The 64,258-nt window shown below is 41.4% G+C and overlaps 1 protein-coding gene across 4 annotated transcripts; it reads left to right on the top strand.

Annotated features, from left to right (window-relative positions):
• Positions 1–4,926: 4,926 nt before the first annotated feature.
• On the top strand, positions 4,927–32,239 carry ASB9 (ankyrin repeat and SOCS box containing 9). Of its 4 annotated transcripts, none has more exons than XM_009234608.4 (8): positions 4,927–5,019; positions 5,127–5,355; positions 17,362–17,441; positions 21,430–21,537; positions 23,870–24,020; positions 25,715–25,849; positions 27,336–27,527; positions 31,598–32,239. In XM_009234608.4, exons 2-8 carry the CDS (start codon positions 5,262–5,264, stop codon positions 31,720–31,722), a joined length of 885 nt encoding a protein of 294 aa, XP_009232883.1. In that variant the 5' UTR covers positions 4,927–5,019; positions 5,127–5,261; the 3' UTR covers positions 31,723–32,239. The 4 variants fall into 4 exon arrangements, with proteins under 4 accessions (XP_009232883.1, XP_009232884.1, XP_024096419.1 ...); XM_009234609.2 differs by having other exon boundaries at positions 27,336–27,588; positions 31,598–31,728; XM_024240651.3 differs by having other exon boundaries at positions 4,996–5,355.
• Positions 32,240–64,258: the final 32,019 nt, after the last annotated feature.

Raw genomic sequence — 64,258 nt, 5'->3', positions numbered from 1 at the left:
GGTTTTTGAGGAGTGACAATGCCCTGCAAACAGATTGGGCAACGCAGGCTTTATATATACTCACGTGTTTTGACTGCGCAGCTTACATTAACTTTTTATACTTGGTGCAAAATATGCATAAAGGCATACATTTCCCTTTTGGCCTCTTGCTCCCATATGGTTCCGCACAGAGCAGTTCAGTGTGCATCTCCTAAGAACACAGAGATTCTCCTATGGAACTGTGGTGTAGTGATCACACACAGGAGGTTTGACACTAGTGCACTACAACTATCCTGTATATCCAGATTTAAGTTCTCACACTTGTGGCATTAATGATATATTTTCTGTCATGTTCCACCATTCAGGATCTCCTTGAGGATCATGCATCGAACGTAGTTATCAAGTCTCTTTATTCTCTTTTAATCTAGAAAGCTTCCCGTCCCCGCTTTTGACTTTCATGCCATTGGCATTTTTTTGAAGTGTCCAGCCCCATTGTTATGTGATTATCTCTCAATTTTGATCCACCTGATTGTTTCCTCAAGAATACTGCATAATGCCAGATTTTTTAAAAAACACATTCTTATTTGAGTCTTATTGTACTGCTTGGCGGAGTAGGACTGACTGACTTCTCTCTAAAGCAGTAGAAGCAGAGTATTCCACGTTGTCAGAGCAGATGTATACCTTTTAGGTGTTAAAGGTTTTGTGCTAGAAAAATTGCCAGCTGAAAGAAGAAGAAGCTTCAGCTCCTGGACCAACTTTGACTGATTGGAAGTGACTTTGAAGGCTCCCCCAAGGTCTCAGTGTAACTGAGCATCCCAGCCTCAAAATGCATTTTAAAACTTTTTTTTTTTCTTTCTTGCTTTCAGCGTTGAAACATACTTTGAAACTCTTTGTTTCTCTCTTTTCCACCAGGCACTTTTGTGAACAGTGCTCACTTATCTAATTATATGCTTGCTTAGAAATTCCAGGGGGCAATTTTTAAGCAAAAAAAAAGGCACAGAGACCCAGCAGCGGAATCCTCCTGCTTGGGGGAGTTATGAACAGTTAGCCCACCACTACCGGGCAGAAGTGAGGATGACACAAACTGGACTTCCGGGCCGGCGATTAGTAAAGATAGCCTTGGGCAAGAGACACACAGAGCTCTTCCCTCCCTTGATATTCCCACATTTTCCCACACCTTTTTCCTGCATAAACCCCTTCACTCAGCCCAAAAAGTTGGAACCGTCTTTCAAAGGCAGGCCATTCTCCAACTGGTAATGTGTCCGGAGCTGGTTCCTTCCAGTGGGTTCTTGGTCTTGCTGACTTCAAGAATGAAACCACGGACCTTCGTGGTGAGTGTTACAGCTCTTAAAGGTGGCACAGACCCAAAGAGTGAGCAGCAGCAAGATTTATTGTGGAGAGTGAAAGAACGAAGCTGCCACAGCATGGAAGCAGACCCGAGCGGGTTGCTGCTGCTGGCTGGGGCTGGCCAGCTTTTATTCCCTTATTTGTCCCCGCCCACCTCCTGCAGATTGGTCCATTTTACAGAGCGCTGATTGGTCCATTTTACAGAGTGCTGATTGGTGCATTTACAATCCTTTAGCTAGACACAGAGCACCAAATGGTGCGTTTTTACAGAGTGCTAATTGGTGCATTTACAATCCTTTGGACACAGAACGCTGATTGGTGCATTTTTAAGTGCTGATTGGTGCATTTACAATCCTTTAGCTAGACACAGAGTGCTGATTGGTGCATTTTTACAGAGTACTGATTGGTGTGCTTACAATCCTTTAGCTAGATGCAGAGCACTGATTGGTGCGTTTTTATGGAGTGCTGATTGGTGCATTTACAATCCTTTAGCTAGACACAGAGCACTGATTGGTGCGTTTTTATGGAGTGCTGATTGGTCCTTTTACAATTCTTTAGCTAGACACAAAAGTTCTCCAAGTCCCCACTCCACCCAGGAATTCCAGCTGGCTTCACCTCTCAGCAGCATTTAGATAAAGTTGATTTCTTTTCACCATACCTCTCGCTTCTTGAGTTTTCAGCCTCTTAGCAGCTAGACTTGAGCCGGCTACATTGGGGAGGAAAGAGTCTCCTAAACTATACCTGAGGTGTGCCTTGGACATCTAAGTGAGGGGTGGGGCAGAGGCCCTGGCTAGTGTGAACACTGCTCCTGGTGAGGAATGACTGTGGCCTTATCATCTGCTGCAGGCAACGATCATTCTGTTTTCTAACCTAACCTGTGCCAATTTCACTGAACATCCAGACACACACACTGACACACACCAAGGCTGACTAGAAGTTGGTAAGATTGCTCTTCTCTTATGGCTGTTGGTAAGCCAACCAATTTCTCCATAATCAAAGCTCATACACATGTGATTCAACTTTATCCTCATACAAATCCACAAATGCATGAACTCCCCTTGTAAAGAACTGTTGTTAAACAGTTTAAAAATTCATCTCCAATCCTCCTATTCACTAGTGTTGATCAACATCATAAATAAAATGAGAAGATTAAAGGCTGATGAATTAATTCCCTCCCAGGTAGTAGGGAAACAACCTGGAAATCTTCTTTATTGTCATTTTGGAACTTAATTTTGAATATGGAAAAGCCTTATCTACTTGGAATTTAATTAAAAGTAAATAAAGAAGCTGTACTACAAAGATTTTACTGGGAAGGAAAGGAAATAGTATCCAGTTTCCCCATTGTGCCCTTCTGTTCAACTCCTCATCCAGTCTGTGCTGGGAATCAGTTCCTCACTCTCTGCCAAACAAATGTATCATTCTTCAGATCTTTCCTGATGGAGTGGTAAAGAATTTGTATGCTTATGGCCTTCTCAGTTAATTCTGCAAATAGAGATAGAGGGAAGTTTAGTAGTGTTTATCCAAATTTGAAATGAGCAGCCTCTTTTCAAAAAGTGCAATTTGTATTGAGATCATTACAGATTCACATGCAGTTGTAAGAAATCACATAGAGATCTCCAGTGCACTTTGCCCAGTTTCCCTCAATGGTGACTTTTTGCAACAGTATAGTACAATATTGTAACTGGGAAATCAACATTCATACAATCTACTGATCTTATTCAATTCCCCAGTTTTACTTGTACTCATTCCTGTGTGTGTCTTCAGTTTTATACAGTTTATTACATGTGCATAAGTATGCCTTTGACTTAGCATTTCCACTCTTAGGAATCTCTCCTCTAGAAATATTTGCCTATGTGCACAAAGCCACATGTACAAAAATATGAACTTTAGTCCTTTCATAGTACTAACAGAAATAATGACATTCTGCTTGCATCATTAGGAGCATAATTAAATACTTCTGGCACAATATAGAACGCTATGCAACAGTGAATAAAGACAGGAGCATAGCTATAAAAGCTGATATGGAAAGCTCTCCCAGACAAAATAAGTGTAAAAAGCATAGAATAATAGAATAATATAGGGGCCGGGTGCGGTGGCTCACGCCTGTAATCCTAGCACTTTGGGAGGCCAAGGCAGGGGGATCACGTGAGGTCAGGAGTTCGAGGCCAGCCTGGCCAACATGGTGAAACCCTGTTTCTACTAAAAATACTAAAATTAGCTGGGCACAGTGGTGCGCTCCTGTAATCCCAGCTACTCAGGAGGCTGAGGCGGGAGAATTGCTTGAGCTCGGGAGGTGAAAGTTGCAGTGAGCCGAGAGGACACCATGGCACTCGAGTCCAGGTGACAAAGTGACACCCTGTCTCAAAAAAAAGAATAATATGGGTACATTTATGTGGAAAATGTAAATCGATAAATGTGCATACATGTGTATGCATATAAATGCCTTTAAAAACGTGAATTACACCCCTCGAACTGTTAATAAGAGCCACCAAATGTTTTAACTGAGACTCCGTAAATCTAAAACATCTAGGCCTCATCTTTGGCATTAAGACAAATCTGCAATCACTTCACAGCCAGTCTATGCTTGAGACTTAACTCAGAGCCTTCCCCCATGGGGATGAAAAATCCTCTTCTACCTGGAAGAGAGGAATGGTGGGAGTCTAGAGGTGCCTGTCAGCCTGAAGTGGCACCCAGGGGTGTGAGGCAACTGGGTTTATCTGAAAAGACATGGACACAGAACATCCAAATGTTGTTTTTTTTTTTGAGGTGGAGTCTCGCACTGTCCCCTGGGCTAGAGTGCAGTGGCATGATCTTGGCTCACTGCAACCTCTGCCTCCTGGGTTCAAGCGATTCTCCTGCCTCAGCATCCCAAGTAGCTGGGATTACAGGCGCCTGCCACCAGGTCCAGCTAATTTTTTGTATTTTTAGTAGAGACGGGGTTTCACTACGTTAGTCAGGCGGGTCTCAAACTCCTGACCTCGTGATCCGCCCACCTTGGCCTCCCAAAGTGCTGGGATTACAGGCATGAGCCACCGCGCCCGGCCCCAAATGTTTTGTGTAAGCAAAAACAGCAAAACGTTAACAAAATAAATTTTAGTAATTCACAATGAAAAGATAGCAGGTCTCTTCCACATCTCAGGCCACCTAGCAATCCATTTTTCCAATTGCAACCGTTCATTATTTATTTAGAAGTTAAAATAAAATGAGTAGAGGAAGGGTGAGGTAGGACATTTAGTGAAATTCTTGCAGCTGAAAGGAACAAATGGTTCTTTCCAAAGGTACATTTTTTGTAACATATAGACACATTTTCCCATAAGAAACTCCCAGCACAATTGAAAGCACATGTACAGATGGCCAGGGCGTGCTGTGCATGTTACTGTGCAAGCAATTCAGCAGGGCTGCTGCAAAACCAGCTTTCTCAGCTCTGGGTGCTCGGGCTTGTCTCCATAACAAGCTACCATGTAACAAACGGATCTCAGCAGGGTGAATAACAGTTGCAGAAAGTGAGCGGTTTCCTTCACCCCCACCCTGCTCCCTTCACTCTCAAAAGTTACAAACTGAGTTTCCTTCCTGATAAACTCCAAGGCTTCCTCACTGATTGGTCTCAGTTTGGGAAAGGACGTGACATCAGCAACTTCGCAGACTTAGGGCTGGAGGGTTCTTGTGGCCTCTGGCGGGCCTCCAGCCAGTTAGGTAAAGCGTGTGTGTGTGTTTGTGTGTGTGTGTGTACACGAGCGCGTGCCTCTCTTTGACCACAGGTAGCACTCAGATTACCCTGCCTGCTCTGTTCTTTGCTGCAGACCATTTGACCAGAACGTGTGCAGCTCAGCCAGCCGCAGAGCTGGAATTTTTCAGGAGCAGGGGGAGCATGGAGTTTGGACTTTGCTGAGCAACTGAAGTGGAGCGCAGAGCTTGCTCGCTTAGGAGAGAGCATCATGGATGGCAAACAAGGGGGCATGGATGGGAGCAAGCCCGCGGGGCCAAGGGACTCTCCTGACATCAGGCTTCTTTCAAACCCATTGATGGGCGGTGAGTCATAGGGGCAGTGGAATCAGCCCTGGGGAGGTTGGCTAATGTGCTTAGGAGAGGAGGGTTGGGCAGTTTCAGTGGCTCTGTGTGAGGTGTCCATGGGGCTGTTACTGGGCAGATGTCCACAGCTCACTGGTATATATTCTTTACACAGCTGTTCAAAAATGTGTACACTTCTTTGTGCAGAATCCTACAGACAAGACAAATTCAATTGTCACAAATTATTCTCCAGTGAAAATTTCAGCTCCCAGGAATCATTCTTTGTGGGTCAAATGCATTATTTATTAAATTGGAGGTTTGAAAGTTACTTATAAATAGAAAAATTTTTAATGCTAAAACTTTTTAATTTGTAAGTCTTAGGTGTTTAGCATTTAGGTGGAGCAGGCTTTATAAATGATGTTCAAACACTGAGCACTGACTGAGTCACTTTCAAAAGAGACAAAAGAGACTGTTTTACTTAAAACATTGGAGAATCGTCTTACAGGTATTGTTCTCATCTGTCAAGTGGTGTCTGTGCTAATGTACAGAATCCCACAAATACACACTTTGGTGAGCATTCAGCAGGTGCCTGCTGGCTGAAAGGATTCTGAAAAATGGGTTTAGGCATTTGCACACAGGTTCTTATAAATAATTGTATATTGGTTAGTAATATACTGGTTAACTCTCCAGCCCCAAGTCTGCAAAGTTGCTGATGTCATGTCCTTTCCCAAACTGAGACCAATCAGTGAGGAAGCCTTGGAGTTTATCAGGAAGGAAACTCAAAGTTCGTAACTTTCGGAGAGCAAAGGGAGCAGGGTGAGGGTGAAGGCAACAGCTCACTTTCTGCAACTGTTGTTCACCCTGTTGAGATCCTTGGGGGCTTGTTACGGAGACAAGCCCCAGCACCCAGAGCTGGGAAAGCTGGTGTTGCAGCAGCCCTGCTGAATTGCTGTATTTATTATTTATTAATTTTTTTTTTCTTTTTGAGACGGAGTCTTGCTCTGTGGCCCAGGCTGGAGTGCAGTGGCGCGATGTCGACTCACTGCAACCTCCGCTTTCTGGGTTCAGGCCTATATAGGCGGGGCGCGGTGGTTTACGCCTGTAATCCCAGCACTTTGGGAGGCCGAGGCGGGCGGATCACGAGGTCAGGATACCATCCTGGCCAACATGATGAAACTCCGTCGCTACCTAAAATACAAAAATAAGCTGGGTGTGATGGCACATGCCTGTAATCCCAGCTACTCGGGAGGCTGAGGCAGGAGAATCACTTGAACCCGGGAGGTGGAGGTTGCAGTGCACCGAGATCTCACCACAGCACTCCAGCCTGGCGACAGAGTGAGACTCCGTATCAAAAAAAAAAAAAAAAAAGAAAAAAATACATACCTGGTATACTGTCCACAGCACCTGTTGATCAAAGGGGCAATAAACAGGGACTCTGAAGTCAGTCAGGGTTTTTTGTTTTGTTTTGTTTTTTTGAGACGGAGTCTCATTCTGTTGCCTGGGCTGGAGTGCAATGGCGAGATCTCGGCTCACTGCAACCTCCGCCTCCCGGGTTCAGGCGATTCTCGTGCCTCAGCCTTCCGAGTAGCTGGGATTATAGGCGCCTGCCACCACACCCGGCTAATTTTTGTATTTTTAGTAGAGACGGGGTTTCACCACGTTGGCCAGGCTGGTCTAGAACTCCTGACCTCAGGTGATCTGCCCGCCTGGGCCTCCCAAAGTGCTGGGATTACAGGCGTGAGCCACCATGCCCGGCCGTCAGTCAGGGTTTATTAATCTACTATACAGGTACCAAAAGGGTAAAAATCGAAGAAATAAAACACAAAACGCCTTCCCTTTGACTGAGCAGACTAGCCTGCTCATTCATTCATTCATTTATCCAATTTCACTTATAAAATGAGCAGAGTACTCAATGGTGAGTGGGATTTAGATCCACAAAGGCAGAACTGGATTAATCAGCAGATGCATTGAGCATGAGTTTGGAGAACTAGGAAAGCACGAGTGGCACCAAAAAATCACTTTTTACAAAGAATTTCTTTTTTTTTTTTTTGTTCTTTTTTTTTTGAAATGGAGTTTCACTCTGTCACCCAGGCTGGAATGCAGTGGAGCAATCTCAGCTCACTGCAAACTCCACCTTCCCGTGTTCAAGCGACTCTCCTGCCTCAGCCTCCTGAGTAGCTGGGATTACAGGCGTCTGCCACCACATCTGGCTGATTTTTGTATTTTTAGTAGAGACGGGGTTTCACCATGTTGGCCAGGCTGGTCTTGAACTCCTGACCTCAAGTGATCTGCCTCCTTTGGCCTCCCAAAGTGCTGGGATTACAGGTGTGAGCCACCACGCCCAGCCACTTTTTACAAGGAATTTTAAATATATATATATATATATATATATATATTTTTACATATACTTTTTTTTTAGACGGAGTCTCGCTCTGTTACCAGGCTGGAGTGCAGTGGCACCATCTCGGCTCACTGCAACCTTGGCCTCCTGGGTTCAAGCAATTCTGCCTCAGGAGGGAGAGGCAGGGACTAGGTGGGACTACAGGCACACGCCTGGCTAATTATTTATTTATTTATTTATTTTTTGTATTTTAGTAGAGACGGGGTTTCACCATGTTGCCCAGGCTGGTCTCCAACTCCTGAGCTCAGGGAAGTCTGCCCGCCTCGGCCTCCCAAAGCTCTAGGATTACAGGTGTGAGCCACCGTGCCCGGCCGATAAATATATTTTTAAAGTAGCAAACCAATCATTATGGGAAAGAATCGGTAATTTGGTTGACTTCTGCACCGTTATTTTATAGCTAAGTATTGTATTTACCTTGTTTCCACATGGGAGAGAGGCACCAGCCACTTTTCACTGTTCAGGGTTTCTTTTTCTTTTCTTTTTTCTTTTTTCTTTTTGAGACGGAGTCTCGCTCTGTTACCAGGCTGGAGTGCAGTGGCACCATCTCGGCTCACTGCAACCTCGGCCTTCTGAGTTCAAGCAATTCTCCTGCCTCAGGAGGGAGAGGCAGGGACTAGGTGGGACTACAGGCACACACCTGGCTAATTTTTTTGGGTTTTTTTTTTTTTTTTTTGTATTTTAGTAGAGACAGGGTTTCACCATGTTGTCCAGGCTGGTCTCCAACTCCTGAGCTCAGGGAAGTCTGCCCGCCTCGGCCTCCCAAAGTGCTAGGATTACAGGTGTGAGCCACCGTGCCCGGCCGATAAATATATTTTTAAAACAGCAAACCAATCATTATGGGAAAGAATCGGTAATTTGGTTGACTTCTGCACTGTTATTTTATAGCTAAGTATTGTATTTATTTTTGTTTCCACATGGGAGAGAGGCACCAGCCACTTTTCACTGTTCAGGGTTTCTTTTTCTTTTTCTTTTCTTTTCTTTTTTTTTTTTTTTGAGACGGAGTCTCGCTCTGTCGCCCAGGCTGGAGTGCAGTGGCAAGATCTCGGCTCACTGCAAGCTCCACCTTCCGGGTTCACGCCATTCTCCTGCCTCAGCCTCCTGAGTAGCTGGGACTACAGGCGCCCGCCACCACGCCCGGCTAATTTTTTGTATTTTTAGTAGAGACGGGGTTTCACCATGTTAGCCAGGATGGTCTCAATCTCCTGACCTCGTGATCCGCCCGGCTTGGCCTCCCAAAGTGCTGGGATTACAGGCGTGAGCCAACTGTTCAGGGTTTCTAAAGTTCCTAATGCAACCCTGGTGGGGTCAGGGTGGGTGAGTGGGAGTGGGCAGGTGTTATACTCAAAGGCATGGTGCTTGTAAAGTGAACACGTTGTTACAGCTAGAGTGCAAAATGTGAATGTCTTAGGGAGTCTAGTGAGAACAAGTTTGAAGAGTTGGAGTGGCAGATAAAGCTTGAAGAGCTAAGTGAAGGAGGTCAGGCTTCATGAGGCAGGGAATTGAGAGCCATTGGTGGTTCTAGAGCAGAGACCTGGTAATAAGGCTGTAGGTGAATCAACATGGTAGCCACAGCTGGGATAGATTGTGTTGGAATCGTGGGAGATTGTTGCATTCATCCAGTGGTTCTCAAATTCTCATGTGCCTCTACATCACCTGGAGAGCTTATTAAAATACAGATAATGCAGCTTCTGGCTGGGCGCGGTGGCTCACGCTTGTAATCCCAGCACTTTGGGAGGCTGAGGTGGGCGGATCACTTGAGGTCAGGAGTTCGAGACCAGCCTATCCAACATGGTGAAACCCCATCTCTACTAAAAATACAAAAATTTGGCTGGGTGCGGTGCCTCACACGTGTAATCCCAGCACTTTGGGAGGCCGAGGCAGGCGGATCACCTGAGGTTGGGAGTTCCAGACCAGCCTGACCAACATGGAGAAACCCAGTCTTTACTAAAAATACAAAATTAGCCGGGCATGGTGATGCATGCCTGTAATCCCAGCTACCCGGGAGGCTGAGGCAGGAAAGTCGCTTAAACCCCAGAGGCAGAAGTTGTAGTGAGCCGAGATCACGCCATTGCACTCCAACCTGGGCAACAAGAGCGAAACTCTGTCTCAAAAAAAAAAAAAAAAAAAAAAAAAAAAAATTAGCTGGGTGTGTTGGCACGTGCCTGTAGTCCCAGCTACTTAGGAGGCCCAGGCAGGAGAATTGCTTGAACTTGGGAGGGCGGAGGTTGCAATGAGCTGAGATCATGCCACTGTACTCCCGCCTGGGCAACAGAGCGAGACTCTGTCTCAAAAAAAAAAAAAAGCAGATGATGCAGCTTTTGATGAAGTGGTAGGCCTGGGGTGGGGGCCTAGGAATCTGCATTCATAACAAACTCCCAGGTGACATGGATGGTACTGGTCAGGGACCATACTTTGAAAACCACTGCACTAATCCAACCATGAAACTTACATTTGAATCGAACTTTGGAAATGACAGAGAAAGGGCGATGATTTCAAAGGAAAGATAAATCAGCGTATGCTGTTTGATTAAATGTTGGAACTAACAGAAGGCAGGCAAAATTCTAAGGTTCTCAAGCCCAAAGTAATGTCAGATAAGCTAGATAAGAGGGAAGTTGGAAAGGAAGTTGCCTTGGATGCAGGATGAGGAGGGGAGAATACAGAATTCTGTTTTGGACATGGTAGTGCCAACAATGATGCCCAGTGCACAGTATGATGACATGGGACTGAGACTTAGGAATGATCACAGGTTAGAAGCCAGAGACCTCAGAATGTTCTACAGAGTGGCTGTGGTTGAAACCTACGGAAGGGAGAAATTGTCTAATGGCCAAGAGCTGAGAGTCAACCAAGGATGGAACCCTGGGACAGGCCTCCAGTTGATGAAGTAGGATCAGTAAGTTGGACAGAGAAGCAGAAAGAGATTCTGGATGTTGTAATTACACAGGTACTAAGGGAAGAGAAGTTTTCAAAGAAGTAGAAGTCACAAGGGTAGGTGCCTGGATACTTCTGGTCTCTTACCTCCTGTTGTGAATCTGACTGGCAAATTGCTACTCACCTTCTACACCCAGCTGAGCCATTGCCCCCATGAAGCCCTCCTAGACTTTCCATCTCTCCCTACTCAAGTTGAGTCATTCTCCGTCTGCTTTGCATCAGTCCTGCCCCTTGGGTAAAACCTCAATTGTAGTTGGTTGCTTTTGTTTATGCTTCCGAGGTCTTAACCTTGGTGAAGTGTGGAATGCGGAACGCTCAGAATGCTGTTTTCAAATAGCTGTGCCAAGAAACTCAGCTCAGGTGAAGCTTGTCCCTTCGCACAAGGCCAAGTTAGAGGAGAAAATAGGGCCCAGGTGTGGATCATCTTGCTGCTCCTACCTCCATCTGCAGGCGTTTTTCTGCCCACTTCCCTGGGGGTAGGGAGGGAGGAAAGGCTATGAAAATGGGCAACCAACTCTTCATAGAGATTTGTTTAATGTTAGACTCTCCTGTCCAAGGAGCAGGGAAAGAATGTCTTAATTTTTTCCTGAAAGTAGCTTGTTACGAGTTGAATTGTGTCCCCTGAAAATATATATGGTTAAATTCTTAACCCCCTGTGCCTCAGAACGTGACCTTATTAGTTAAGATTAGTTAAGATGAGGTCAAGTAGGGTAGGATGGACCTTAATCCAACATGACCAGAGTCCCTATAAGAAAAGGAGAAGGAGACACATGGAGAATGCTATGTGACAACAGAGGCAGAGATAGGAGTGAAGCATCTAGAAGCCAAGGAACACCAAGGACTGATGGCCACTGCCAGAAGCTAGAAGAGGCAAGGAAGGATTTTTCCTTAGAGCCTTTGGATAGAGTATGGCCCTGTCCACACCCTGATTTCAGACTTGTAGCCAACTGCTAGCCTCTAGGACTCAGCGACAACAAACTTCTGTTCTTTTAAGCCACCCAGTTTGTGGTGTTTTGTTATGGTATCTCTAGGAGACTAATTTATACCTACTCATAGAAACTTAGGAAAATACATTGAAGGATAAACTAACCACCCATAATTCCACCAAGCAGGTAACCACTGTTCCCAGTGTTAGTGTCTATCTTTTGGGGTTTTGCCTGAAGACTGACAACTGTAGAGATATTTCTATCCTTGCAAAATTGAGCCCACCCTGTAGAGAGTATTCACATTTAAACAGAAGACAAGCTAGAACAGGTATTGAAAGAAAACAATTTTATTATCTTATGGTGAATTTTTAGATATTGGGGCACCTCAGGAGGGGTGAGTTTTCTGGGGGAAAACCTGCCTGTTGAGACAGAATGGGTGATAATGTGAGGGCCCTTTGGAGAAGGCAGCTTTATATTGAGAGAGAGAGAGAGAAGAGAGAGGGAGACAGGAAAGAGGAGAGAGAGAAGAGAGAGAAGAAAGAGGAGAGGAGAGGCTGGATGATGGAACTGGAGAAAGAACTGCAGTGGACAGGCCTGACTTGCCCAAGAGTTGCCTCAGTGGGCCTTTCTGTTTGTTTCTGACTGTAAGCCTCTTGTTTCTTTTTCTCCTCTTTCTGTTTGTCCTGGGATCAAACCAAGGTCCACAATAATTGTGAACACAGCACCCAGATCCTTTCCAGGTTCTGGCAGGTTGGTTCATGCCACTGAATCCACCCTTATTGTGTCCTGAAGACTGAAGGCAAATACTCCTGTCCCCTCAGAGCAACCCAACTTCTTTTTTGTCTCCTTGACTTTGCAAAACGTTTCTCAGGATGGGTAGATTTTATGCTACTGCCCAGCATTCACTGGGGTTCTCAGAACATCAGTAATAGCTATTTTCAGAATGTACCAATTAGTGCATCTTAAATCTCTTTTGAAATAATGGAAATGAAAAAAATGTTCCACAAATTACAATAAAAATGAAATGGCAGCCTCCCTAATGTGCTCCAGGTTTGATGAGGGTACAATTTAAAAGAAAGATAAGTTTAATGGCACTACTTGGAGGACTTGTGGAGTGGTTTCATTACAAGAGCTCCCTGCCCCATTTTACCCATGAGCCACAGTACCGGATCCATGGCATTGCCAGTGACCTCATTTGACATGTATTTTTTGGCAGTAAAACCAATAGACCGTGGCTGAACCAGAGTTGGGAAAGAGCCCTTAATATATGCCAAGGACTTGGATAATGTGTTACATACAGTTAATGACCCCTGAGTATCAAAGACTTGGGTGGGGTCAGTGGAAAAGGATGTCGTGACCTTGAATCTCCCCTTAATGAATTTTAGATAGTCTCCTACTATGAGCATTGTCCATGTTCTGGCAGGAAAATAGGTCCCCTTTCCTGCTTGTTTTCTGCCCTTTTCAGCTGCCAGTTAGCAGGAAAGCGAGGGCAACTGCTTTTGGGTTTAACTGGGCATGTGGTGAGCCTACAGCTCATTGCCTGCTTGGGGTGTGGGCTCTGGAAAATCATGAAGAAAGAAGCATTTCCCAGGTCCGCCAGACAGACACTCATTTGGATCCCTAAAGAGACATGTCTCACTCAGCTATCTTTTCAGTGTTTTCCAGAGTAAAAGAGAGTGTGTGTGGACTAATCCATGTTGCAAATTATGGTGTTTGCTAATACACACACACGTACACACAATCTATGCTCTCTGAATGTTAGAAAAATGTTAAACTAGGCCAGGCGCAGTGGCTCATGCCTATAATCCCAGCACTTTGGGAGGCTGAGGCACGTGGATCACTTGAGGTCAGGAGTTGGAGACCAACCTGGCCAACATGGTGAAATCCTGTCTCTACTAAAATTACAAAAATTAGCTGAGTGTGATGGTGTGCACCTGTAGTCCCAGTTACTTGAGAGGCTGAGGCAGGAGAACCACTTGAACCCGGGAGGCGGAGGTTGCAGTGAGCCAAGATTGCCCCACTGTACTCCAGCCTGGGTGACAGAATGAGACTCCGTCTCAAAAAACAAACAAAACATTACACACAAAGAAAAATGTTAAATTATTCATTGTCACTACTGTAAATTTTCACATAATCACTCATTTGTTCTGAGACCTGCTAAGGTCAAAGTCCTTGTATAAATTTGAGATGGATTTTGGTTTTACAGGGACTCACGTCTTTCTTCTGGGCAGGAGCATAGGCATACTGTGACAGGCTTAACAAACTCTGAGCTGAAATGACTTTAAGTTAGAAGGGGAAGCCTCATATACTGCTGATGGGAATATAAAGTAGGGCAGCCACTTTGGAAGATAGTCTCAAACATTGTGTTACCATATCATACAGCAATTCTTTTAGGTGCATATTCAGGAGAATTGAAAACATATATCTGCTCAAAAACTTGTACATGAATGTTTATAGCAGCATTATTAATAATAGCCAAGAAGTAGAAATGACACAAATTTCTATCAACTGATGAATGAATAAATAAAATGTGGCTTATGCATACAATGGAATTATTTGGCCAAAGAAAAAGGAATGAAGTACTGATGCATGCTACAATACAACATGGATGAAACTTTGAAACATTATGCTAAATAAAAGAAGCCAGTTGCAAAGTACCACATACTGTATGGTTTCATTTATATGAAATGTCCAGAATAGGCAAATCCATAGAGACAGAAAGTAGATCCATGGCTGCCAGGGGCTGAGGGAAGTAGAACTGTGGAGTGACTGCTAATGGGCGCAGAGTTTCTTTCTGGGGTGATGAAAATGTTCTAAAATTGATTGTGGTGTTGGTTGCATAGCTCTGAATATACTGAAAACTGCTGAATTGTACACATTAAATGGGTGTATTGTATGGTATGTGAATTATATCTCAATACAGCTGCTTGCTAGCTAGCTAGCTAGAGATATTCATATTGTCAGCCCCTCACACTACGTGTACCAGGACAACACTCTGTACTTCTCAAAGACACAAGCTGTCTCTGCTCTGTAAACACTACATTCTGCAGAGGTGCAAACTCAGATAGCCTTTGTTATTCTCTTGGAGAAGTACGTACTTCTTTATTTGCCCCCAATAGAAAGAGTAATGGTCCCATGATGAATGAGCAGAAAGTAAGACCATTTGTGGCTACACTTCATAAGTGCGTCATTTTTATGAAATCTGAACAGTTACAAATTAGGACCCAATTTACCTGCCTGGACTGTTTAGGCTGTCGACAATAATAATCTTAGGGAGCTTTAAGAGAGGTTGGGGAATGTGGCAGCTGTATTTCTTAGCAGCTGAGCACTTGGGAAAAAAAGTGGATTAATCATCATACATATGGTGATCCATCAGGAGACATTTGCAAATCTATTGAAAACTGATTTTCAAAACCTTTCTCAATTTGTGGCTCTTTGTTCTCATTCAAGATTTTGTGTGAATAGTATTTGGCATTATCAGCACCAACAGGGTGGAATTAGTTGTCCTTTTAATTCTAATTTGGAGATCAATCTTTCCATATCCGCAGTCCGAATTTTAGCTTCCAAGCCCTAGAATCAGCAGTATTATTCCAGAAATAATTAGGAACCTCAGAGAATGCCGTGAGGACATTGAGTATCTATTAAGCGTGAGGTTTTGACGGTACGAAAAGCCATTTCACTTAAGATGTACCTTGTCTCAAGCACCTTTAGTGACCCCAGAAGGAAAGCATTGGATGGGCGGTATGTAGATGGGCTCATTTGTCTTCCTTTTATGTACTAAATGCTTAATGAATCCATCTGGAAGAATGGTAATTTGCTTACTAATACAGATTTTCCAGGGCACTGATGGCTTCAGGTGGCAGACGGGCCTCATGGGTTAAGTACAAAGTGTTAAGCACAAAGTGTTAAGCCCACATGTGTTAAGTACAAAGGATACTTCATAGCCTTTCAGTTTGCAAGGTACAGATAGTAAGTACCCTCCTTCTCCAGGTCTTCTCAGTTTTTAGGAGCTATTAGCTTCCATGCAAGGCATAACTGGCATCAGACCTTTCTACCTTGTTTGTGTGTAGTGTGTTTGGCGAAGCAGGTGGAGCTGGAGCTGAAGCAAGTTCAGGCACGCCTCCCTCACATTTCTACTGGAAATCAGATGAAGCTTGAGATGAGAAAAAATCAAATCTATGCCTCATTCAGTTATATTCATATTCAATTAAGAGAGAGGAAAGCATTTAATGGGTTGGGATTGGGTTTTCAGGCCTCTTTCCTAAGAATTTGTTTTCCTTCTATGTGGTTGTAGAATAAATTTGCTATTTTATTTTATTTTTTTGAGACAGAGTCTCACTGTGTCGCCCAGGCTGGAGTGCAGTGGCATGATCTCGGCTCACTGCAACCTCCGCCTCCTGGGTTCAACCGATTCTCCTGCCTCAGCCTTCCGAGTAGCTGGGATTATAGGCATAAGCCACCACACCCAGCTAATTTTTACATTTTTAGTAGAGATGGTGTTTCACCATGTTGCAAGGCTGGTCTCGAACTCCTGACCTCAGGTGATCTGCCCACCTCGGCCTCTCAAAGTGCTGGGATTGCAGGTGTGAGCCACCATACCCAGTGTAAATTTGCTATTTTAAATGGCAATGATGATGAGGTGTAATCAAGACGCTCTGTTCAGTGTTAGGGCAGGATAATCATAGTAGCTAGTATGTATTGAGCCATGGTAAGTACAGGTTGAGCATCCCTTCTCTGAGATCCTTGGGACCAGGAGTGTTTCCAATTTTTTCAGATGTTGGAATATTTGCATATACATAATGACTTATCTTGTGGATGGTACTCAAGTCTAAACACGAAATTCATTTATGTTTTATATACACCTTACGCACATAACCTGAAGGTAATTTTATATAACATTTAAATAAGTTTGTGCATGAAACAAAGTTTTGACTGCAACCCATCACATGTCAGGTGTGGAATTTTCCACTTGTGGCATCACGTTAGCACTCAAGAAGCTTTGGATTTTGGAGCATTTTGGATTTGGGAGTTTTGGGTTAAGGATGCTCAACCTGTATATTATATATTAGGGATGCTCAACTTGTAACTTTACAGAGAAGGAAACTGGGGCACTGGGCCTTTCCCGGGACCCACGGGTCAGAAAAGGTGAAGCAGGTTTGAATTAAGAAGTTTCTTTAACCACCTTGGCATGCTGCCTTTGGGGGTAAATAATGTCCCTGTTTCAAGGTGAGACTGAACACTGATTTGTGCTTAATATTAGGACAGGAGATAATCTATAAATAGATATGGTTCTGTTTAGATTTGATTCCAAACCTAATGGTGTATGTAATTACATGATTACTACTATTAATACAGAACACTGTTTGCTGAGATGCCAAAGTCTGTATTTCATGCAGGAAACTAGACTGGCAGCTACAGCTTAACACACTAATGTTGGTAATTAGTGAAGCTCTCGCTTAACTAAATGGGCCATTTGCCTTTGAAACCAGTGTGTAAATAGAAATAGAGTAATCTGTCATCCCAATCCACCTCTTTTGTCCTTAGTTTGAGGACTGGCTGTAGTTCTTTCCCAAGCTATCCAGACATTTCAAACAAACTGTGCACAAAAAATATTAATAAAGAAGAGAAATGCTGAATTCCTGACGGGAATTTTGGTTGAGTGAATCCAATGTCTCCATCCAGGGCCTGTTAGGCTCTTATTGATGGGCAAGGACAAGCCTCTGGGTCTAAGTGCATTAGCAGGATATAACCCATTCCTCCCTTTCCATACAGATGCTGTGTCTGATTGGTCTCCTATGCATGAAGCTGCAATCCACGGACATCAGCTGTCTCTGAGGAACCTCATCAGCCAGGTAGCTTTTTGAAAATACAATACAGAAGAAACCTATCAAAATATTAAAACAAATGTGTGACATAACAACATAGGGACTTTTAAATTAATTCATTAAATAGAAGACCTAGTGGTGATTCTAGTAACTACCATAATGCCTAAATAGGATGAATATATATTTTGAGATATTTTAGATGTCTACAACAATTGTAATACAATAGAAAATATCTGTAATTTCTATTGGAGATAACCCTACATAATACTATTACTACTGTGGTTTGTTGTCTACATTCTGAACTGAAGGATATGCTAAATTTCAGATAGAGATGAGTGAGAATAAATGTGCTTTAAAAAAATCCAATTTCATAGACCTATCTAGAGTCAGAAGTCCTCCTATAAGAAAATAATTTCTAAAGAAAAATTTCATACTATCCTAAGCCACTATCTTAAGCCATTTTTGGTAGCAGCAGTCTATTATAAATAGATTATAACACAAACTCTAGCTAAAAGAAGTTAGGCTACTTCTCAGATAAAATTAGAAATTTACCCTATTTTGATAACACGAAAAATGATCACTGCAGCTTTTATATATCACTTGTTAAATTGGACAGATACTCATTTACATTCAGTATTTATGTGTTTATGAAACATCAGCCAGAACCATGTCTCCAAGTTCTACACATTATTTGTGTAAGATGTCTTTTTAGAGCCCCGGTTTCTGCTTTCATAAAATGAGTATTCTAATACCTACCTAGGTCAGTCCACCCCATAACTCAATAACAAACCATCCCAAAACTCAGTGACATGATACAGTAACCATTATTTCTTGCTGATGTGTGTTCGTGTCAGTTCATCTGGTCTGAGCTTGGCTGGGCTTGGCTCCCAGCTGTGGGTTGGGTGTAGCCCTCCTGCACATCTCTTTCATCCTTCTTGGACCACTGGCTACCTGAGGAATTATTTTCTCTTGGCAAAACGCTGGAGCACAGCAGGACAAGCCCAACCATGCAAGAATACTTCCAATCTGTTCATGTCACATCTGCTAACATCCCACTGGTCAAGTCACATGACCACATCCAAAGTCAAGGCTCAAGAGAAGTACATTTTGTCAACTAAGAGTAGTTGACGACTGAAAATGGATATATTAAAGTTAAGCCATTCAATCTTTTTTTTAAAACTAAGAACTGACTGTGGACTGAACACTGTGAAGTAATGGGTTAATTACCTTATGATTTTATATGACTCAGACTTGTTAATAATTTAGACAAATCACAGTTAATTTAAGTCAGAACTGTAACTATAAATGAGTTTCTAACTTTACAGAAGGAACCTCTCTGTAATGTGAATATGTGGTGAAAACTTTGTTTTGTGTTACGAATAGCTGTGTTGTTGTATTTCATTTACCTGGATTTATGTATAAACACCTAAATGCTGGTTTTATTATTATTATTATTATTTTTTGAGATGGAGTTTCACTCTTGTTGCCCAGTCTGGAGTGCAGTGGCGCGATCTCGGCTCACTGCAACCTCCGCCTCCTGGGTTGAAGCAATTCTGCCTCAGCCTCCCGAGTAGCTGGGACTACAGGCATGTGCCACCACGCCTGGCTAATTTTATATTTTTAGTAGAGATGAGGTTTCACCATGTTGGTCAGGCTGGTCTCAAACTGCTGACCTCAGGTTATCCATCAGCCTTAGCCTCCCAAAGTGCTGGGATTACAGGCATGAGCCACCGTGCCTGGTCTAAATGCCGGTTTTACAATGGCAGTTGTGCCTGGAGGAGTATGCACATTTTCCTATTGGTTGTTTTTATGGTTGCCTTTTGCCCAAGTTCTGTAGCTCGGCCTGCCTTCTCCCAACTTGTGTCTGATACACTTGCATGATTTTTGCTTCATGTGACAATCATACCCCTCTTGTGGCATTGACAAAGCTACTTTCTATAAGTGTGATGACCGTGAGAAAATAAGGTATTTTCTCCTGCCAGTTGTACATTTAAGTCTTAGGTATGAATAGTAAAGTAAGAAATGACATATTCTTTTCTTTGATCACGACAAGAGTTGGCAAATTTTTTTTTTTTTTTTTTTTTGAGACAGAGTCTCGCTGTCGCCCAGGCTGGAGTGCAGTGGCGCGATCTCGGCTCACTGCAGGCTTCGCCCCCTGGGGTTCACACCATTCTCTTGCCTCAGCCTCCCGAGTAGCTGGGACTACAGGCGCCCGCCACCTTGCCCGGCTAATTTTTTGTATTTTTAGTAGAGACGGGGTTTCACCGTGTTAGCCAGGATGGTCTCGATCTCCTGACCTCGTGATCCGCGCGCCTCGGCCTCCCGAAGTGCTGGGGTTACAGGCGTGAGCCACCGCGCCAGGCCAAGAGTTGGCAAATTTTTTTCAGTAAAGGATCAGACAGTAAATATTTTAGGCCGGGAGGCTGAGGCAGGAGAATGGCGTGAACCCAGGAGGTGGAGTTTGCAGTGACCCGAGATCGCGCCACTGCACTCCAGCCTGGGCGACAGAGCAATACTGCGTCTCAAAAAAAAAAAAAAAAGAATTTTAGGCTTTGCGAACCATGCAGTCTCTGTTGGAAGTACCTAACTCTGCTGTTTAGCAGAAAAGCAGTTGTAGACAATATGTAAATGAATGAGCATGGCTGTGTTCTGATAAAACTTTGCTTGTGGATGCTGAAATTTGAATTTCATAGAATTTTCATGTGTCACGAAATATTCCTTTGATTTCTTTTAAACCATTAAAAATGTAGAAACCATTCCTAGCTACAGAAGCAGGTTGTAGGCTAGATTTGACTCTGTAGGCTACTGTTTGCTGACCCCTTTGTCAAAACTATGATAGAGCTAGGAAATCTAAGAAAAACAATTAAATGTCAGGAAAAGGAGGGTTTTTTTGAGAAAAAAAAATTGGGTGAAACTGATATTTTTATTACAAATATTATTAAATCCTGTGTGTTACTAAATACTTACGTTTAAAGAGCAATTATATTAGTTAATAGGTACACTTCAATTTCCTAAAATAATAAAGCACATTTAGGCTTCCTAAAAGGTACATGCAGTCTATTTCTTTTCCCTTGCAGTTTCAAAATTTCCTTTTAATTGTCTCACAAGGTAGAGCCACTTGTGAATATGTTAAAATTTAATAATTGCTTGTTAAAACTTAGCAATTTGGGCCACGCTGACTTTAAAAAAACTGAGAAATTTCATAAACAAGCATAAAATAACTTAAACACGTGTGCAGTTGAATAAAAAGTGATGATGATGAGAATATTGCCATGTGACTGCCTCCCCAGGTCAGAAAATGGAAAAATAGCACATTGCTGGCTCCTCCAAAGACTCACCCATCCCTCCCCTTATTGTGCTTTCTAGAACACAATCCTGTCCCTCTTCCACAGGAGTAACCATTATCTCGATTTCCTTGTTTTCTTTATGGTTTTACTCTATATATTATGTCTTCTGAAACAATATGGGGTAGTTTTGCCTAATTTTGAACTTTAAATTGATGTAATCATTCAGTGTGTATGCTTTTGGATTTTGCTTCTTTTGCTCAACATTATTTTTGCAAGCATCACCCTTGTAGTGCTTGCCATTATAATTTGTCAGGTGTAATCTTTCCACTGAAAGATTATACCAAAGTTAATTAATTCAGTCCATTGTTGATGGACATTTGGTTTGTTTGCAGTTTTTGACTATTATGGCCAATGCTGTTGTGAATATTCTTGTATATTTATCTAGATGTATATATACCTAAGAGTCAAATAGCTGAATCATAGGCATATGCATTGTCAGCTCTAATAGATACAGTCAAACTGTTTTCCTGAGTGGTTATACCATATCACACTCCCACCAGTAGTGTGGCAGTTTTTTTTTTTTTTTTTAAAGTCAATATAAACACCTTAGTGTAACATCTGACTTTGAGCCAGGTCAACTTTGTCATAGTACTGGAATGGTGGCTGAAAAACAGCCCCAGGGTACTGTTGCTTTGCACCCCTTACTCTGACTATTTCCCCTCCTTCAGGGGTGGCCTGTGAACATCATCACGGCAGATCATGTTTCCCCACTCCATGAAGCCTGTCTTGGAGGTCATCCCTCTTGTGTAAAGATTTTATTAAAGCATGGAGCTCAGGTAAGGGCAGCTGAAACAACATCTTAGAAACCAAGAATGAAAAATGACTATGTATATCCCTTCTGAATAACTTCCAGCACTTTCGATTAGACTGATTTGAAATATGAAGACAGTTGTTTTTCAAGAAAATTATGTTCATCAGGCTTGTTTGCTTTAGTGATAGATGGATGAAATACTAAATTTTTAGTCACGCTTACAGTCTATATCATTTTCTTTATCATACACTACTAATAAATAGTTATTAGACTTCTGTCTTCATTGTTATGGCCGGAAGGTAATGAAATATTGTGGACAGCACACATTTGCCTGGGATGGCTAGGATGTCTGAGGAGACAGAAAATCTATGTGGTCATTCATCCTTTAGCTGGCAACCTGGACTTGTTCACATGGTAGCAGGGATTGCAAGAGCAGCAAAAATAGACCTGTTTTGTGTTAGGCAACTGAATGGTGGGTTGGGGGAAATTATGGGCTTGCTATCTTCTGACAACAGCAAATGCAAAGTCCCAGAAATGATAGTGAGCAATTTTTACATCTTGAAGTCATTCCTTATGGCAGGACAGTAGAGTAGGTGAGAGAGTTCAGAACATAAGCAACCTTGTCCATGCCAAAAAAAGAATGGGCTTTGTCCTGAGATCAGTAAAGAGCCAGAGGTGTGTGCATTGCCAGATTTATATTTGGGTTAAGAAAACATTCAAAACTTGGAAACAGGGAACGTGTCAAGGTGAAGCAAGAGACACCTAGGGTACAAACTTGAAAGAGGTGCTTGCTCTCAGGGTCCTGCACTATTTGTGTGACTCCAAAAATGAATATGTCCTTAAATTTTTTACCCTGGACAACTTTTGTGCCTCACTCTAGTCCTGGCCCTGCTTGGAAGTAGAGTTTGAGAATGAATTCATTGTCTTCACAATATCATTGCTTAAAAGATTTACCAAATAATCATTTAATGATATACAAGAATGTGTCTGCACTTGGCTTTTCTATTCACTATTTAATTATAGCCTAAACACTGTGAAGTTAGACATTAACTTCGAAATTTCTGTCTGATTTCCAACATTAGAAAAGATAGCCTCAAAGATTATAGTTTTGTGGCCCTATAGGACATTAACCAGTTTTTATGTTTTTATTTTTTTAATTTTTGAGATGGAGTCTTGCTCTGTCGCCCAGGCTGGAGTACAGTGGCACGAACTCAGCTCCCTGCAACCTCCGCCTCCCGGGTTTGAGTGATACTCCTGCCTCAGCCTCCTGAGTAGCTGGGATTATAGGCACGCACCACCACACTTGGCTCATTTTTGTATTTTTAGTAGAGATGGGGTTTCATCATGTTATCATGTTGCCCAGGTTGGTCTCGAACTTCTGACCTCAGGTGACCCGCCCACCTTGGTCTCCCAAAGTGCTGGGATTACAGGTGTGAGCCACTGTGCCTGGCGGAGTTTTGTATGTATTAGCAAATATATTTCAGCAGTCCATTGACTATATAAGTTTTTCTTTTTTCTTTCTTTTTTTGAGACAGAGTCTCACTCTGTCGCCCAGGCTGGAGTGCAGTGGCGTGATCTCGGCTCACTGCAACCTCTGCCTCCCAGGTTCAAGTAATTCTCCTGCCTCAGCCTCCCGAGTAGCTGGGACTACAGGCACATGCTGCCATGCCGGGCTAATTTTTTGTATCTTAATAGAGACCGGGTTTCACCATGTTGCCCAGGCTGGTCTTGAACTCCTGAGCTCAGGCAATCTGCCTGCCTCAGCCTCCCAAAGTGCTGGGATTACAGGCGTGAGCCACTGTGCCTGGCCAAATGTTTTTTTGAGCCAGCCTTACCGTCTTACTGGTTCCCTCATTAATGAATGAGTTGAATAAAATCTTTGGTATGTGTTAATTCTATATTTGTATGAAAGTCAAGTTTTTTAAAGTTTTCTAAATTATACTTTAAGAATATCCTAACTTACACAGCTAATAATTTCAACAATTTCCTCACAGCAGCAAGAGTAATCTTCTTGCACCCGTTAAGAAATTGAATTGGTGTGGGATGGGTCTAGGAAAGAAGTTTAAAATAGGGATTAATTTGTAAGCGATTGAAATTATCCTAACTAGTTTCAAAGTTCATGTTCCTGGGGAAGGCATGGAGGAGATAGAACACTGAGTAACATTTTCGATGCTTTATAGCCACTCCCTAATTCCATTTTTCACAAAAACCTGTGGCATTTGGTACTTATTTCTCCATTCTATAGCTGAGGAATTTAAGGCTCAGAGATGTTAAATAACATCTTCAGAGTGGTGGACCCTACCTTTGAACCCAAAACATCCCCCTTCCTGTCTTCATCCTGGAGCTTCTTTTACCAGGTGAATGGTGTGACAACAGACTGGCACACTCCACTGTTTAATGCTTGTGTCAGCGGCAGCCGGGATTGTGTGAATTTGCTTCTGCAGCACGGAGCCAGCGTTCAACCTGAGAGTGATCTGGCATCCCCCATCCATGAAGCTGCTAGGAGAGGTAAATCTGTTGAGAATTTTTTTTTTTTCTACCCACTCCTTCAAGGGACATCTTAACTGCTGAAAGAAAGAAAAGGAGATATATTTTAGAGCAGTAGTTCTCAAAATGGAGTCCCAGGACTGGAAGCATCAGCATGACCTGGCCTGCAAATGCAGATACTTCGGCCTCACTCCAGCCCCATTGAATCAGTAACTGGGGATGGGGCTCAGCCATCTGTATTTTGTTTAATAAGCCCTCCAGCTGCTTTCTGGTGCACAGTAAGTTTGAGTGCCTCCCTTTTAGAGCATTTTGAATGTTTTTCACTGCTGTATTACTGGAAACAGGGCTTGGCACATAGTAGACTATCCATCAATATTTGTGGAATCCGTTGTTATACCCGTGACCTTATAGAAATCAAGTTATTTCATAAAACAAATTATATTCTTCTATTTCAGGGCCTTAAAGAACATTGTCTCAGTGACACTTAAGTTTGCCAAATGAAATAAGCTTTCAATTTTTGAAACTATTTGATGTTGTATACAGTTTGGGATAATTCTTTTCATTAAAGCCATAATTTTTCTGATAGTCTTAGCTCATAAAATCACAAGTTTTTATTTTCTCCAATATTTATCATCATCATAATGACCATACCTTGCCAGAGGGCTTTCTATTTCTCCAGTGGCTTTCACAGAATGGCTTCCCATTTGACTGGACCAACCCACTTATAATGATCTCCCAAAGCATTAATATTTATTTGAGAACATCTTAACTCATCATATTCGCTGCATACATAGAACTAAAATATAGCAAGAGAAACATAGAGGAGCAATGTCGAAAATATGACATTCTGGACCAAGGAAGTGTGATTCAGCTTTCGCCTAGTTTTTCAGATTGGGCCCTGCTCATGTTGGATTTGGCAGTTTCTTCTAAGCCTTGCCTATACCCGCTGTGGCTTGTTTCTCCCGGGCCCGCCTTTGGAGAGGTTGTAAGTTTCCTTCTCTGTCCCGTGGCCCACACTGTGCCCTTTATTCTTCAGTTCCACCTTCAGGTCCTGTTCCTCCATATCTCTCCCCAACTCTCACTTCAATTTCTGTACCTAGACAAACTACAAAGCCACAGACAATTGAAAAAGGTGGATGGTTGCTGGTTGGTTACCGTGGCTAGTAAACTCAAATGGAGTTTCACCTGTAGTTGCAGATTGCATCCTATGGTCAAACCATTAACTGATAGCAGTGGTTAAAATCACTCCTGATTTGGTTAGGCCCGGTGGCTCACGCCTGTAATCCCAGCACTTTGGGAGGCCGAGGCAGGCAGATCATGAGGTCAGGAGATTGAGACCATCCTGGCTAACACGGTGAAACCCCCTCTCTACTAAAAATACAAAAAAATTAGCAGGGTGTGGTGGCGGGCGCCTGTAGTCCCAGCTACTTGGGAGGCTGAGGCAGGAGAATGGCGTGAACCCGGGAGGTAGAGCTTGCAGTAAGCCAAGATTTCGCCACTGCACTCCAGCCTGGGGGACAGAGCGAGACTCCGTCTCTAAAATAAAATAAAATAAAATGTAATAAAATAAAATCACTCCTGATTCTAATTAAAGGAAATAGCTTTTAGTCCCCTGGATAAGCTGCTGCCAAATTTAATGCAAAATGGGGATGGCATTGTCTTTCTAGCTAAGGGAACTTGTATTGTAACTGTTTTTCTCTTGCTTTGGGCTGCAGGCCACGTGGAGTGTGTTGACTCTCTTATAGCTTATGGGGGCAACATTGACCATAAGATCAGCCACCTGGGCACTCCACTCTATTTGGCTTGTCAAAACCAACAGAAAGCCTGTGTCAAGAAGCTTCTGGAGTCAGGTAAAGCAAAAAAGCAAACCAAAAGAAGAAAAGAAAATGAAAAGTAAACTAAATGTATTTTAAACATCTTACTGCTATAGGAGAGAAATTAGTGTGGGCAATGGAGTTGGACAAGGTCAGGGTTCATATTGACTGTGTTCCCTTGGAGAATTATTTCACACTGTTTGAACTTTAGTTCTCTCACTTGTAACGAGGATGAGGATGATGATGATGATGATGATGAGGATGATGATGATAATGCCTCTTCTCAGGGTGGTCCTCAATGATTATTAGTTTCTCCTCCCTTTCCTCTGTCTCCCTCCATTTGGCCAGTCACATTATTAAGCCCTGCATAACTTGCAAAGCTGTTGGATTAGTGTTGAATCTTCCTATTTGGGACCTTCACCAGTTCTCTTTGATTGAGATATTGAACTTGCCCCATTGCAAATATTATATTTCCCTTGAAAAGGCCTATGTTTCCTTGTTTCTTTTCACCTCCCTGCTGTTGTCCAGCCCCCTTCTCAACACCTGGAACACCATTTCATCACGTCTTTAATTATCTGAGTCCTATTTATTCTTTAAGACTTCAGTAATCTGTTTCCCAGTGAATGTTGTTATAGTCCTTATTGCCTCCTACTCATCTGGCAGGCATTGCTATGAATTAAGAGATGCAATCTCTGTCTCTCCCCGACTGCCCACCCCACCTCTGCCACTCTGGGCAGATTTTAAGCCTCTAGCCTGGAAAGGGCCATGTTTGATATCCCTCACAAAGTCAAGAACAATACAAGGCCAGATCAGTTAACATTTGTTGAGTGGACATGGATTTTCATTTTACCAGAGGGATGGCAGCTCAGGCAAAGCCACATGTTCCCACATGTCACAGTGAAAGCTAGGCTCTGGGCTGGGGTGGGGATTTGTTAAGAGTGTAGGAGTGGAATTGGGTGGGGACAGTCCTAGAAATCCACCTTACTCCTGAAAGGGAGAACTTTGCCACCTTCCCTGTGATCTTTGGATTGGCCAGTCCAATCCAGGGGATACCCCCATGAGTTCGTTGCTTTTTAAAGTCCAAATCACCAGTCCCAAGTGCCCGGTTTTACACCTTGTGGCAGCTGCACACCAGGTGAGTTTGGCTGCTTGGTGTAGGCTGGATTTCACCATCTAGCCTCTCCGTCAGGCTGTACTGGCTAATACTTAGGTTCCATTAATAATAATGTGGAGCTTTTATGTCACTAGGATTTTTCTTATATGCATCATGCCTATGTACAGTGCTGAAAGGCAAATTTTTAACTTTCTATGCTATATTCCTCATGCCGTACATTCAATAACATTATCAGGTGGGATTTTCCCCACATTATTAAATGGAATCAAATCATCTCCCATTTTTCCAGGATTGCTGTGCTCAATATGGATCCCCTCTTGTTAGGAAATTTTGGGGCTCGGGGCTTTGAAAAGCCCCGATGGTTGGATTCTGCTCCTTGCTGACTCTTTTGTTCTTGTGACTGTTTAGGAGCGGACGTGAACCAAGGGAAAGGTCAGGATTCGCCACTTCATGCAGTGGCCAGGACAGCCAGTGAAGAGCTGGCCTGCCTGCTCATGGATTTTGGAGCGGACACCCAGGCCAAGAATGCTGAAGGCAAACGTCCTGTGGAGCTGGTGTCTCCAGAGAGCCCCTTGGCCCAGCTCTTCTTGGAGAGAGAAGGTGCTTCTTTGCCAAAACCTAAGCCCTAATCTGTTGACATCCCTTGAGGCTCTAGTAGAAGGCAGGTATTTGGCAATTTCTGGCTCCCATTCCTATAAAAAGATCATTCTCTGACATCACCAAATCTGGGGAAGTTGAGATAATTCAATATTCAATGAGATACAGTACTGGTCACAGTACAGTAAATAACCGTCCTGCTATTTAGCATATTGGATACAGGTTTTTGGGATGATCTAATATTCATTATGGGGTAGGCCAGTTTTTTAAAAATTAAGATACTGTTTTAAAATTTTAGTATTACATTTATTTAAAACATGCTTTAGAATGAGGCAGCAGAGGTCTCTTTGGGGTTGTATGAGGCCCCAGGATATCTTGTTGAACCACAGATGGGCCAGACTACTGGACACTTGGTTTCTGGGCTTAAAATGCAGCTCTTTAAGAGTTTAGGGTTCACACCAATCCAAAGATATTTACTATTATAAATTAACCAATGATAAGTCCACACTTCTCTATAAGTAAGAACTGAGACTCCTAACCGGAACAATGAAATATTGTGGTTGAGCAGTGTGTATGGAACTAGGGCTTTGAGGCCTGGGCTGGGCTGGGGAACAAAGACACCTGAAGTTGGGGAGCCACCCTCTTGGAATCTTCATGGGCTCAGAGGCAGTTGAGCAACCAGCTCAGTACTTCTTTTCTTACCGGAGTGTGGACTCTGAAGTCTTAGGGATTCTGGGACTTTGAAGCAGGCCTTCCTACCAGAAGGGTTCTGATGTTATACAATCTAGTTATTTTCTCCCCACATGATGAGCAGTAAGGTTGGCTTTGGGCAGAACTGTAAAGTGGGCTAAGGAATCCTTCTTCCTCCTACTCTCACTGCCCCAGGGTACTTACACTCAAGGCCTATGCTCCTGAGCAGTGCTGGTCAGGCAGAAAAGATTGACTCCAGGCACAAGGAACAGTCCAGTAGAGGCCCCTTTCAGTTAAGCAGTGGGATAATCACGGAGCAGTTCTATCTGCATTTTAATAATTACTTGCTTTGAAAAAGTTCTATGCCTATGAGGCCCATAAAAATATCTTAATTTAAAAATCAGAATAAAAAATGAATAGAACAACATGGATTGTAATCATCTTTATACCAACACAGTTGTGAAATAGAATTTTTAATTGTTTAATTGAGAAAGGGATTCACAAAGGCAAAAGTGCCTCAGGTCCCCCTCAGTCATAATGTAGGGCATACATTAATGTAGGATGTATGTGTCCCCTCCTCCATCAAACAACCTCATAGCATTCTCAAATTGCCTCCCCTGGCTTTTCCCTTCTGCTTTGTTTCCCAGAGCCATTCCTAGAGACAGTAATTACTTTAATTTTGAATTTATGTTTTGCATGGTGACAGTGTGGCCTATGATCCCACTAGTTTATGAGGTGTCATTTGCTGCTGGAGAGAATCGCCACTTGTTTTGCCTCCATGAGTCAATTTTGGGGTTTTGGTGTAGTCACCTCTCAGAGGGCTCGGAGACCACAGGAAATGGGGTCAGGCAAGTGCAGAAAACTAGACCTGTGGATTGCTCACAGCAGTTTCTGTCTCTGGGTGCCCCTAAATTCATTTGCTTCAATCCACCTGTTTCTCTGTTTCCTGGGGAAGGGAATTTATTCAATTACTGTCCTCTTTCAATGGTATGGCAACAGGAGAATGTTGGTAAAACCCAACCATGTTCTGAATTGGGCTTTGCGTGGGTGTTAGAAAAGGTAAGATTTTCCTGTTTTCTGAGAAAAGGGAAAAGATTTCAAGAATATTACCACCTCACCCTTGATAAGCATCCAAAGCAGTGTTTGCTCAATTAAAACCTAGAAATGACTGTCAGCCCAGCACGACTGCAGCCCCCATCCCCCTCACCCAGTGCACTTTGGCTTTAAAACATCAATGGTTGTTGCTGGCCGGGCACGGTGGCTCACGCCTGTAATCTCCACACTTTGGGAGGCCGAGGTGGGCGGGTCATGAGGTCAGGAGACCGAGACCATCCTGGTTAACACGGTGAAACCCCGTTTCTACTAAAAATACAAAAAATTTAGCCAGGCGTGGTGGCAGGCGCCTGCAGTCCCAGGAGGCTGAGGCAGGAGAATGGTGTAAACCTGGGAAGTGGAGCTTGCAGTGAGCCGAGATCACACTACTGCACTCCAGCCTGGGCGACAGAGTGAGACTCCGTCTCAAAAAACAAAAAATAAAACATCAATGGTTGTTGGTGGGAGAAAAAAGAAGTCAAGGCCCGAAAGAATATGCCAATTCATAAATATACAATTAGCTGGTTTTATTATCGAGCAAAGCAAACCCCTTGAATATTTGCAGGTGCCAGCAAGTGACTGCAAATCTGTAGTGGGTTTTCAGCTGTGTCTATGGACTTGAAGCTACAGTTGTTTTACATTGTCTCGCTTGTAGTAAACAGCAGCATTCAGTTGGCATCAGTAGTTATTAATACACTGAGTTTCCTGTGACATCCCGCTTTTCTTAATTCTCTATCAGGCCTGCTCTGAGATCTTGTTATTTGTAATGCTTTATCAGTACCTCCTACGGTTGCCTCTGACAGCGTTTCTAGCACAGATGATCAGTCACATCTTTCAACATTCCTTAGTGAGGCTAGATTAGGTTCAGTTTCCCCACAGTGTGCTTTTTGCTGCTTGTTAATATGTGCCTTGAGAACACTGGGAAGCCATTCATTATTAGATGCTTTGAGTATACTGGGCATCATCTCATAGGTGCCTTACTCCAACAGGGCTCTTCTGTTAGGGCCTGGTTTAAAATACTGCAAGTATTTTTTTGATTGTATATGTGTCGAGTTCCATCTCTCCTTGTTCTGCATCATCTTGAGAGATTAAGTTAACTCGGTTGATCCTGTAGTTGGTATTGCTATAGGAAAATAGAGACCACAGTATCCTTTTGGCTGTATTCTCAACCCTGACCGCACACTCAGATGACCTCGGGCACATGCCTTTAGAAAATCCAGATGCTTGGGCTTCACCGGACAATAATTGAAGCAACATCTCTGGTTGGGGGGACTCAGCATCCATGTAGTTGAATGTACCCCCACCACAGGTGAGTCTGAAGTGCTACCTGGATTGAGGGCTACGGCTTTATGGAGTTCTTGAGGGTATATAGTTTTGCTTTTTAAAAAATAACCAAAAGAAGATGCCCATTACAATTTGATGCAGGAACGGGGGTAGGGGCATGGAAAATCATTCCCCATCCTTTTGCCCTATAACAGAGTTTCTCAACCTTGACACTATTGACATTTTGGATCAGTTAGGGGCTGTCCTGTGTACTCTGGGATGTTTAGAAGCATCCTTGGCCTCTCCCATTAGATGCCAGTAGCACCCTTCCTCAAGTTTTGGCAACCAAAAATGTCTCCAGACACTGCCAAATGTCCCCTGAGGAGCAAAATGATCTCCTCCTCCTTTCCTTCCCTGAGCCTCCTCCCAGTTGTGAACCACTGTCCTAAAATGTAAGCTGTTGGGTGTTCCCTAAGCAAGGTTTGTGCTAGCTAGTTAACTTTTCACCTGTGAATTGAAGCATTGGAATAGCTCTGAATACAGGATATAAAAACAAACACGACTTAACATACTCTTAGGATTCACTGTGAGCTCATTATATTTGAGTACCTTAATTTGCTCAAGTTATAAAATAAAAATGTTTGCATCTAGAAATATGCCCTTATTTTTAAAGGTAAAAGATTAAGAATACCATTAAACATAAATTTTATTTTTATTATTGGAATTTTTGTGTAGCTGTGTAATTCCCAAGTTAGCTTATTTAAGCCTCCATTAGTGAGGCTAAGCTTTAAATTTCTTTCATTCTGTTCTAAATTAAAACCTAACAAGCTTATTTCAATTAGCTACCAGAAAAGAGAGAACATTGCCTAAAAATGCCTTCTACAAAAAAAAACCCCAGAAAATGGTCTTAAATAGTTTAATATTATTTCCTTATAACAATGTTCTATCTTGGATGCTTTTTTTAAAAAAAAGGAGAAGTCTTAGATCAATAACACCATTGTATGACTTGTCTTATGATCTTTCTCCAGGGCCCCCTTCTTTGATGCAGTTATGCCGCCTTAGAATTCGGAAGTGCTTTGGAATCCAGCAGCATCATAAGATAACCAAACTCGTCCTCCCAGAGGATCTGAAACAGTTTCTCCTACATCTTTAAATGCATCAACGGAATGGATTCACAAACGACATGAAAACATTATTGAGTGTTGTAGCCACTAGAATTTTAAAATCAAGTTGGATTTATAGAGTTTGACTAGTTTTTTCGATTAGATTTGTATTTGTTATAAGCTTGTTTATAGAGTTTGACTAATTTTTTCTATTCAATTTGTATTTGTTAAACTCTGAAGCCAGGGTTGAAACACACTGCATACGTTTGTATTATTAGTTAGAAGGCATGAAGACTTTTTTCCCTGCTTGGGGAATGTCATAAGTTATTGTTTTGCATATCTACTGCATGCCAAGCGCTTTCTGCATCATCTAATTTAGCCCTCACAGCAACTGGGTCAAGATGTCCAATTTTCCAGAGCAAGGATAGAGGAGTCAAATTCAAATACAGGTTTTCTGACATTAACTTATGTGATGACTTGATCGAGGCAGGATTTTCCAGCATCACTGTCCTTGTTCCATCTCTGCTATATGGGAATGAAAATAAATATATTTCTTGGTTTGTCTAATTAGTTTTACCTTCCTGTTCTTACGACAAAACCACTACTGTCCTAGCATAGTGTGGGGGCCAGTTCTTTTTTTCAACCCAAACACTATACATATTAAGCATATTCTAGAACCTTGCTGCTTAATACAGTAGCCACTAATTCAGTGGTTCTCCACTGGGGTTAATTTTGTTTCCCAGGGATGTTCAACAATAACTGGAGACATTTTGTTTGTCACAATTGAGGAGGGGGTGCTACAGGCATGAAGTGGGTAGAAGTCTGGAATGCTGCATAGCCTCTTACAATGTACAGGACAGCCCCACCGCAAATAACTTTCCAGTCCAAAATGCTAATATTGTAGTGCCCAGGTTGAGAAACCCTGCTGTAGCCATGTGCCTATTTAAAAATGTAAATTAAGTAAAATTAGGTAAAATTAAAAATCCAGTTTCTCAGTGTCATTAGCCACATTTCAGGTATAAAATATGCACAAATGGCTAGTGGCTACTGTATTGAACAGTGCAGGTACAGATTATTGCAGAAGAAAGTTCCATTGCCCCATTGAACAGATTTCTATTGGACAGTGCTCTTTGGAGGCTCGATGAATGGATTTTTAACTGCCTTTCAGTTTCAGATTTACAGGAACACTGGTATAATTTAGTAATAATGGCTGTAGTTTCAGTTATCTCTCTGAGAGATGAATTAGGGGCTCCTTTGCATCAATCAAAAGAAAATATTGTAACTCCTTAAGTCAAATCCTTACCTGTAAGATTACATATGGTCTAGATCTCTAAATCTATTTCCAATATAATTTTTCTGTAATTTTTAATTTAATTTGCTATATGAAAGACTCCAGAATATTACTCTAAAATGCACAGCTAGTTCCCCAGCAGATGGCACTGTTGCCACATAGTCACTTAAGCGAAAGGTTTGCTCCTCCTAAATGACCCATCATAAAATGGTTTACAACATAAGCTCTGGAAATTTCCATTCAAGAATGAAAACTTCTTAGTGATAGATTCCACTGACACCGGGTTTCCTTCTCTTCCTATGTACACAATAATTCAAATGTGACTTCACAGAACTTTACCTCTCCTACTTCTTTTTAACAGAACTTTACCTCCTACTTAAAAAAAAATTCTTCATCTGATCATGTTTACATGTACTGCTTAGGATTTATGCAGTTAATTAACATCAACATCCTGCCACTAGGTAATTCTTTTAGTTCATTTACTTAGAAAATATGTGATGAATTCCCGTGTCTTTTATCAGGCACTATTCTAGGCACCAGGGTGGTAAGGAATGCAACAGGTAAAGATATTTGATTTCTTGGATGTTACGCTCTGGTCAGAGTCATCTGCTAAGGGTGAGGAGCTGTAGACATTTTGCTATGGTTTTCTTTTTGAAAGCACCAGTTTAGAAAATAGCATGGTTTCTCATATAAAATGTATCAGACCCTTGCTTATGTTAATCCTCCCTCAGTCAAATCCACCGAGTTTAACCCAGAACTGTAACAGTTATTAGAACAGCATTTTTTTCTTCTTAGATAGTCCAGGCAGTTAATCAATTTGCAAGTCCATATAATAGATGGTCATCCCTACAGATGGGAAAAACACCGTTACCACTTCACTCATAGCAATTTAGGAAAATTTCAAATGACCTCGCTTAGCCATGCTCAAAAAGAATATTATATTTAAATAAAGACTGTTATGAGTCTAGATGTGGTTATATTTATAAGTGGCATATACCTTTGAGTGCTTTATCATTCCAACCTGGCACAACCTCATAAATTCTATCATCAAAGCTGGTTAAGTGGCATTGAATAGACCCTACCTTTATGAATGATGGACATAAACTCATGAACCCATCTTTTTTAAATGATCATTTTGTCTGTTTTTAGATTGCAAACAACACATTTATTGTCAACCAATCTCATTGTCATTGTACAACATATTCCTTGCTTTTATTCAGTACACATGCTGGCTACTTGGTGCCCATAGCTAGCACAATTCATGTTACAATGAAAGGAAGGCAAGAGGAAGGGACCAGGAAAGGATGGCTTATTTCTTCAGGGTTTGTAATGGGGCTAATTGACATGGGCTGATACTCCATGTACCACGTCGCAGTAGCCAGCCATTAAGTAGACATTAGGGGCTCAGAAATGAGGGTCTAAGATGTGCTCAGCTGTCTACTCTGGAGCATGAGGTTTCAGCCTTCATAATATGATAAAAGCCTAGCATTAGGGCTTCAGCCTCAGACCAGGCCAGCATCAAAACCAACTAAATAATAGCTCCCATTCTAGAGGGCTTGCTGAAAGCTAGGCATGATGCATTACTGATTTATAAACCTTCCCTCAAACCCTCACAGTTCTTATCCTGATTTTATGGATGGGGGTGCAGAGGGGTTAAGGAACTTAACAAAGTCAGTAGGTGGTGAAGCTGGAGTTTAATGCAGAAGCCAGGGCTGTTAATCAGTACACACTCCACCTTCTCTTTTCTTCAGTGAATCCCAGTGTACTGGTCACTGGGTCCTAAAAACACCCTGCTTAATTTCCTGGTAGGTCTTGGAAAGTGGAGGTGGAGCCAAGTCTGTAGGTCAGAGGTCCCAGTGTGATACCGGGAGGCTGTGCCAGGTTTGGGCCTGGACATCACACAGCCCTTTACCTTATCACATGAACCAGCCTGGGAGGCCCCAAACTTGGTGCCTCCTGAGGCAAATGGGTCAGCCTTATTCTGCCAGTGATGCTGGTGAGCACAGAATGACGACGCCTTCCCATAAGACCAAACCTAACATGGCAAATGAACTTTTTTCTGAACTGGTATTATTTTGGATTGACTTAGTGACAAAGTCTTTCCCTGTAATGTGGGAGGGTGGAGGAGAAGCTTCCTGGGCTTTGGACAAAATTGGCTGCTTATTTCCTAATTGTATATTTCTTTTCTTTCCTCTGTAATAGTTTTCTATTGCATGTAACAAATGATCACAAACTTAAGTGGCTTAAAATAACACCAATTGATTATCTCGTAATTTCTGTAGGTCAGAATTTCAGGGATGGGGTGGCTGCATTCTCGGCTTTGGAGGTCTCACATGGTTGCAATCAAGGTGTTGGCTAGGGCAACGGTTTTCATCTGGGGCTCAGAGGTCTTCTGAGCTCATTGGTTGTTGGCAGAATTCAGTTCCTTGCAGCTGTAGGACTGAGGTCTCTCTTTTCCTGCTAGTTGTCAGCCGAGATTACTCTCATCGTCTAAAGACCACTGACAGTTTTTTGACATGTGGCCCTTTCCACAGGATATTCTTGATGTCGATGTGCACGTTCTTCCAGGCCAGGTGGAGTGCATCTCCCTGACTTCCTACCTTGTGACCAGCTGGCTGGCAAAAGCTCTACTTCTAAAGGGCTCACCTGATAAGGACAGGCCCACCCTGTAATTTGGGACCTTAATTATATCTTCAAAATCACTTCAAAGCACCATCTAGGATAGTGTTTGATTGAATAACTGGCAAAAGAAATATGTACACCAGAGGCTTAGAATCTTGGGGGCATCTTAGAATTCTGCCCACCAAACCTGTTAATACCTAATAGCCATCAGTTCTGTGTTGATTTGTCTGAAGTACAATACATAATACTATAATTATGATTCTTTTTTTTTTTGACACAGCATCTCGCTCTGTCACCCAGGCTGGAGTGCATTGGCACCAGCTCAGCTCACTGCAACCTCTGCCTCCCGGGTTTGAGCAATTCTCCTGCCTCAGCCTCCCAAGTAGCTGGGACTACAGGTGCAGGCCACCACACCTGGCTAATTTTTGTACTTTTAGTAGAGACGGGGTTTCACCATATTGGCCAGGCTGGTCTCGAACTTCTGACCTCAGATGATCCGTCCGCCTCGGCCTCCCGAACTGCTGGGATTACAGGCGTGAGCCACTGCGCCCGGCCATGATTATTTCTTTTTTTTTTGCCCTCACCCCCCCCACCACCTGCCCTGCATAATGATTATTTTTATTCCGTCCAACATGCATACACTGCTTACTCCATGCCAGGCATGGCCCTAAGAATTTCACAAACATCAACTCATATAATACTTATAATAATTCTATTATATAGGTGCTGTTATTATATCCATTTTACAGCTACGGAAACTGGGGCACAGAGAGGTCAAGCAACTTCCCCAAGGTCATACGCTTCTGTCAGTTTCCTTTAATCACATCAAGCCTAGATCATCAAGTTTGGCAGTGTGATGAATGAAAGTCCAGGTGGGGCCAGGAAGTGGGACTTCTCAGCCTTGACTCTTCCCTTTGGGGCCTTCTCACTAAGTACAGGGCCACTGGCATGCTCACCTAGCGGGTGTGGTGTGGTGGGGGAGTGCTGTTCTCTCTTCTGCTGGCCTTCATGACTCTTCTATAAATCTAAGCAAGAAAGTTTCAAGTAGGCAGATGTTTTACAAGAGGCTTCATTAAAGTTTGTGGAAACGAAGAGGGAAGCTGAGTTTGCTACAGGTTCACCTCCTGGCCTAGCTTTTGGCCAACATCCCTGGGATAGAGGACATTGGTGCCTTACCTCTCCTGACTTCACTTATCTGTGATGTTTCCTCCACATCCTGGCGAGTGAAGCCCGGAGAGGAACAGAGCCTCCCTTCTGTTCAAGGCCCACCTCCCACACTCTGGTTTCCTGTCTCATTCCACGGTGGTGTCACTGGGAGTGACTAGCTCCTACTCATTGTGAAATAGACTTACTTCATGACCACAGACCAATTTTATCATATGGCTGAGGTTCCTGCAAATTCCAGAGGCTTGCACCTTCAGAGATAGGGTAGGGGGGCTTTCTGTTAGATGTAACCTGAATTTTTTTTTTTTTTTTTTTTGTGAGTAAAGAACAGGAACAGCTAGGGCTTCCTATGTCTTGCTTCCATCCTGCCCTTCAGGGTGTTTGGACTGGGGAACTAAGGAAGTCAGTCTCAGGATTGGTTCTGCCTTGGGATCTTCTGGATGAGAAACAAGGCCAAAATCCTTGGCAGGGTCCTCTCAGTACAGAAAAGGGTTCAATCTTCATGCTATCGCCTCTATGATGTGATAAAGGAGAAGAATGTGTTACTACCTAATATACCCTCCAAGACCTTTCGACTCCTTCAAGTATATAAATTCTCACTGATTTGACAAGATTGATTTTCTACCCTTTACTTTGCAAAATCCATTGTGAGACCGAAGCAAGTAAAATTGATTTATGCTCACTTCCTTTCCCACCCAAGGCCTCTTTGCTCATTCCTGAAGATATGAGATTTTCTAACTTTCAATGCCCTTTTGAAAAGCTTGGGGTTTTTTTAGTACAGTAAAAATCAGATGGTTCTACAGGTCTGTGTGGGAATTTTAATGTGATATTCTAAGTGTTGATGTGTCATTCATTCAAGAAGACACCTCTGTTGTATCATACTTGGCAGCCTAAGTATTTACATTGTAAATGTTGAGCTATGACCATGAAAACTGGGGATAGTATAGTATCACCCTGATTTTCATTCAATTCACATTTTGTGCATTTCACTTAAGGATGTGCTTCAGAAAGCCAGTGGTAGAAATTTATTCCTCCGAGTTGCATTGTACAGAATCAAATATAGCGGGTCTGCATTTTACTTTTCAACATAAGGTTTAAAGAATGTCCTTTTTAGTTCTCTAAAGAGAATTTAATTGATCCTTAACCACCATCAGCCTGGCTGGAAATTCAACATTAGTTGCAATATGGGCTCCACTGAAGGGTTAAGCAGAGATATCACGGGTTTGTGTTGCCCAGAACATACAAGAAGGGCCCTTTGGTCTTAGGTCCAGGTGGCCGCTAATGATGTTTGTAGTCTAGGTCCATGTGGTTCTTTGGAGGCAGGAGGCTCCGAGGCAACCATGTAACATAATGCTCAGGCTGGGGCTGGGAGCCCTAGTGCCTGAGACCCAGCCTTCCTACAGAGACCCTGTAGCCATTCCCTCTTAATGCTGTGCCACCTCTCCAACACAAGCTGTTATGTGGAAAGAGGACATGAGCACCAGCTTCTGGGACCCATTCCCAAACCCCAGATCCCCTTTAGTCTTGGAGAATTAAAGTCTCTCCATGTTAGCAAACTCCACCCTAGGTCTCCAAGTGCTCTCTGTCTTCTAATCCTGGGAAAATCTAGCATGATTCCCTCAGTGAGTTTCAGAGATGCAAGCCAAGAAAGTGGGCACTCATCACAGAAGGCACCTGCCTCTGGGGAACTATAACCTTCAACTATGCAGCACAAATGTTCCTGAGCCCAGAGAAATACAAGTTTGGATAATTTCTATTCGCCAACAAAACAGAAAAAGTGATTATAGGGAGGTGACTTTGGAGGTTGGAGAATAAGAAAGATGTAAAGTAATTGTCTCCAAGAGTGGGAAAGTTAATGTTACTAGATAAACATGGTAGGCTTGTTAGGTATGTTGAGTGCCCACTTGAGCACCGTGGTCATGCTTGTTTTCCTCCAGCCATATTTAGTGCTCAGGTACAGCTGTAGCATGGGTAAAGAACTGGGAAAGAGGAACAATGGAGTTAAGGGAGTATCCAAGAGTATGACTGCTGTCTAAACTGCGCAAGGAGGGATAGGAAGACTTGTGAGGGCAGGGCTGGTGGATGGTGAAAAAGTGATAGGGCCAATGGACTGGAGGTTCTAGTGGTCTCAGTGAGTCAAAGAACTATTGGTGTCTGGGGTACTAGAGTGAGTGAATTAGAGAGAGAGAGAGGGCTTGATGGTTAGTGAGAGGCTCGAAATCAAGATTTTAGAGGTAGTTTGGTTATTGGAGATGGCAGACTCTAAGAGAAAGTGGGTGGATTAAGTGATGTAGATGAAAAGATCATTGGAAGTGAAGACTTCAAGGGACAGAGATGCTAGGATGCAGGGTTAATTGTCTTCGCTATGAGTGGAAAAGTTGTCAAGAAGAATGACAAGCATCAACGATTAAAAGGAAGATAGAAATGGCTTTTATCCAAAAGACAGACAATAACAATTTCTGGCAAGGATGTGGAGAAAAGGGAACCCTCATACACTGCTGGTAGGAATGTAAATTAGTGTAACCACTATGGAGAACAGTTTGGAGGTTTCCCAAAAAACTAAAAATAGAGCTACTATATGATCCAACAATCTCATTCCGAGGTATATAACCGAAAAGAAAAGAAATCAGGATATAGAAGAGATATCTGCACTCCCATGTATATTGCAGCACCATTCATAATAGCCAATATTTGGAAGCAACTTAAGTGTCCATCAACAGATGAATGAATAAAGAAAATGTGGTACATAAGCACAATGGAGTACTATTCAGCCATAAAAAAACTGAGATCCTGTCATTTGCAACAATATGGTTGGATCTAATAACCAGACGTTTCTTTTCTTTTCTTTTTCTTTTTCTTTTTTTTTTTTTTTGAGACAGAGTCACACTCTGTTGCCCAGGCTGGAGTGCAGTGGCGCTATCTCGGCTCACTGCAACCTCCGCCTCCTGGTAATAACCAGACATTTCTTGATGACCACAACAAGGAGGAGTGGGGGATTGTGTCCTCTGATGGTATGTATGTAAAAAAAACCTAGATGTTTGACAGAGAAGAACAAGAAATGATCTAAAACAGAGGTTGACAAACAATGGTTAGCAGACGGAATCCATCTTGCCGCCTGTTTTTGTAAATAAAACTTTATTGGCAATTGGCTACACCCATTAATTTACATATTGTCTATGGCTGCTTCAGCATGTCAGAAGAGTTGAGAGGTTGTCACAGAGAGAAGATGGCCTGAATAACTTAAATTATTTACTATCTGGTCCTTTACAGAAAAAGTTTTCTGACCCCGATCTATAATTAGCAATGAAGAGCAAAACATTAACCTCACAATGAGAAGTAAGCACAATTAATATAACAATAATTTTTATTGCCACACGAATGTCAAATCCTTCTGCTCCTTCTGCTCTAGATCATCAAATCAAACATTTTGGCTCAATTGATTTTTTTCACAGTCAATCTATTCACTGGATGGCTGAAATGATAGAATGGCTGCTTGTTTTACCTTTATGTGTGTATATATTTTTTCTTTTGAGCCTAGGCCAGCTTACATGATTGATTTAGAGGTAAATTTCATAATGTGCAGATCCAGAGCACCATTCATTTAAAAAGTAAACTGCAGACTATGGCACTATTCTTTGGTTTGTTATGGTACTGAGTAAAGATGCTAGTGGATCTGTCTTCCATGACTGATTTCCTATTCAATCTTACCTTGTTCCCTGTTGTTAGTCTTGAGAATATGAAACCGTCCTACATTGCTTTGCCCGCTGTCTAATGAGACAGGGATGCACAGCACTCTCAGGGTAGTCAATCTATATGCTTATCAGTGGTCACTGGTGTTTCTTCTTTGGACAATTTGAATCAAGCAATACAAAGACTCAGAGAATGGACAACTGAGTCAGATAAGTGATAGGACACCAGAGTAAGTATGCATGTATGTGTATTGTTAAACTTCCTGAAACTATCTTCTTCATTCCTGCTTTTCCTGGAACCTATACAGCTTCCTCTTCTATGAGATCTTTATCCTTTTACTTAACCTAATTTGAGTAGATTCTGTTCGTTAGAATCTAATGATTACTAAGAGCATGTGTGTCCAGTTCTTGGTCATAAGTGGGTCTATTGGCTTGTCTCTTCCAGGATTTCAGATAAGATGTGTTCCCCAGGCCAGCAGTCCTTCATGCCGCTTGTCATAAGGAGAAAAGAACATGGAGAGAGCAGCATAGATGCAAATCAGCCTTTACTCGTTGGAAGACCATTGCTGGCAGGAACCTAACTGAAACAGAGCCAACAGGTACAGTCCTCTTCCAATATCCTTGGGGAATTGGTTCCAGGATCACTGTTGGATACTAAAATCCACAGATGCTCAAGTCCCTGACATAAAACGATACAGGATTTTCATATAACCTAGGCACATCCTCCCATGTACTTTAAATCATCTCTAGATTACTTAAAATACTGAATACAATATAAATGCTATATAAATAGTTATTATACTGTATTTTTAATTGTTATGTTTTAATTGTTTTTTTTCAATATTTTTGAAATCTCTGGATGCAGAACCCATGAATATGGAGGGCTGATGCTATACAGTCTGTAACAGATATACTTTTCTAGTCTTTTTTTATTTTGAGATGGAGTCTCGCTCTGTCACCCAGGCTGGAGTGCTGTGGCTCAATCTCGGCTCACTGCAAGCTCTGCCTTCCAGGTTCACGCCATTCTCCTGCCTCAGCCTCCTGAGTCGCTGGGACTACAGGCGCCCGCCACCACGCCTGGCTAATTTTTTGTATTTTTAGTAGAGATGGGGTTTCACCGTGTTAGCCAGGATGGTCTCGATCTCCTGACCTCGTGATCTGCCCGCCTTGGCCTCCCAAAGTGCTGGGATTACAGGCTACTTTTCTAGTCTTAATGGAAAGGACTGACACCCAAATAGCAAGGGTTGCTAGAGTCATTTGCCACCCAAGGATAGTCTGGGTATTCTCTCAGACAAAGCTAAGAGTAATCATTTGAGATGAAAATGGTTTCCTTGGAATATTTTTATTAACTAGAGCATCACCTTGGTGGCTTTCCTCCCTGCATTTTCCAGAACTGACATTAACTGTGGTGTTTGTAGGAATGTAATTCAAATGTGGCTGTTATCAGTTATATTCTGGACCTAACTGCTGGTGATTAAAAAAAATTAAAAAAAAGTTTTCTGCACGGCCCCTAGCTACCAACAGTTAGTGATGTAAGCAGTCCCTGTTGTGCCCTTCGGTTCATTAATAAGCTCTTCTGATCCAATCGCTGCCTATGTTAGTTGGGTTTAGTGAAAAATGTACTCTGTACTCTGGGGATTTAGCAGCAGACGAGAGGAAGAACCAAACATGTGCCAGTACCAGCTACAGGGAAGACACTACACCAGGGTTTTGGAAAGACTTTGACCAGTGGAAATCTCGATTTGTCTGTTTCCAAGGCTTTATGCTCTTGGAATATGCTCTTGGAATATGCTCTTTTCCCTTGCCTGGTCAATGATGACATTGTTCACTCTGATTAATGAATAAGCAATTCTCTGTCTTTAGCTCAATAATCTGTGGATTGAAGGCAGCTGTTCTACTATGGATCCTCACCAGTGGCAGTAATGCTAAATTGGTTGCTCAATGATGCTGGCAGATAATTTTCCTTGAGCCGTGAATTTCTGTGTCTCATGTGATTTCCACTCTAGGTCAGGACTAGAGACAGCTACTTTGAGAGAAAAACTTTGGCTTGATGTGAGACTTCCAACTGTACTGTGCTAAAAGAAGTCATTAAAACAAACAGCTTTTTCTGTAACTTTCATCTTCTTAGGCTTGTCATAGAGGGCAAAGGTCCCTCTTTAAGCGGAGAGTCACGGAAGAATGACTCAGAAATCAGTTAGGACGCTTGTTTCCCCCAATGAGAATAACAGAACAATATATGATATATGGCTGCTTTCAATATAGAAAGCACTTCATCACATACTTTACCTGACCACCAGAGGCAACATAATGACATTTCGTCATGGACACTAGTCGAGTAGTGATGTGCTGGTAAAATGTTTAACATCCAAATCCGCAGTAAAAAATTACAAGCACTTGGTTTGTAGTGTTTGCCAATTTCTGTGGTATAGAAATGCCTACCATGGCCAGTTTCAAGATACCAACATGACATAACCGAATACAAAATTTGGGAACAAATTTGCACATCCAGCTTTTAGGAGCCAATACCACTGACTCCAGTCATGACTGCCTTCTGGGGACAGTTAGACTATGTGCAATGAGGCTGGCTTTTGTTAACTGCTTCAGAAGAATGCCAGCTTGTGGGGAGAGTTAAGGGAGATGTTTTGATGATGTCCCTCACACAAAGGTGTGCCTCACTTTTATGGCTTAAACGCAAGCTAAGGACAAAGTTGTTTATTTATTTATTTATTGAGACGGAGTCTCGTGCCTGTCCCCAGGCTGGAGTGCAATGGCGCGATCTCGGCTCACTGCAACCTCTGCCCCCCACGTTCAAGCGATTCTCCTGCCTCAGCCACCCGAGTAGCTGGGATTACAGGAGCATGCCACCAGACCCAGCTAATTTTTGTATTTTTAGTAGAGACGGGGTTTCACCATGTTGGCCAGGCTGGTCACAAACTCCAAGCTGTTTAATTTGATGAGGCTTCATTTGGCCACTCTAGGTAAATTGTGTGTCACTGACTACTATTTCAGTTTCTTATTGTGACAGTACAGAATTGTAGAAAGAAGTTGGTATTGGGGTGGGGGTGTGGCATGTTAGTGGAAAGACCTTGCTTCTATACCCAACTCTTCCAATTACTGGCTATTTTACTCTTGGGAAAATTATTTACCACCTGTCCCCTTTCCTTCCTTCCCAACAGCTTATGAATAGCGACCAGCCAGCAGCTTCTTCCCAACCAACTCAATAGCAAACCTGTAGTGTTGTGTGGCCAGGTGCCATGGCTCACGCCTGTAATCCCAGCACTTTTGGAGATTGAGGCAGGAGGTTCACTTGAGTCCAGGAGTTCAAGACCTATAGCATTGTGTATTTTGCTTTTCATCTTCTCTACTCTCCCTCTGGGAGTTTAAACAATAGGACACTGATTGGAAGACAGAAACAAGATGTTAGCAAACTCAGGAAACCTGGAGCAAACAGTTGCCTTTGAAAGGATTTCACTGCTTTGACATTGGAAATGGGATTTTCCCATTTCAAAAAAATGAATATAATTTGATCATTGGAATCACTAATCACTTTTGAATTCACTAATCTTTTTAATACAATTCAAAGCAGTTGCTCTCAAACTGTAAAATCACACACAGAAATTGGAAAAATACTGATTCCCCAGGCCACAGACTTGATGATTTAGAATCCCAATCAGGGTGGGGAGTGGAGAGGAAGGGCAGACTCTATATTTAAAAAAAACTCCTCAGATTACTCTGATACAGATAAATCTTGGGAAATCATTACTCTAGAGCAAAGAAGGACTTGGTTATTATTCAACAGGGTAGCACTCAAAGTTAAACTGTATTTTCCAGAGCATCAGTCCAAATGGAGGCTTCGACAGAGTAATGTTTTCAGTGATAAGAAGCCAAATCTCTGTATCAGTGCTCCATCGAAGCAGCTTACCATCAAATTTTGAGATCCCCCAAACTCACTGCTAGTGTCCCTGACTGAAAACCCCTGTGGTGCTTGCCAATTGCCAGTCATTCTGTTCGCCCAGCCCTCAAGCAAAGTCCCTGAAAAAACAAACGCTTCTGAAAGTATTAGAGAACCTGAAAGAGATACCACACCTGAGTGACTCTGATTACCTTCTGAGGCTGAAATAGCTGTCAGAAAGAGAAGCTCTTAGCCACTTGCAGCCCTTCATGGGCATCACTTTTTGGTCTTGAGTCAATGTAGATTAGGTGCATCAATTCCTATTGCAGCTGACCATCAGCTAACATCTCTGTTCCTTATGATAACTGACTTGAGTATAATCAGCAGGTGAACACACGCTCTATCGTTGTCCATCTTTCTAAGCTTCTGTGTATTCATTTTCAGCCTCAGAGCTGGGCCAAAACAGCCTTGAACTCAAAGCGATTTTTCGACTCTGCATTTTTATTTAATTCATTCATTTATTCATCAAATATTTGCTACAGTACAGACAATGAAGATACTGAATTAAAAAAAAAATTAAGCCAGAAACCCTGCTGTCATGGAGTCTCCCAGTGAGATGATAATAAAAATAATAAGCAAAGTAACAAATACATATGTAATATGATGAACAAAATAAGTAAGTAAAAAATATAATATGTCAGATGGTGATAGGTGCCATGGAGACAAGTAACTCAGCATCAAGGAGGAGAAAGAATTGAGGGTAGGGATTGTGCACTAATGATGGTGGCAGTTAAACAGCACTTGATTGCTAAAAAATACTCACAGAACCCTAAATGACAATGCTTAAATATCTGGAGTTTATTACAGGAAAAGGATATAATTGAGAAAGAGCATTAATGTAAGGTTATCCATCACAGCCAATGGCTACATGGTAACAAGGGATTGGAGAGATCAAGAGTAGGACTGTCTTCCCTCCATAAGGGCCCTGGTAGGATGCACTCTTGTTTTCTGATCAGCAGCCAGTATCTCCTTGAACCTGGAAACCCAAAATGGAGATTTGACTGAATATTTTTTTTCTTTTTTGAGGCGACGTCTTGCTCTGTCACCCAAGCTGGAGTGCAGTGGCGCAATCTCGGCTCACTGCAACCTCCACCTCTCGGGTTCAAGTGATTCTCCTGCCTCAGCCTCCCAAGTAGCTGGGACTACAGGCATGCGCCACCACGTCTGGCAAATTTTTGTATTTTTAGTAGAGACGGGGTTTCACGATGTTGGCCAGGCTAGTCTCAAACTCCTGACCTTGTGATCCGCCCACCTCGGCCTCCCAAAGTACTGGGATTACTGACTGGAGATTTTTAAAAATATATATTTATTTTGCTGGCTACATATACATACTCCTGCTGTGTAACCAGCCTTAGCAGCAGAGACCTCTGGGGGTTGGGGGCTGGGGGGCTCACCCTGACCAGGTGCAGATCACCAATCTCATGGTTATCAATAAACAATGCTGACAAGCTGGTACAAACCTCCCCAAACTCCTCATACCCATGGTTACACAGCAATACTATTAACCAATGGGTTTCATGCCTTGGCCAGGGATCAGTGCCATATAGATACAGGTGCATTTCTTATTTCAACAGAATAACTTAGGCCAATTCTATAAGTGCTGCAATTAACTCTCACAGCACAGATTGCAATTCCAAGTAGCAATTCTAAATTCTAAATTGCAATTCTAAATAGCAGGTCAAAATCTCAAGGTGGTGACAAAGACAGCTACACAGAAAGTTAAACGAAACTTTTTTTTTTTTTTTCTTTCAGGCAGGAAGATCAGTAAGCACAAAGGCCCTGAGGCAGGACCGTATTCAGAGAAAAGCAGGGGGGCAGTCTCTGAGATCAAGACTGAATGAATGATGGGGAAACAGATGATCTCAAAGTTGTAAGGAGCAGATGCTGGGTGGAAATCTGAATTACATTGTCTTCCAAATGTTTTAAAATTCTGCCTTGCTTTTTCCCTTCATATTGCAATGGAGTATGTCAGTTCATTAGATCTGTGGTTCTTAACCTGGGAGTCTATGGATAGAATTCAGGAGTCCTGTAAATTTAAATTTTAAAAATCTAGTTTTTATTAAACTCCAACTGAAATTGAACATCTCTCTTCATTAGGAATGCAGGCAACTAGAATAGTATTAGTAGTACCTGTACCTCTGTCATCCATAAATATCACAGAGTTTTTTTTTTAAATTCAAAATAGAGTCTTGCTTTGTCACTCAGGCTGGAGCGCAATGGTGTGATCATAACTCACTGCAGGCTTGAACTCCCAAGCTCAAGTGATCTTCCTTCCTCAGCCTCCCCAGTAGCTGGGAGTACAGGTGCATGCCACCATACCCAGCATTTATTTTATTTTATTTTTTAGTAGAGACAAGGTCTTGCTATGTTGCCCAGGCTGGTCTTGAATTCCCGGGCTCAAGCAATACTCCCCTCTTGGCTTCCCAAAGTGCTGGGATTACACGGGTGAGCTACAATGCCTGGCCTCACAGAGACTTTTGCATCAGATTATAGTTGTTGCAAATATTCTGAAATCATCTTTTATGGTCATGATTTCTTTGAAATTACTGTGGTTATTAACCTGCTACTAGATTGCACATGATCATGGTTTTCCTGTCTCCAGATCAAATGATGAAGTTGAGTGTTTTAACAACTGAAGTTTAACACAAAAATGTCTGGAGCATCCTGATGTCTCTGAGAGATTATCTTCACCTTGTAAACTGAGCTATGGAAGTTTTAATTCCATTTGGAACAATGTGTCTCCATGGATGGCCTTTTCAACATTTGCAACCCTTAAAACAAAAAATTGGTGTTGACTGGATATTCATTATAATATGCCTCTAACCTTATCAAAGACGACTCCACAGTTTAATGTTCTTTTTGAAGCTAAACAACAGCCTTCACACAAAAATGTCTTTAAAAAGTCCTATAATCTGCATATATATTTTATTGTTATTTTATTTGTTGTTATTTAGGGTGATAACAAAGAAGCACTTGTATTATACCATAAATTTATTCATTTCATTTATTTTTAAAGATTTATTAAGGTATACTTTGCATACAATTCATAGAACTTTACCAGCCAGAAAAAAAAACCTGAGTTTCTATTAGCTGTTGCAAACATATATGCAAGGTCTCCAGGATAACAGCTGTTATCTTGAGAAATTGAATTTTCCAGTGCCAGGTAAGGTTGATGAAGTATTAGCTCCTGAATGGAATATATCATATAAGATTTGACAAGCTTGAATTCATACCTAATGTTCTCAAAAGGGGTAGGAAATGATTGGAGAGCAATCAGGGAGTGTTCCCAAAGAGGCCCTGAACAATGTGAAAGCAGATAAATAAGAAAATGCACCCCATTAGCAGGTCACAAATGGACTGGAATTGGCTTGTCATTGCTGAGAGTAAAATGAAAGCTTAAGGAGATGTGTGAACACAGCACAGAACTCATACCAGTGCTGATTTTTTCCTCTCAGGTACCCAGAGAAATGTGTTTAGTGATTGGCTATTCAGAAGTGCATTTGCCCAAAGGCCCTATTTAAATAAAGGAAAAGAGCCTGCTCGATCGTGCCCCCTATGCTGAGAAATATAAGACCCATAGTTCTGTTTTAGTCGTTAATTTGGGCTCTAACCACATCTGACAATGGTCTAAATTCAATGCTTACAACCAACATTTAACCAAGCAGCCCTTTTTCCACTCTGTACGATACAGTGGAATCGTCTAGGGTTCTCTTGGGCTCACTGAATTCTTGAGTCTGCAGTGGTCTTCATCTGGGGGCTATTCGGCCCCTTCCCAGGGAACATTTGACAATATCTGGGGATACTTTCAGTTGTTACAACTGGAAGGTGCTTCTGGCATCTACTGCATAGAGGCCAGGGATGCTGCTAAACATCCTACGATGTACAGAATAGCCCATGACAATAATGATCTGGCCGAGAACGTGAGTAGTGCTAAGAATGAGAAGCTCCACTGTAAAGGATGGTGCACATAACTGCATAGGAGTGTCAGGTTCGCAGAGATGAGGGTCTTTAGGGAGGAGCCGAAGTGTCCAGGTAGAGAACAGAGGAAAAGGCATACCATTTTGTCTCTTCTGACACATTTTCAAACACAACTCTGCTCTGCATTTCAGATTGTTTCATGGAAATGACTCGTTTCTTTCCTGATTTCATCTTCCTTGTGGATACAAAAGGGGCAGCCAAGATCAGGGAAGGTTTACAGCAAGGCTCTGCAACACCTGGAAAAGCATCCACCCACATTTGGAGCTCCTGTGTTTAATTAATCTTACACTAAAATGTCAATATGTTATCAATTAATATTCACGTATTACATTTCAATCATAGTATATTGTATATACTAATATATGCCCTCTTCCTCCTAATTAATATTATTTTTAGCTTCTATTTAAATAAGGAACTTGAATGAGTCCTAACTCGTGTCATGGACTGGCTGGGTGATAAAAGAGTTTTCAAACAACATTCTAACCCTGACCTACAGTCAAGGTTAGAGTTGCTCTGTCTTTCCCTATGGAAAGGAAAAGCCATGGAGGGACAATGAAAATGAATGCGAGAGAAATAAAGAAGCATGACTCACAGAGTTGTGGGATATGGGAATAGTATTCAGACAGGACCTACAGTGGATTGAGAAATAGGACAAACTTGTAGTGAGTGGCATCCTTAATCACCTCTGGTGGTGCCTTTTACCTACATAAAATCCATGGCCCATTTGTCTAACTATCTTGTGGTCTATCGGCTGCTAATTACTTCTGCTCTGACATTTGTTAATGAAAACCCAGGATATTTCCTAGCAAATTGCAGGTTCTGGAAAATAGAAAATTCTCAAGACACAAAGGAATGGCTTCCAAATGTCATATTTTTGTAGGTTGGAAGAACAGATATTGGGATTCAGATGGACATTTAGAGGATCTCTTAATCACTGCCTAGGGTGTCCTCTGCCTCTGTTCACTTATGCAATATGGCTCACTCTTGCACCACATATTTTATAATCCAGAAATCCCTAGGTAGTCTCATCCAGTCCCATGATGTAAATGCCATCTGTATATCAAGGACTCTCAAACATAAGAACAGAGAAGTGACCATCTGATTTAGCTATCATCAATATCATAATCAAACAGCAACTCGGCTTGAGTTTGAAATTTGATCATTTTGGGTTGAGAAAAAAGTGGTAGGTGAGGAAGTGAAGATGGACATTATCTCAAGAAGAAACCAGTGGTGAAGTTCAGGTGAAGGGAAGCTCTTGGCTGATTCTTGAGGAAAATGCCCCTAATACCTGCATCACACCTGCTTGGCCTACCTCTGATTTCAGCTGCTGCTGAGATGGACAGTTCCTTGCAAATCTAGACTCAGCTTGCACTTACAAGGCCCCACCTCAAGCACACACCTTTCTGCATGCTGCTTCAAGGTCTCTTCTGACATCTCAGAAACTTGCTAGGCCCTTGTATGAGCACAGATCAGAAATATGAGGGAAGTACCCCTAGGAATACCCCCACAATAGGGGAAAGGAACCAATGTAGAAATACTTCAACCTCCCATCTTGAGGGTGGCCATTTTTTCTGCTTCTCTGGTGGAATGGAGCACCCATTCAGTACAGCAGTGACTTCAATAATGCATCCTGAGATGGGCTTTCTCTCCTTCCCTGTCCTACTCTTTCCACTCACTCATTCATGCCTCATTGCTACTGCCAAATGCTTTTGTTTGGATCTTGTCATAACCAGTGCTGGCTCTGCAATCTCGGCACATTAGAGTTTTACTGAGCATGTTCACAAACTCTACTACAGTCCCTCTGTGGACACTGAGTAACATCCCAGCTCTTTTAAGATCTCCCCTGTACTACGGGTACTGAAAGAATAGAAACTATAATACATCCCCCAAGTGCCTTGTCATCAGGGTTCCAGTTTCATTCTGTCGATGACGGCACAATTTAAAAGGCTATTATTTTCCAGTGGTGGTTGGAGACAGGTGACAGGGGCTGCAATGGACCCCTGAAATTTGCCTATTTCAGCACTGCATGCTTCTGAGGCCATTGGTGGCAATTCCTGTGACTCCTGTGCTTTGTGATGAATTTCCCTGATTTTCTCTCCTCCAACGCTCCCAGAAGTTGTGTAAGTTTCTAATTCCCTATGACAAATTTCTTCTTGCTCAAAATACCTAGAGTGGTTTCTGTTTTTATGGCCAAATCCTGATTAATATACATATGTTATCTGATTTTATTGAGAGAAAAAGTCTAAGAATTAAATTTGACTTGCAAATGTTGATGGTTAATAGGTGAGGGGAAGATAACGAGATCCAGTTCAGGTAACAAAGCAGAGGTATTTTGAGAGCTGTTAGGAAAATGAAGGAAACAGATTACATTGAATGTCAAGATGAAAATCATTTCAAGAGAAGGGAGATCTTGATGATGAATATTCTGTTGTCTCCCAAGAGATGCCAGCCTGTATCAAGCTGATGGATATAAAACAGTGAAGGTTTAAAAGTCAAGGAATTGGAGCCCTCCATAAGTCCTTGCAGGTGAATGAAGGAGGAAAGAAGAATCAACTGTGGAAACCTCATTAACATGCATGTAGTGACTGTGTTATCTGACTTCTCATGGGAACTGATGCAGTGAAACTGGGAATTGTGTACTGTGTGGTGCAGTGAGATGAAAAATACAATTTACTACACAAATTGAGAATTCTGGGTTACACGGCAGTTCATAAATCTATCAGATAATGCTTCCTTGACAGATTGGGAAGGTAGTGGTTTAAAATATAGTAGTTTAAAAGCTCTTCAGGTTTACTGGAGAATGGGATGAAAGCTTCTGTTTTCCCGTTTGTTGGAGTAAAATACTATATGAGTCCAAATGCTTGAGTCATATAAAGAGTATGTTTCCATGGTAGCCAATTGTTTGACATTCTCTATATAAAGCTTTTTAAATTGCATTATTCACCTAATATTTGAGGCAAAATCCTTAAGCCAATGATCCTTATTTAAAATCTATTATTTTGGTAAAATGTTGAGGGCAAACTTACATACCGCACTCCAATAAAAGGCACGTGTATTAATCAGGGTTCTCCTGAGAAACAGAACAAATAGGATGGATGTATAGACTGATAGATAGATGATTGATAGGTAGATAGATTGATGATAGGTTAATTGACAGACAGATTTGTCATAAGAAATTGGCTCATATGATTGTAGAGGCTGAAAAGTTTCGAGATCTGCAGTCAGCAAGCTAGAGATCCAGGAGAATTGGTGGCATAGTTCTAGTCTGACAGCCAGCAGGCTCAAGACCCAGGAAGTACTGATGGTTCAGTTCGAGTCTAAAGCCATGGGAAAAATGATGTCCCAGCTCTAAGGTAGTCAGGCAGGAGAAGTTCCCACTTATTCAGCCTGTTATTCTATTCAGGCCTTCAACTGATTGGATGACGCCTACCCACACTAAGGAGGGCAATCTACTTCACTCAGTCTACCAATTAAAATGTTAATATCATCCAGAAACACCCTCACAAACATAGTGAAAATAATATTTTTCTAAATATCTGGGCATCCTATGACCCAATCAAGTTGACACATAAAATTAAACATCACGACATGCAAATACTGTGAAAGGGAACAAGTAATTTCTGGCTAACATCCAGAGCAGATACATGTATTCACTTGATACACATTTCCAGGCCCAAACTCAGGAAGAATTCCTGTTTTAGTTGCCAGAGGTATATTGACCCTATTTTCAAGAATTTCCTATTCTACAAAGAGAAACAGACATTTGAGACAGTGTGTGCATTGCAATACAAGAGGTATAGACAGGATGCAGAGGGAGCACAGACAAGGTGTTTGGAGGGAACTGGAGATGGGTTGTTGGAATAGATGGCACCCAATCTGTGTCTTTTTAAAATTTATATTTTTATTTTATTTTTTATTGTTTGTGGGTACATAGTAGGTGTATATATTTATGGGATACATGAGATGTTTTGATACAGGCATGCAATGTGAAATAAGCACACCTGATCTGTGTCTTAAAGAACCAGCAACATTTTACTAGAAGGAGAAGAGGATACAAAAGGTATGTCAAATGACAGAGGCAAGAAAGAGAAGAGCACATTCAAGAAATTACAATTAGTTATCACGAGGATTAAAAGGCATAACGCATTTAAGCACTAATGAAATAACAGCTCTGCACACCAATATCTGCCACTCAGTAAATGCTAATCCTGGTCTACCTCTCCCCTTTCCTTTATTGTTGCTGCATATTGTTTGAGGAAACCAGGAGATTTTCAAATGTCAGACAATATGTGGATAACAGAGAAGTACTTCCATGTAATTCACTACCCTTAAAGAAATCATTTCTGCCTTGTAGAAGCTGTACCTTAACAGATGTTTCAGAGTGAATTTATATTCATCATATCAAGCATTGCCTTGCAATGTGGGATGCTTTTCAAAAGCCTCTTTCGGGTGAACAGATTGTGTTGCTGCTGAGGGAATTCACAGGAATGAGGCAATCACTGTAATTCAAACAATTTCTCCTCATTTAAGAGCACCAATTGTTTATATTAGTACTGACATGATCCATTTATGAAGCATCTTAGCACAGTTGTCTCTGAAATTTTGGGCTGTCAAATGGTCATCAGAACTGAGTTGACTCTAATTGTAAACAAGATCCTTCTGATCTCTTCATCAAAATCTTTACTGAATAGCTACCATGTTTGGACTCACTTGGATGGCTTTTATGTGATACCACAACATGAGAAAAATGTGGCAAAAATTCCTATTCACTAAGCAGCATTATTAGAATGCCTATCATACTATGCTGGCAATAGGAATGTAGGAATAAATAAGACCCCTCCCCCAAGCAAACAATTCTCAGTCTAGTAGGGGAGAGAGATGCATAAACAAATGTGTATGTGCACCCACAAGTGATATGCTCCTTCAACTGTGAACTGGGTTAATACCTTAGCTTTGACTTTCATACACCAAACTGTTACAGTGGGTGCTATGTCTGCTTCATAAACATTGCATTTTTTAAATGCATCGTTATAAGAAAGTAATGAATTCTTTGCAGCTCAGTAAGCTGATAAAGCTGTTCATAACAACTTCTTGATAATCCATCAGATGTCTAATTTAACTTTCACTTTTCCTTCTCATCTTCTTTATTCAGAAACTTACTGTATGTTGAATGAAGTCCAACTCAGGCTGTTTTTTATGATGCTGTCGAATGAGATAGTAGGATAGTGATCACTTGAGTGGCCATGGCATGCCTAGAAATTTGCACCTGACTTTCTAGAGAACAACGGAAAGAAGCATACAATGATCTGATTTGTGTTGCATAAACGTTATTTCAGCAGTGGGATACTTGGTAGATAAGAAGGAATGAATAAAACTGGAGGGAGAAAGTCTAGTTAGGAGATGATGGCATTAATTCCGCTGAAAATTGATGAGGTCCTGATCCAAGCCTGTAACATTGGGGTGGAGCAGAGGGGATGGATGTGAAGGAGGAAATGTTAAAGAGGTAGAATAAGCATGCCAGTGGAAACTGGACATCAAGTAAGAAGGAGAGGAAGTAGACTAGGATGACACCCAAGTTTCTGACTCAAGTTCCTGTCTAGATGCTGATTCTATAAATCAGAATGGGCTTATGGGAGAAGGAGTTTCTTTTGCATTGGTGGGTTGGGGAGGGATAATTAGTTGTCCTTTGGATATGTAGAATAGAAAGTTTCTGAGATATTAGCAGTCAGATGATGATTTGGCACTGGACGTCAAGAAGGCCTGGCAGTAGATGATAGGAAAAGTTATGAGTTTGGTTGAGAATTCCCAGAGAGTATATGCAGCATGAGAAGGGAACAACAAACTGAAGGATCTTTTGGTGATTTTATTCATGTCCCTGATTTTATAATTTTGAAGGGCTCAGTTCTCTCTCTCTCTTTCTGTCTCTCTCTCCTCCATGTAGTCTTATCCAGCCCTGTGATGTAAATGCCACCTGTGTACCAACAACTCTAAAACATAAGAACTGAGAAGTGACCATATGATTTGGCTATCATCAATATGATAATCAAACAGCAACTCAGCTTCATTGATTTGAAATTTGATCATGGTGTATTGAGAAAAAATGGTAGGTGAGGAAGTGGAGATGGCCATTATCTCAAGAAGAAACCAGTGATGAAGTTCAGGGGAAGGGAAGCTCTTGGCTGATCCTTAAGGAAGATACCCCTAGTACCTGCATCACACACCCCTAATACCTCCTTGGTCTACCTCAGATTTCAGCTGCTGCTGAGGTGGACAGTTCCTTGCAAATCTAGAGCCAGCTTGCACTGACAAGGCCCCAACTCAAGCCCACACCTTTCTGCATGCTGCTTCAAGGTTTCTTCTGACACCCTAGAAGCTCACTAGGCCTTCATATGAGCACAGACAAAAAATACGAGGGAGGTACCCTCAGTAACTACCCCACAATGGGGGAAGGGAGCTAATGTGGAAATACTTCAACCTCCCATCTTGAGGGTGGTCATTTTTTTTTTTTTTTTCCTGCTTCTCTGGTGGAATGAAGCTCCCATTTAGTACAGTAGTGACTTCAATAATGCATCCTGAGATGGGCTTTTCCTCCTTCCCTTTCCTACTTTTTTTCACTCACTCATTCATTGTTTTCTGGTATCACCTCTCAAGCTGTCTCAGGCTCTTATTTTGGGGCAATCCAATTGAGACATCTCATTCTGACTCTTGATAGCTTCACCTGAACTTCATCCTAATTAAGCCAGATATCCAGATTTCATCTTTTAGCAACATGTCCAAATGGAAGGGTGTAGTGAGTAACTTCGGAAGACATTTGAGCATCTGCCCACTGACCAGTAAAGAAGCTCATGCTTTTCCAGAAGACAAGAGACAGGAGTAGTTGGTACTAGGTCTTGGCTTCAGAATTCTTCATTCTGCAAACCCTGACCCTGCAATGACACTTCATGGGAAACAGTACCAGTTCCAAGTGTCTCTACTCCTAAAATGCCCCTCCCAGGGTGCTTCATCTTATGTTTCAGAGAAAGTCTACTTTCCCAAAGTAGAATAAGATTATTAATTCCTGGTTAATATTAACTGGTTCTAATAGTTCATGGAATAAAAAGGGTAAGTTCCCACAAATACGACATATTCCCTAGGGTATTTAATTTTTAGTATTATTCCTAAGGAAGGAAAGTGAAGAGAAGTGATAATGGTGGAAATTTTAATTTATTTTAAGCACTCTTTGTTAGCTATAAGTTAAATCTAACAAGTAGTCATTTATTTATTCATTCACATTTTCAATAAACATTGATTAAATTCCTTCTTTTTATAAGACAACATGTTGGCTATACAAAGATGAACAGAACATAGCCCTGTTTCAAGGGACTCATAGCCTAGTGGGTATGTTTGAAAGTTCACACAAAGTATGAGTGAATCCTCACAATGCTTACAGAGTGGTCGATAGGAAAAAACAGTATGTGGGTTTTCTTTTAAACTCACTATTTATTTATTAAAATAAAAGAAGCAGCCAGGCGTGGTGGCTCACGCCTGTAATCGCAGCACTTTGGGAGGCTGAGGCAGGTGGATCACGAGGTCAGGAGTTCGACACCAGTCTGGCCAACAAGGTGAAACCCTGTCTCTACTAAAAATACAAAAATTAGCCGGGCATGGTGGCGCGAGCCTGTTATCTCAGCTACTCGGGAAGCTGAGGCAGGAGAATCGCTTGAACTGGGGAGGCAGAGGTTGCAGTGAGTTGAAAAGGCACCATTGCACTCCAGCCTGGGCAACAAGAGTGAAACTCTGTCTCATAATAATAATAATAATCATAATAACAATAAATTAACTGGGCGTCGTGGCACAGGCCTGTAATCCCAGCTACTTTGGAGGCTGAGGCAGGAGAATTGCTTGAACCTGGGAGGCGGAGGTTGCAGTGAGCTGACATTGTGACATTGCACTCCAGCTTGGGTGACAGGGCAAGACTCCATCTCAAAAATAAAATAAAATAAAATAAGCTAATGTCTATTGAGTGCTTACCATGCCAAACACTGTTTTAAGTACTTTACATGAATTAATTCATCTAATCCTAATCATAACCCTAAAGGAGGACACTGCCCCATTACACAGATTTAGAAACTAAGGACTAGTTGAGTAAGTTGGTCAAGGTCACATAGCAAATAAGTGGCGGAACTGAAATTTGAACTCAGTGTTGCTCCATAGCCCAAATATTTAACTGTAATTTTATACTACTGATCTTTCTACCTTTCTATAGCTCTGTCTCTTCTACCCATGCATCTCATCCATTCATTCATCCATCCATCTACTATCCATTAATCTACTCATCCATCCACCTACTTACCCATTCAGACATCCATCCATTTATTCAACCATCACTATTTTATTCCAAAAGAGGAATTAAAGATGTTCACAAAGAAATAAGTAGGTAACCATATGATATCAAAAGCCCCATGAAAGATAATTTGGTTAAAGGGATCAGGAAATTTGTTATAAAACTTGAAATATAGTATGATTTTGAGAGACCAGGGTGAAGTGAAGAATAAAAGGGGACATTTCCAGCAAAGATGATCAAGGATCAGCATATGTGTGAAATGAAGACATTGTTGTGGATGACTCTGATGCTAGTGATGATAAAGATGATTAATAAGATAAAACTTCACACTTCTTCTTATTTTGTTCTTACAACTACCCCGTTAAATAAAATGAAAGTGCTATATAAACAGTAGAGTCTTTTCAAATGTAAGGTATTATTATAGAGGTGGGTGCAGGGACACTTCCTTTGTCTTACACATCTCTAAGACCAAGCACTATTAGGTCTTGAACCAGAGATTGACCAAAAAATTAAGTAGCTGGCTAGGCTGATTTGAGTGTGGCTGGGGATTTGATTATATTTTGCTGTTTCTGCATTTCTGGCCAAAGTGTTGCTGTGGAGCCTGGTTTGTTAATCTGTACACATGTGGTCTGCAGCTGCAGTTTAAATAAAGCCCACTTATTCCTTGTTTCTTGCCAAAATGGAGCTATAGCATCTTTTTGAGTCCAGTGAAAATATAAACAGACTCCTCCCAGAAGGTTCCAGTTTGTCATGTCATCAAACAACAGCCCCCTGGTGCCTTTCTCCTTGTTACCAACTGCCCATGTCACAACAGAGTCACCTAGGGCAGGTCTCCTTCCCTTTTTTATACCATTGAGTTGCAAGATTTCACTTCTCTGCTAGTCTTTTTACAGCCCCAGAGTGAAGGGATTGAGATAATCAGTTTTGACTCTTCTGGGTTACTCTACCTGGCCATTTTATCACAGCCTTCAAAGTTCTGGGCTTTGAATTTGCTACAGGATCCATATCATTGTAACAGACTCTTCTATGTACACTCTGTTGGTGAACTGACCTCACCTGAATGCTCCTTTCTGTTGAGAATATTGTGTCCTAGCAAATGGATTAACTATGGTTGGATTTTCAACTAGCACAATTTTTTAAGCCACTTGGAGGACACCTGAGATTTCTAGTCCTGAGCCTATAGCTCGCCATTAGGGCCCAGCATGGTCCCAGTGGCCTGCAGGGGTTTGTGGTAGAGAGAACATAGATCGATTCATTTCTGTTCTGTGGCAAGGATCTTGCCAACATCAGCAGTTGCAACCCATTTTAGTGAAGTTTTTAAGTCTTGGGATAGCTCCTTCCAGTTTGCAGGCTTATGGTCACTGTCAGCTGGTGATGAAAAGACATTTTTTTTGAATGCGCTGTATGTGTTATAGACTGAACAACTTCCCTTCAAGACCTCTGCTCTCTGGGAACATGGCTGCACTATTTCCAAGCATTCCTTGAGGTTCATTGAGGTCACGTGACTGTGTGTGACCAGTGGAATGCAGACAGAAGCCCTGGCTCATGAAAACCTCCACTGTGTTCCTCCATATTCTTTCTCGTCTGAAAGTTTAGATAGGAGTACACCCTGTGGAGAACACTTTGGGAACTACACACTGAAGACAGTGCAGCCACAAGATTAAAGAAATCTGGGCCCTGAATTACCACTTTGAGAAAAGTTGCATACTGTTTACACTGCACTGAAACTTTACGTAAGAAATAAACCATTACTATGTTAGGCCACAAAATTTGGAGGTGTATCTGTTAAAGTAGCAAGTGTTAGCTTGTCTAACAGATGGTGTGAGGGACTGGATGTTTCGTAGGAATTGATGCTTTGAGGGAATTCTGCTATAGGAGAAAGGTAGACAAAACAGAAGGGAATTCCATGACTAGGGAGTTCCATGTGAATGGTTTACACACCCACCAGTGTACCACAATACTACCAGAGGATGTGTAACAAATTCAAGTCCCTGAGATCTGCCCATGAGACAGTACCATTAAATAGAGCTGGGAAGAAGCACAGGAATATGCATTTTAAACATTAGCCTACATGATTTGATTCAACTGGACCAGGAAGGGTATTTTGAGAAATGGAGAGAACCTGATCTTGCACAAAAGTAAGGATATTTTTATCAAATGAATAATTAAATGAACAAGGAGCAGGGGAAGAGAAAGCAAAAATGAAATTATTATAAGTGGGGAGACATCAGAGAAAAAGCAAATAGCAGAGAAAAGCCTGGCCCTGAGGCACATTAGAAGGTGGTGACATTTTGTCACAGGTGGCTGGGGCTGATGATGGTAGATTAGGCATATGGAGTGTGCTCCTGAGCTTGCCAGCCCTAATTTCCCAGGGGAAGTCCTCTGTTTTGAGGAGCTTGCCTTTCACCAGGCATTTTATGTACATCCTGCTGTCACCGTCCGCTTACAAGCTGCTCCTCTGCTAGAGGCATTTTCATGGCTAATGGCATTGACTTTATTTGAGATTCTTGGGGCAACAGAAAACAGAGAACACCATGTAGACAAATTTTAAATCAGTTGCCACACTTCAGCTTTTTCTCATTTGCTGCACAAAATTTAATTTAAGCCAAAGAGATGAGATTTATCTGATGCTGCAGCCTCTTTATCTTGCTTTTCTTATGCCCAGGTAATAAGGCCACCTCCTTTGCTTTGCTACAATGAGTATCATTTTGTAATCCACCCAGGGCCCTGATGGTGCTAATGGCCAACCAGGGTCAGGCAAAGAGCAGAGAAGGGGTTAAGTTAACATTGATAGCTAAGGGGTCAGGATGAAAAGCACCTTGAGTAATAAGAGTAGATGCCACTTAGAGACTAGAAGTGGTAAGAGATAAATATCGGGGCATGAGGATGGAGAACATGAAGATAACATATCAGGTGGACTAACAACTCCAGCAGGCTACTTGACTGCTGCTACTTGACTGCATGCAGATGTTGCACTATCTGCACCTTCTTGATCAGGCTGTCTTAAAGGTTTTGCATGTCCTCTGTCAATGTTCTAGTAAGTTTCCTTCAAAATAAACAAAATGCCCATAAGTCCAAATGTCCAATAAAGTTGATTGGACTGTTAGTCATTGACATTGTATCTTTAAGAGTCTGCATTGTACCAGTGTTTTAGGTGAGCAGTTCTCCAGGAATGTCAACTAGAATAAATCTTCATTTTTTAAAAATATTATAATAGAAATATTGTCATTGTGATGTCATATCAAGTAATTATAACAAGGGCTATGATTTATGGAACACTCAATGTGTAGTTCATACCATACAAAGTACTTTACATATGTTGCCTTATTCAATTCTAACAACAACTTTGTGAGACCAAGACCTTGAAGCAACCAGGTTAGGGTCAAGGAAACTGAATCTTAAAGAAGCAAGAAACATGTCCAAGGTCTCAAACCTAGTAAACAGCAGAGCTGGTGTCTGAACCTAAGCCTGAAGAGCTTCAGTATCAACAATTTAAAAACATTTTTTTTCCAGCTAACTTTTGTTGGAGGGGCTATAATGAACCTTTATACACATAATATCCTTTAGTCTTCCCAACAGACCCAGGGAGTAGGTATTATGATCCCACCCTTTTTTTTATGAAGGAAATAAGGGGCAGAGAGATTAGATGCCTTGCCCAAGATCATACGACTCTTAAGTAAGATAGAGCTGTGATATATTGATCTCACAAGTTTCTGGCTGGCCTTTTAACTGCTGTTCTCTGCTGTTTGTCTTGTAAGTCAAGCTGCAAGGTGGAGCTTCCTTCAGTCTTCACTGTCCCTGCCTGTCAACCTGTTAGATGAGCCATTTGAGGGAGGGCATCCTTTATTATTTAAAACTCCAGTCTCTAAGTTGCTGATACTTCTGGAGTTGTAAGGCTCTAGGGAGCTAGGGAGCTTCTGTGAGGGGTCTAGGAGATTAATTTGGTGGAAATGCTGGCAAAAGAGAACGTGAAATGGTGGATGCTTCAGAGAGCTAAAATAAATTGCTGTTTGTGTGTATTTCCTTCTCATAATACTCCTGGGGGTTGAATAAAGAAAAGCTATCAGATGCTGGCCCCAGCCGCAGTGCTGTCCCAGGAGCCATAAAAAGCCCTGTCTGAACTGAGGCCAGGTATTTGCCTGAAAAAGGAACTCAGGAGTGTATAGAAATATATATGCAGCTGGCATCAAATGGGGGAAATGTTTAATCTGCCTTGTGAATAGATTAACAGTTGGCTTCAAGAAGGTGCTTCTGACTTTTGGCTGCATAGACCAGGAGGAGAGGCTGTGCTACATAATGAGGATTAGGACCAAGGGGGAATTAATTGTGTATCTGCAATTAGTACAAAATAGCCATAAAATTATTTCCAGGAAGAGCCAGACTTCCTCATGTCAAACAGGGATTGAAAAAATTAGCCACACAGACCTTTCCTAACATTGTTGGAAAGTGTTTTCTTTCAAAAGTAGCATGGCATACAGCTGGGCCGCCCAGTACAGTGGCTACTAGCCCCACATGGCTATGGGGCACTTGAAATGTGGCCAGTCCAAATTGAGATGTGCTGTAAGAATAAAAAGACATACTGATTTCAAAGACCTAGTAGGAAGAAAAAGCCAAATATCTTTTTGATAATCTTTCGATACTGATTACATATCAACATGATAATATTTTGGATACATATGGCTAAATAAAATATGTTATAAAAATTAATTTTGCCTGTTTGCTTTTGCTTTTTAAAATGTGACTACTAGAAAATTTGAAATTACATATGTGGCTCACATTCTATTTCTATTGGAAGACAGTGCTCTTGCTCTAGAATTTGAGCATGAGCTTTGAGGTACAACAATATTGGCTTGAAAGTATCTATGCCATTCACTTTCTGTATAATTCTGGCAGAAAAACACTTTCTGAGCTTGTTTCCATTTATGTAAAATGGGCAAACTAATACCTACACGTCAGGGTTATGATGGTAAAGGAATGAGCGTATGGAAAGCTGCTGGCAGCATGGCCTGCACTGGATAAACATTAATTTTTTTTCTTACTTGCTCTCTTGCCACATATTTTCAAAAACAGGAGGGAAATGACTTTGACTTTTGGTTTCTATAAACTAGCAAACCTAGCAAACTGTCATTGAAGTGCAAAGAAAAATAAAGGTATTCTTGGATATGCAGAGACTCCTGGAGTCTCTTTGAAATGATTATCTAAAGAAGGGTGCCAAGAGAATAAAAATGTAAGGAGAGAGAGAGAGAGAGAGAGAGAAAGGTGGATTAAGAATAGCAGTAGTAAACAAAATTCCAGAAAAAGTTATTAAGTTATTAATTGTTGTACATGATTATAGATGCAAAAGAGAAATAATAATAATAGTACAGTTTTGGTTCTAAAATCCTAGGTGTTACATGGAAGATAAAAAAGAGAAAAGGAGAGAAGTGAGAGCTCTATCTTGTTCAGGAAGAGGATTTAGATACTGATTAACTTTGAATACAAGTAAAATATTATCATTTAAAATATAATTTTGTTAAAAATATAATAGTATCAACTGGTACAACAGAAAATGATGATTAGTTCTAGATTACTATAGGAAAGTTAAATGGAACAAAAAATAGTCAATCAACAGAACAGTAGGCAAGGAAGTAAAAAGAGAAAACCAAAAGAAGTCTTCGTAAATAGAAAGAATGAACTAAGATGGTATGAATAAATTTAAGAATATTAATAATCATATTAAATGTGGGTGCTTTAAGTACACCTTTAAAAAAAGAAAAAACTCAGATTGGTTAAACAAATTAAAACTCCAGTTGTTTGCTGTTTACAAGAAATAACCGTAAAATAAAATAATGGAATAGTGAAAAAGGAAAGGATTGAAAAGATGTACAATAAAATGCTAAAATGAAAGATAAAGGACAAAAGAAAGAAAGGGAAGGAATATTAATATTATTAAAATAAAAGTGAAGGTCAATAGTTGTGAAAGAGAAAAATAGTTCATATTGACAATAGATAGATTTCTTTAAGATGATTTGACAACTGCGAACAACAGATCTTTGAAATGTACAAAGGCAAAACTCATGGAAATACAGAGTAATAGACAAATCCCAAAACATACTTAGAAAATTTAATACAATTTCCCAGAAACTGATATCAAAAATACAAAAGCATTGGTATGTAGAGCTTCTAATTACACATTTATGAAGCTTAACTTTATATATTTTCATAACCAACAAACCACAGATAATATTCTTTCCAAACATACATGACAACAAATTCTCCAAAACAGAAATCAGAGGCCATATTTTCTGATCACAATGCAACCAAATTAGAAATTAATGACAAAATAAAAACCAAAGTAAGAAAAATTATTCTTGTGATGAAGAAGAAAAAAAGGAAATTATAAGGTCACTCAAGGTCAATGAAGGCCCTACAAAAAACACAAAGCATGCAGGGTGTGGCCATAGAAAGGCTTGAAGAAAAATATACAGTTATAAATACATTTCTTAGAGAAGCAGAGAGGATGAAATTAGCATTGAAATCCAAAACTCAATAAAAGAACAATGGGAAAAACCTAAATGAAGTAGAAATAATAAATTATAAAGAAAGATGAAGTAGATATTAATGATATTGTTCTATAAAATATAGAGTTGATCAATAGAACATAATCCTCAGTATTTTAAAATACCCCCCAATAGTCTATCCTTTCACAAGTCTGATGTTAAGAAAAATTAAGAAGACATAAATAATCTTAAGGATTTAAAAACAGGATATAATATGAAATACAAAGGAAATTTCCATCATGAGAAGATTCAGTATACAACTTTGTATTAACACATTTTAAAATTTAGATGAAATTAAAGAGTTTTTAGAATATATGAATTCCCAAAATTGACTCAAGATGTGTCAAAATGAAATACAATAGGCTGGGTGCTGTGGCTCATGTCTGTAATTCCAGCACTTTGGGAGGCCGAGGTGGTGGATCACAAGGTCAAGAGATTGAGACCATTCTGGCCAACATGGTGAAACCCCATCTCAACTAAAAAAAATACAAAAATTAGCTGGGCGTGGTGGCACGTGCCTGTAGTCCCAGCTACTTGGGAGGCTGAGGCAGGAGAATCGCCTGAACCTGGGAGGCAGAGGTTGCAGTGAGCCGAGATCACGCCACTGCACTCCAGCCCGGCAACAGAGCAAGACTCCATCTCAAAAAAAAAAAAAAAAAAAAAAAAAGAAAGAAAGAAAAAAGAAATACAATAATAATCAACAGAATAAATTAAAATGATACTCAAAGGTTTATACCCAGAAATAGTCTACATTCAGGTGCCATTTTTTGAGCATTTTTTCCAAAACCTTTAGGTTCAGTTAGCTAGTTAGCGTCCACGCTTTGTGAACTACTGCAGAGCATATAAAAGCATGAAAAGCATGTGGTCAATTTTGTGATAGGTGTGGTGTGGTGCTGAAAAAAATGTATATTCTGTTGATTTGGGGTGGAGAGTTCTGTAGATGTCTATTAGGTCTGCTTGGTGCAGAGCTGAGTTCAATTCCTGGGTATCCTTGTTGACTTTCTGTCTCGTTGATCTGTTTAATGTTG

The sequence above is a fragment of the Pongo abelii genome, chromosome X, assembly GCF_028885655.2.
Source record: "Pongo abelii isolate AG06213 chromosome X, NHGRI_mPonAbe1-v2.0_pri, whole genome shotgun sequence".
NCBI classification, from domain to species: Eukaryota; Metazoa; Chordata; class Mammalia; order Primates; family Hominidae; genus Pongo; species Pongo abelii.
Note: the sequence above shows the minus strand (reverse complement) of the source record. Positions and strands in the feature narration are given on the sequence as shown.

Bases quoted from the DNA above. Each gene is read 5' to 3' on its own strand.
- ASB9 (XM_009234608.4), top strand. From the start codon at position 5,262: ATGGATGGCAAACAAGGGGGCATGGATGGGAGCAAGCCCGCGGGGCCA. The intron at 5,356-17,361 runs GTGAGTCATAGG...CTTTCCATACAG, and splicing joins TTCAAACCCATTGATGGGCG to ATGCTGTGTCTGATTGGTCT. The intron at 27,528-31,597 runs GTGCTTCTTTGC...ATCTTTCTCCAG, and splicing joins GCTCTTCTTGGAGAGAGAAG to GGCCCCCTTCTTTGATGCAG.